The sequence below is a fragment of the Conger conger genome, chromosome 12 (genome assembly GCF_963514075.1).
Source record: "Conger conger chromosome 12, fConCon1.1, whole genome shotgun sequence".
Classification (NCBI taxonomy): domain Eukaryota; kingdom Metazoa; phylum Chordata; class Actinopteri; order Anguilliformes; family Congridae; genus Conger; species Conger conger.
The window spans coordinates 9,785,850-9,857,938 of NC_083771.1; the positions used below are offsets into that span (position 1 = coordinate 9,785,850).

Here is a 72,089-nt window from a genome sequence, read left to right on the forward strand (position 1 = left end):
CTATTACTGTAACTAACAAAACAAGCTGGCTGGCTAGCTAGCTAACTAGTTTTACAACAGGCAAGGTCGGATTTAACGTTTAATCATTTCATGTAAAGTTATCATCCCAGTGTTTCTCTGTACGGCCGCCGATGAGCGTCTGGTGTTTATTAGTTAACGGTAGCTGCCAACAACGTTTGTGAAGGACATGAGCAATACAATTAGAAGTTCCGTTTTTATAATTTTTATTTATTATTATTCAGGGGAGAAGACATGGCAGGGAGTAGTGTATCTCATCCAGGTTGAGTTTTATAGGTGGGTGGTTTTCATCCAGCTCAAAGTGTTAGTCAGTAAGGCTGAGGTGTTTGGAGATATATGTGGGTCAGGTGGTGAGAGGGAAGGAAAGCGATGGGTGTCATTGGCCTAGAAATGATATTGGAAGCCACAAGTAGAGTTGATATGATCAATCAGGGCCCCTGGGAAGTGCCTGTATAGAGGCTCTGATAGAGACTGCAGATAAGGAAGGCAGGAGAATGCATAGGAGAGGTCAAGACAGCTATCTTATAGTTCCTGTTCAACAAACAAACCATGAAGTGCTTAGTAAAAATAGAAATTTCACCCTTGCGATTGTCATTCCGTTTTAGCGGTCTGATTTATCCAAGGGGTCTGCTTCTGCAGTTAGCCAAGTTTTTATAACCACACAATACTGAAATAATAGTATGGAACATATGGGGGGCTGCTGGCATTGAGTCAGCCTCTTGTGACTTCTGCAGAACAGCCCCTCCTTTCTGTGACGAGTCTTGAAAATGGTATAACCAAGGTATGACCAAGAGATTTTTTTGCTTTGTCTTGCGCATTGCTCTTCTGGACCAGCATATTATTGCAATAAAATAACTAGTATTCACCAGCCCCCGGACTTTGACTCTTTTCCCGAGAACCGATCTACATTTACATTTTTACATTTTAGTCATTTGGCAGACGCTTTTAATCCAAAGCGATTTACAAGTGCATAGGTTCTTCCACAAGTCAAAGCATCACATCCTTAACTAGGAAAACACAGAGGAAGTGCTGTTTTGAACATATAGTCATCATAAGTGCAATTTATTATTATAATTTTTTATTTTTTTTGGGGGGACAAGAGGGATAGGTATATCAGAAAGGGGGGCGGGGGAAATCAGGAGGGAGGATCTAACACAAAGCATACAATATTTTATGGTTTATGGAAGTAAATAGATTTGATTTGAAATGTATGTTTATTTACATAATTATATTTACAATTTATGTTCATTCAATGTGCATTTCTTTGTCAATTGTTATGTATTTTAAAGTATATATTTGTATTTAATGTTGCCTATATTCAGCTCAAAAATCTTTTTTTAATTATTATTATTTTTTAAATGTCAGTCTGTAGCCAAAAATTATTTGCAATGACATTCATTTTGATTGTATTTAAGTTAGGTCTAGGCCTATTACTATGTATAACTCACATAAATAAATAGACATTAAAAAGAATAAAAATAAATCCCGTGAACGTGTTTTAAGCCTCCATTACAGGCTAAAATACTGTAGAGTCAAATGTGTATATGCAATATATCTGGCAAATACAGATACATCGCAGGATCCGATTCAGTATTTGTATTACGCCCATAACAAACAATCTTGCATCATAAGTCAAGTAATGCAATTTATATTGTAATTTTTTAAAGAAATTTCGTCAGTGACCAAGTTCATTGAATAATTTTGACCGCAGTCGAAAAGTCGTGTTCGAATCAGCGGCAGCCACGGTATGTTTATGGCCAATGAACGCGCTCCATTCAACCTATGGCGGACCAATGGTGGCCCTGCACGACGAGGAAGCGACACTGCACTGTATATAATTAGACCGGTTCCATGTGCGTACCATAATATTGACAGAAAGAAACTACAGAGAAGATATTGTGAAGAGCAGAGTCGATTGCATTTGACAGTGGCGCGTCAAATTATCTTCATACGAAAGGTTTGTGGAACAACGTTTAAAAAAAAAAAAAAAAAACTGTCAGCGAAGTAGGCTAACTTGGATAACAATAATAACATTTTTTATATAGATGTTCTCATATTTGCCATTATCATAACATTCGTACGGTTTGTTAGTTTGCAACTAGCTAGATAATATAGGCTAATAACTAGTTTTAATGTCTTTGTAATTCATAAGAGCTGTAACAATATGTGCTTGTCCAACAGTCATTCAAAGCAATCTCTTATTTGAATTATTCACGCATTTCTTAGCAATATATATGCCATATTCATGTGTAGAATTTTTGTGCATTGAAAAAACGAAAGCAAAATACCAGCTGGGTACACACAAATCCCATTTTATTTTCTGCAATTTGCCAGGTACTAACCTGTGTGCCTGTCTTTGTTTTGACTGTCGGAATACATCAGAAGTGAAGGAACAGAATTCCAGAATGATGAAACTGCTAAGCGTGCTTCTGCTGGTTGCCACCAGCGTGTTAGCTGAGGAGGACGATAAGGAGAGCGTGGGGACCGTTGTGGGAATTGACTTGGGAACAACTTACTCATGGTAAGCCTTTAGATCTCAGGCATGCGCGTAAGAAGCTGTAATTATCGCTGATATTGAATTTGATATGTTAATTAGATTAACTTGAGCTCAAGAGGCGACATTGGCTCAAGTGGTTAGAGCAGTCGTCTGGCAGTTGGAGGGTTGCAGGTTTGATCCCGCCATGGCTGGATCTCTTAGGTCTCTTGCTCCAGTGTCCATGAGCAACCCCCCCAATTGCTCCTGACGAGGTGGTTGGTGCCTTGCATGGCAGCCAATCATCGTTGGTGTGTGAGTGTGTGTATGAATGGGTGAATTGTACAGCACTTTGGATAAAGGCGCTATATGAATTGTTTATCAAATAATATTCCCATAATACCTTTCTTTCCTGTCACTCAATGCAGTGTGGGTGTGTTCAAGAATGGCCGCGTGGAGATCATCGCCAACGACCAGGGCAACCGCATTACTCCTTCTTATGTAGCTTTCACTGCGGAAGGGGAGCGTCTGATTGGTGATGCTGCCAAGAACCAGCTCACCTCCAACCCTGAGAACACAGTGTTCGATGCCAAGAGGCTGATTGGCCGCACCTGGTCTGACTCCAGCGTTCAGCAGGACATCAGGTACCTACCTTTCAAGGTGAGCAATCAATATCACACCTATCCCCTGAAGCATTACAAATGCATATCTCACACACTTAAAATCAGACCTGATTTGAGCTTTCTCGCAGACTTATACTTGAATCCTGGTCCTGTACCTCCAATTCCTCCCATCCAGGTGATTGAGAAGAAGAGCAAGCCACACATCCAGATGAATATCGGTGGTGGTCAGACTAAGACCTTTGCTCCAGAGGAAATTTCCGCTATGGTCCTCACTAAGATGAAGGAGACAGCAGAGGCATACCTGGGGAAGAAGGTACATATATCATAACTGCCAAAAAACAGCATTGTGTTTGTATTTTGCCCAGTTCAAAGGAGATCATCCTTTCACCCTTAAAGGAATTCAGAAGCAATGTAGTGCAGTTAGTGTTTCAGGTCAGATTTCACATTTCCAGCTTCCACCAAGTTACTCTAATTCAAACTGTAAGTCATATGATTCTTCCTTCTAACTGTGATGTGTTATGAATAAGTGCATCATGCATTTTTAATTCTTTAAGTCTGTCTGAACAAGAGCATCTACTATGTAAAGAACATGACTATTTGGGATGAACACGCCCAGGTGTTGGTCTTCAGCCTGTGTTGTTGTGTCTGCTTTATTGTAGGTCACTCATGCCGTGGTCACGGTTCCTGCCTACTTTAACGATGCCCAGCGCCAGGCCACCAAGGATGCGGGTGTGATTGCCGGGCTAAATGTGATGAGGATCTTGAATGAACCGTAAGTCTCTTTCCTTGTTTTTCTCACTTAGACAACCTGCAGGAATCAAGAGAAGCATTCTGTAGTCTCAAAAGGGCACTCAAGTACTCCTGAGGAACAACTATCTTCTCATGGAGCTTGGCTTTGATTAAATGGTTGATTGTGGGCTTTTTGAGAACTGCCATTCATGTGAAAAATGCATCATTAATGTTGAGCACACTTCCAACAAAATACTTTCCCTGGGATTTTTATACTTCCTATAAAAACAGCATTTTGTCTTCTATGAATTATTCTTGGGAAGTGCAGTTTCAATTCAAACGTTGTCGAGAGCCTCCCCACAATTTCATCACACTCTTGTTTCACAACAGAACCGCTGCTGCTATCGCCTATGGTATGGACAAGCGAGATGGCGAGAAGAACATCTTGGTGTTTGACCTGGGCGGCGGGACCTTCGATGTGTCCCTGATGACCATTGACAACGGCGTTTTTGAGGTGGTGGCCACCAGTGGGGACACTCATCTGGGTGGTGAGGACTTTGACCAGCGTGTCATGGAGCACTTCATCAAGCTGTACAAGAAGAAGACAGGCAAAGATGTACGCAAGGACAACCGTGCCATGCAGAAGCTGCGCCGAGAGGTGGAGAAGGCCAAACGCACCCTGTCTTCACAACATCAATCCCGCATTGAGATTGAGTCCTTTTTTGAGGGCGACGACTTCTCTGAGACACTCACCCGAGCCAAGTTTGAGGAGCTCAACATGGCAAGTGCTGTTTGAATCCTGTTTAGAACTGGTGACGAGGTTAAGCCTGCTCTCTGGAGAATTATCAGTAGTTCACCTGACATCTGATATGGAGTGTGCCTCTGTGGGTATAGCACAGAATATCTTTTAACCAGAGTTCCAAAACTTGCTTACAGGACCTGTTCCGTTCCACCATGAAGCCTGTACAGAAGGTTCTGGCAGACGCCAACATGAAGAAGTCGGACATCGACGAGATCGTGCTGGTGGGCGGCTCCACCCGCATCCCCAAGATCCAGCAGATGGTGAAGGAGTTCTTCAACGGGAAGGAGCCGTCCCGCGGCATCAACCCAGACGAGGCTGTGGCTTATGGGGCGGCCGTGCAGGCTGGGGTGCTGTCCCCAGACAAGGGCCCACGTGGGTGTTTCCAAACTGTTACCTCATTTCAGTCTAGACCAGGGTACCCCATGTTCCTTATAAATCATTGATAATCCTCAAATTCAGAAAAAAATTTACATGAGTTATTGAAAACAACAATTGAATATTAGTTACAAGACTTGCACTTTTTCCAAATCCAAATGTTAACTGAACAATTAATGCTATTGATTGGCCAGACTATCTTTACACTTGACTAAACGGAAGGTGGAAAACTAACGGTTCTGATCACCAGCAGTGATTTCATGTTAGTCTAATTATGCAGGTATATTGTGATGATCTCAAGAAGAGACTTGTGTGTTGAGTTGGATGGTGTGCTCTCTGAACAGCTGAAGTGCTCCTGCTGGATGTAAACCCACTGACTCTGGGCATCGAGACCGCCGGGGGTGTCATGACCAAGCTGATTCCCAGAAACAATGTGGTGCCAGCCAAGAAGTCCCAAATCTTCTCAACAGCATCCGACAACCAGCCCACCGTCACCATCAAGGTCTATGAAGGTGAGCTCCTCTTACTGTTAGTAATATTTTTGGTGCTTAACATCCTGATTGCAAAAAGGGATTTAAGAGCAAGGTATCTGTAATATCACTGCTACAGGATTTGCCAGTAGGACTTGCTTGTGTGTCCTTGGCTTTTAGTCTTTTTTGGCTTTTAGACTGTAATTAGCTGTGTAGAAATTACTATAAAACATTGATTCACAAATATGTTATTCTGATAGTCATAGCCTTCAAGAAAATAATGGATGTTGTCCCAAAAGTTTTTTCTTGCTTTTGAATAAGCACTATGGCACTATGTCAGACTTATTGCCTGTGAGTTGCTGTGTTTCTGTCCTGAAGCAAAATGTTGTTGAATACTCATGCTGACCAGTCTGTATCTCTTGTTCTTTCTAGGAGAGCGCCCCCTGACCAAAGACAACCACCTGCTGGGCACCTTTGACCTCACAGGGATCCCACTTGCCCCACGCGGGGTCCCCCAGATCGAGGTGACCTTTGAGATCGACACAAACGGGATCCTGAGTGTGGCTGCAGAGGACAAGGGCACGGGCAACAAGAATAAGATCACCATCACCCACGACCAGAACGGCTTGACCCCCGAGGACATCGAGCGCATGGTGAGCGACGCAGAGCGCTTCGCCGACGAGGACAGGAAGCTGAAGGAGCGCATCGATGCCCGCAACGGGCTGGAGACCTACGCCTATTCCTTGAAGAACCAGGCTGCCGACCAGGAGAAGCTGGGTGGCAAGCTGTCCCAAGAGGACAAGGAGACCCTGGAGAAGGCGGTGGATGAGAAGATTGAGTGGCTGGAGTCACATCAGGACGCTGAGCTGGAGGACTTCCAGGTCCAGAAGAACGAGCTGGAGGAGGTGGTCAAGCCGATCATCGGAAAACTCTATGGTGGTGCGGGCGGGACACAGCCACCAGGGGCCGAGCAGGACGACGATCAGGATGAGAGGGACGAATTGTAGGGCCTTCAGCGGGCTTTACGTCTTGCTCTTTTCTCTCTCGCTCTCTCCTCCATTTGATCTCATCAGAGAGTTGTACATATTTGACTTGTTGAACTATGTTGAGAGGAAAAATTGGGGTTGGGGGCAGAAACTCACCGTCTCTGAAGCTAGGAGGAGTTTAAGGGGGAGTATGTGCAAAGGCCTTTCTCTTCACTGTGAAGTGGAGGTTTATGTTGGCCTACATTAAAGCTTCCTGTGTCTGATCTTTCAGAGCTGGTGTGTGGATGGGGGTAGGAGGTTTAGGCTCTAGCCAGTGGGGTAAAGGGCTACTTTACCCCATTTAATAAGTTATTATTAATACTTTATTGCTAAATTATTTAAAATATTAAATTATTTTATTTTACATTTTGTCTTTATGGTAACTAAGAAAAATGCAGTTCTACTGTAAAAGCATAAATACTTTTTTGATACAAGATGTATTTAGTCCTCATTCATTTAAGTGTAACTTCTGTTTTCATATGAGTATGCTATCATCCTATGCTATCATTTTTTTAAAACATTTTATAAACTTTAAAAATCAACATGATAGTTTTGTGTTTGCCTTCCATTTTCCTTCAAATATTAAATCCTTTTATTGTTTCTATATCAAAACACTATGGTGGCTTACATTTGCTGGTCACAGAAACAACATCCACCAAACTTGGTTCTTGAGGCTTTCGCCTTCATTTGTCAATAGTGCCATTACATATAACAACTTTCCATCCTCTATTGTATTATTAAAGTGTGGATCAGCTGAACTGCCTAAGTTCTGAGAGTATGGTGAGCAAATGGATCTTTAGTTTTCCTCTCTCAGAGAATGGATATCCACATTTCAAACTTTTCTTAGCATGCATGGAATGATATATTAATAATGAACATGGTGTTCAAATAAGCAGCACACAGTCTCACTCGCAGTGTGGAATAGCAGACAGCCACGTTTTTGGTTGTGGTGGGCCCAGGCAGGTCCCAGCACAATGCAAGGCCAGGCAAGTGCCAGAGGAAAACACCAGGGGGCGTGAGAGAAGCACTTGGGAAAAGGCAGAAACGACTGGGTTCAAAGTTCTGTTTTGTTCTCTAATTGTCTCAAACATGACATCATTAACAGATGCTTTATTACAAAGTCTGTGAACTGATAATATTTTAATTCTATTCCCCTGGCTGGTCAGGATGCCATCAGTCGATATCGCAAAGATTGGTCGCATCATGGCAGGTTGCTTGGGAGTTATTGTTACTTACTCATTTGTCTGCATTATTATTAAATAAGAAGATAGTTAATTGTCTTCTTCCCCAGCCAGCTGCACCTGTGTTCTCTGGCACTCCCTGATTGTTCCTGGGCAAGGCCAGGAGGAGTGGAGGAGAAACAGCCTGCCATTTAGTGAGCAGTAGAAAAGAATGAGAATGCCTGTAGCCATACCAGCCACCATTCACCCTGCTCCTGCCGAATGGCTGAAGCTAAGCAGGTGTGGGCTTGGTTAGTACTGAAGCTGAGCAGGTGTGGGCTTGGTTAGTAATGAAGCCAATCAGGTGTGGGCTTGGTTAGTACTGAAGCTGAGCAGGTGTGGGCTTGGTTAGTACTGAAGCTGAGCAGGTGTGGGCTTGGTTAGTACTGAAGCTGAGCAGGTGTGGGATTGGTTAGTACTGAACCTGAGCAGGTGTGGGCTTGGTTAGTACTGGGAAACCCTGCTGCTGGAAGTGGTGTTGGTCTTCCCTCATTTTGTTTGTGTTTTTGAGCTTTTCATGTAATTCTGGAGCCACAGGAGGCAGACAGGGAGGGGGAATTGGGCTCTGGGGGCAGGGTTAGAGACTTCAAAAGACCTACATCACTGCTCTTTGTTGCCGTTTTAGATATTAAAACCAGGAAAAGAAAGCTGATGTGTGTGGGCCTTTAAATATTTAATCTATTTAATTTTTTCATGCACAGCTGTAATCTCTGTCTATTTCCTGTCCTTTTTTTCTGTTGAGGGTGGAGCTCCATAAAGTAAGTCTGGTTAAAGGGGAATTCCACCGTAAAATCAACTTTGACTTGTGAATGAATCACTGTCCTACTACAGTCCATGTGCGGGCTTACGACACAGGCTGCCACTCCTACTCAATACATCAATCCAGACAGAGTGGCTGGGCTATGCTACTTAATACAGACAGAGTGGCTGGGCTATGCTACTGAATACAGACAGAGTGGCTGGGCTATGCTACTGAATACAAACAGTGGCTGGGCTTTCCTACTCAATACAGACAGAATGGCTGGGCTATGCTACTGAATACAGACAGAATGGCTGGGCTTTGCTACTGAATACAGACAGAGTGGCTGGGCTATGCTACTGAATACAAACAGAGTGGCTGGGCTTTCCTACTGAATACAGACAGAATGGCTGGGCTTTGCTACTGAATACAGACAGAGTGGCTGGGCTATGCTACTGAATACAGACAGAGTGGCTGGGCTATGCTACTGAATACAGACAGAGTGGCTGGGCTATACTACTGAATGCAGACAGAGTGGCTGGGCTTTGCTACTGAATGCAGACAGAGTGGCTGGGCTATGCTACTGAAAGCAGACAGAGTGGTTGGGCGTTGCTACTTGGCCTGAAGAAAGTTTAACATTACTTGGCATTCCTGGCATTATTTTAGGTAAAATTTTTACACAACAAAGTTACCCTTTCCTGGCAGAGGTGCAGCACTGCTGGCCTACTTCCAGCACTGGTCCCGTCATCATCATCATCATCATCATTATTATTATTATTAGCCCACTAGTCAGTTAAAAAACTGAAGAAGAAAAAAAACACACTGAGCACTAATAGCTTACTACTAGTTCAGCATTTTTGTATCATTTCCTGTACTTCAGTATACAGGTGCCTGACAATATAGAGGACATTGAGGCTGAGGAGAGTGAAGCTATATCACAACTTTAAAAATAAAATAAAATAAAAATGAATAATGAAAATTGTTTCAGAAAATGTGGATATGGAAAAATCTAAAAGAAAAGGGCAGAACAAGTGGGTGAGGATTTTCAGGATCACTGAATAAGAAGTCCCCCCCCCTCAAATGAGAGTAGTGAAGCACCAGGAATGATATGTACTATTTTATTGGGTGCAAGGTACATTGACACTGTATGCATTTGACTTGTATCTGTCATTTTGGCAGAAGTGTTGCAACTTTATGGGCATTACTGGTGATACAGGGATTCATGACTATTGTTACTGTAAGGGGCTTGCCCTTTCCGGAAATAGTAGTTCCATTTATCAGCTATCAATGGACTGGACTGAACCTACAGGGATATAAGACCAAGCACTCCAAGCACGCATCAACACATCCAGGAGGAGGAGACAGAAACAAGAAGTGTGAGCAAGACATGTGAAATTCAGTTTCAGAGGCACACATCCCTTTACCTTCATACAAAAGGTATGTGACTTTCTCCACTTGCCATTTCAGTGTTTTTTTGTCTTTGAACAACCTATTTTAAGCCATCAGCTGAGTAGTTTAAACCTTTCCTGTTCCTGTTATTATCTTCCACAGAAAAAATGTCTTCATAAGAACTTCTGAATTAATTTCTAGAAAAAAAAATGTTGAAGTGTACAGAAGCATCTTACCTGCTCAAGTTCACTCAAATGCCTCCAAACTCATTGGACAGTGCTTAATCTCACAGCAAGGCAATGATCCCGAACATACAGCAGTGCTCTTTCTTCTTAATGACGTTCCAGATAGTTGTTTGGCTTATGTGTCTGACTTTTTTTTTCTTATTTGTCAACCTCATAATGGCTAACCCCTCATTGACACAACTCTGGTCCACCTGCTGACAAATGGCAACAGACAACCATCATCAAAAGTCAAATAGCCAGTATCTAATTCAGAAGGAAGTGATTGAATACACCAGTCTAATCAGATAATTATGTTAAAAAAAGGGATGAAATTCCTCCATGGATCATACAATATGGATGTAAATACCCTAAAATTAAAGGTGACACCACATTTGATATTCATTGTTTCATTTCATAGCCAATGTGCTGGAGTACAGAGCCAGAAGAACAGAAAATGTAGCACTGCCCAGTGAACTGCACAGAGGATTAGACAGAAACCATACAGAACGCGTAAAACCGGTTGCACGAATAAACCAACAAAGGACTGGGCAGATATGATACAGCAAGGGGAAAGCCAGTTCCAAGTTAGCACATTCACAGAGGAGAAAAAGAAACTGAAAGTGTGAACAAGACGAGCAAACATTTCAGAGGAACGTATCCATTAACCTTCATATAAAAGGTACGTAGCTAACTTTTGAAGTGCTCATGTTTATTCTGTATTGCAATGCTCCCGTTCCGTCTGTGGTGGAACCACACCCAAACCAAACAAGGATTTAATTTTAGAATTCTCAGATCTTTTATCTTTTTTGGTGTTAAAATATGACAAATTGATTATTGCTGGAGATTTCAATCTTCATGTGGATGACATCAGATTCGGCTTCCATCGAATTCTTGGAACTAACAGATTCTTTTAACCTAGTGCAACACGTCAGGTGCAACGCAGAATAAAGGGCACACGCTAGATTTAGTGTTTACGCTTGGTCTGGAACTAAATAGCCTTGAGAAGAAAGACATTTGTGTCTCAGATCATCTCAGCATCTTGTTTGATGTCCAACTTCCGGTGATATGTACAAATGATAAATGTGTTTTTCGTTCTCGATTCATCAACATACAAACAGCTGAAATGTTTTCTTCAGCGTTTGAAAACCGTATAGTTAATTGTACCCCGCTGTTAGACACAGAGGAATTAGTAAAACATTTTAATAGTGTATGCTTGGGCATACTAGATGATAGCTCTCCTTTTAAAATTAGGTCAAAGTCAACCGTAAAGAGACTCCCTTGGCTTTACGATAATAATTTACACAATTTAAAGAAAGAACGAAGGCAAGCTGAACGAAAATGGAAGACATCTAATTTACATGCTGACTATCTTTATATGAAAGATTTGTTTTACAAAATTCAACCAGGCAGTTAAAAATGCAAGGGAGAATGTTATGTCCCAGGCCTAGGGTAACCTGGGCATAGCATGTGGTGTGGCCCCAACTCTACTGTTCCCAGGTAAGACCATTAAACCGATTTATAATTAAAACAAGCAGCCATTTATTTTCAGGTTTTCCCAGTTGAGCAACCCCAACACAACAAACAAAAATGTACTTATTGAGCCCTAAAACCTCCCTATAAACATAAAATAAAAGTCAAACAGAACAGAGGTAAGGGGAGGAAGTGGCTGTCAGCTGCCACTTAAATAGGTGGAAGTAGTCTCCTGGACCACTCAGCAGCCAGCAGTCTCTTCAGGTACTCCAATCACAGGAACCCAGCTGCCACTCATCTCCACCTGTTAACTCTCTCTCTCTCACAGCCAACAGGCTACGGGAGGAGAGATCACCTTACAAATATTGACACATTATTTACAGTCGTAACAAGAAGTATTTTTCGAACTTGATATCTGTCAATAGCCGTAGGCCAAGATGTTTGTTTCAAACTATCGACTACATTAAATCCCTCTCCGAATGTTTTTTCTGAATCCTCATCTGAGCTCTGCCAGAGGTTTTTAACATTTTTTATTGAAAAGATCGATAATATCAGAATTAGAATCACTCCCTCTGCTCACATTATGAATGTTTCTTGCCATACCTCTGCTACATTTAGCTCATTTGAATCCATTGCAATGGTAGACCATAATGATATTATTTCTGATATGAAGCCTTCCTCCAGTCCCATGGATGACATCCCGACTAAACTCCTGAAGGATGTTCTAGGAACTATAGGTCCAGACATTGTTTTGATTATAAATAGCTCATTGGCCTCAGGGTGTGTACCCTCTCATTTTAAATGCGCTTCAATCCAGCCTCTTCTTAAAAAAACAAATTTAGATGCTTCACTTTTAAATAATTTTAGGCCTATTTCAAAGCTTCCTTTTATTTCAAAAATACTAGAAAAGGTGGTCTCTAAACAATTGATAGCATTTATGAACAAAAACAGCCTGTTCGAAAAATTCCAGTCAGGTTTTCGGGCATGTCACAGCACAGAGACTGCCCTTTTAAAGGTAGTTAATGATCTACTGCTGAATGCAGACTCTGGTGAAACATCCATTTTAGTTCTTCTTGATCTTAGTGCAGCGTTCGATATGGTTGACCACTCAATCCTCATCGATAGACTTAAAAACTGGGTTGGCATTTCTGGGATTGCACTGGAATGGTTCTCCTCATATCTGTCGAATAGAACCTTTTCTGTCTCCATAGGTAATTCAGTTTCCTCGTCTGCTATTTTAACTTGCGGTGTTCCTCAAGGATCTATCCTCGGACCCATTTTATTTTCTATTTATATGTTACCTCTGGGCACAGTTATTCAAGATCACCAATATCATTTCATTGTTATGCAGACGATACACAATTATATCTTTCAGTTAAACGCAATGAGGTTAACACACTGTCAACCTTACTAGACTGCCTAACTGATGTTCAACGCTGGATGGCTCAAAACTTCCTGCAACTTAATCCCGATAAGACTGAAGTTTAAATTTTTGGAAAACCAGAGATCGCTCAACAAATTCGTTTAAACCTTGGCCCTTTTGCACATAATGTGAAAAGTACTGCTCAAAATCTGGGAGTAATTTTGGACTCAGAACTTAATCTCAATCTCCACATTACAAACGTAATCCAGACTTGTTTTTACCATTTAAGAAATATCTCAAAAATCAGATGCATGTTATCATTACAGGATACAGAAAAAAATCATTCATGCTTTTGTTTCTTCACGTCTGGACTATTGTAACTCCATATATACATGTCTAAGTCATAAATCCATGTCCCGTCTCCAGGTGGTGCAGAATGCAGCAGCCAGACTTTTGACTAGGACAAATAGAATGGCCCATATTACCCCAGTTCTAGCGACGTTACACTGGCTCCCTATTGAATTTAGAGTCAATTTTAAAATTGTACTTATTACTTTTAAAGCACTGGCTGGCATTGCTCCGGAATATCTCAGCCCAGCCCAGACTTTGGAACAGCCTTCCTTTGGATATCAGAACAGCTTCCTCCGTGTCCACTTTTAAGTCCCAGCGCAAGACTCACTTTTATAAAATGGCTTTTAATATTTAATGTTTGATGTTTTGTGTATTTTTATCTCTTTTTATATTTTATTGCTGTCTTGTCTTATTCTTGTTTTCTTTTTGTGTGCTGCTTGTGAAGCACCTTGTGCTCTTATGCTTGAAAGGTGCTGATATAAATACAATTTACTTACTTACTTACTTACTTTAAAGGAAAGTAGCTAATCACAAGATTTCACAAAATAAACTGCGGTCCGCATTTCGAAAACAGTCGGTCGAGCTATCCACGCTTGAAATCTAGGTGTGCCTCTACATTGCGCATTACGGTAACTTTTGTTTTGACGACAATATATATATATATTATAAATATATAAATATATTTTATATAAAATCTATACAAATTTGAATTTGATTTTTTTTTCAAACGGTTTTCAAAATTCCACAATATTCATTAAAACCATCTTTGCATGTATCCATGCATATCGATTATGTGCGTTTTTATAGTGGATATTTAGAATGAAGGAATATCAAACTCTTCAACAAAATATTCACTATTCAATTCAATAAATGACACAATTTAACTTTTACTGTAGGAACGTGGGATTATGTGCAATTGTATTCAATACATGGCACAATTAAAAAATCTATAAAAAAATGAAATCAAATTGTTTTCACGAAATACCAGGTACACCTCGAGAAGCTCCATGCCAGGTATACATGCTATTGATTTCATGATTTTTTTACTGTATGACACTTTTCAAAGATTTATAAAAAATGTAAATCAAGAAATCAGGAAATACCACTTCCATCTTGAAGAACACCATGCCATATATAGACAACATTGATTGCGTGACTTTTTACTGTAGGAATTTGGAACTACGGGATTGCAAAGTCCTCCAAAATGGTAGACATATTCAATACATGACACTATTAGAAAATCAAAAAAAAAATGTAAATCAAACTGTTTTTAGGTGAACTTACTTAGACCTTGAAGAGCACCATGCCAGGTGTACATGCTATTGATTTCATGACTTTTTACTGTAGGAATATGGACCTATGGGATTGCAAAATCTTCCAAGACGGTATTGTATTCAATACATATGGGGCAATTGTGTTTAGGTGATATATCCACCGTGCTTTTGCCTGGAGAAGTTTGCGATCAGTTGGCGAGAAAACCAGGATAACAGGTGTCCCTGTCTTAAACTATACATAGGCAAAACATCTCGCCAACTGAAAACCAGGATAGCAGAACACAAGAGTACAATAAGATGCAAGGATGACACCTACCCTCTAGCGACACACTTTATTCAACATGGCCACTCAGAGATGGATCTCAAATTCTGGGCGATAGAAGAAGTTGAACCCTCCAAACGTGGGGGTAACTTTGATCCCAAACTTCTACAGGCAGAAGCACAGTGGATGAAAACAGTTTGAATTACATTTTTTATAGATGTTTGAAAAGTGCCAGGTTTAGAATACAATTACAATTTTGGAGGATTTTGCAATCCCATAATTCCAAATTCCAGTAAAAAGTCACACTATCAATGTTCTCTATACCTGGCATAGTGGTCTTCAAGATGTAAGAACAGTTTGACTGTTTGACAGTTTCCTGAGAACAGGTTGACTTAAATTATGCCATTTAATAAATTATTAAATGCCATGTATTGAATATGTCTACCATTTTGGAGGAATTTGCAATCCCATAGTCCCATAGTTCCAAATTCCTACAGTAAAAAGTCACACAATCAATGGTGTCTATACCTGGCATGGTGTTCTTCAAGATGGAAGTGGTCTTTCCTGAAAACAGTTTGATTTAAATTTTTTATAAATCTTTGAAAAGTGTCATGTGTTGAATATAATTAGCATCTTGGAGGATTTTGCAATCCCATAATTCCAAATTCATACAGTAAAAAATTATGAAATCAATAGCATGTATACCTGGCATGGAGCTTCTCAAGGTGTACCTAGTATTTCCTGAAAACAATTTATTTAATTTTTTTTTAAATTGATTTTTAAATAGTGCCATGTATTGGATACAATTGCCTACAATCCCACATTCCTACGGTAAAAGATAAATTGTGTGTATGTATTGAATTGAATAGTGAATATTTTGCTGAAGAGTTTGCTATTCCATAATTCTAAACACCAATTGTAAAAACGCACGTAATCGATATCCACGGATACATGCAAAGATGGTTTTCATTAATATTGTGAAATTTTGAAAACCGTTTGAGTCGACCTTTGATTTTTATAGATTTTTAAAAATCGCCATGCATTAAAAATAATGACTATTTTGGAGTATTCAATGTTATCACTTTTATCATTGAGTGTTTAAAATGACCTAATGGTATCATTTAGAGTATTGAACGAGGGTGTCGTGGAGAGTAAATTGTCCTCAAAAAAAGTCACCTAATGCGCAATGTAGAGGCATCCCTAGATTTCAAGTGCAGATAGCTTGACGGTTTTCGAATTGTGGATGGCGTGACCGCAGTAAAAAAACAATGCAGTATGTTTTACATTATTGTAGGGCTTCAAAGGTAAATGTTTATGTTTTCAGGAGACGTGAATTTCTGTATTGAGACTGGTAGTGATAACAAACCAGCTTAAATTGTATAAATGGTTTTAAATCTTACTATATGTCCTTTAATTTACAGTATGTTCAGAAAAAGTATGGTTAGACGCATTATCACCAAATCCATGGAGGGATATAGAAACAGAACTGGTCAAACATTTCCACTTCAATATATTTTATTTTCTGGTTTGTCTCAAAGTAAATGTGTTCTGAAATTTGGAAGAATTATTGTCATGTTTCATGCTTGTCATGTCATGTTTCATGTTTAGTTATTGTCTTAGTTATTTTACTGTCATGTCACGTATTATGTTAGTCTAGTCTCGCCACGTTTTTGTTTTATTTCTTGTTACGTTTCATTTTCATGTCATGTTACGTTTAGTGTACATACATGTATGTTTAGTCCTTGTTACGATGTATTTTTTAGTCTTGTCATGTCACGTTATATAGTTTATTCATGTCACAGTTGTTATGTCACGATTTATGTTTGTTTCATGTTATGTTGTTCCATTCTTTGATTTGCATCCTCTTTTTCTCTACATAAGATGGCGTTCAGCTTTGAAATCATATGGGGTAACACAGGGAGTCCAATGACAAACGCATCCTGTGATTGACTGGCTGCTAACTAAACCATTGAGGCTTTGTTTCATCTCATTCTACATTTTGCTGCTTGTGTCTGTGCCTGTATTATTGATGTCTTGTAAAGCACTTTGAGCTGCATTTTATGATATGAAAGGCGCTATATTACATTACATTACATTATTGGCATTTGGCAGACGCTCTTATCCAGAGCGACGTACAACAAATTGCATACCCATAACCAGGGATAAGTTCGCTGAAAGACCCTAGAGGGAAGTACAATTTCAACTGCTACCTGTACAACAAAGATAAGGACGGGGGCCCTTTTTTTTTTTTTTTTTTGAGGACAAAGAAACAAACAAACAGAGCAAAAGTGACCAAACATTATTTATATATGCTAGATATGATATGATAGATAATACACATAACTATTTAACTTAGCGAACATTAGAGAACTAGAGAATTGTATTTCAGAAAAAGCCTAATCAACCGATCCTCCCTTTTAAAATCTGCCACAGAACCTAAAGTGTGCTCCAAAATAATTGGCTGTAAACTAAACATACAGTTTCCAACATAAGCATATATAGCAGTGTGCTTTATTAATGAATTAATATCAACCAAAGTCTTACATTTATAAAAAAAAATATTTCCCTAAAAAACAGGTTCCACAATTATTGGTACCCCTGGTTTAATACTATTTTCTCAAATTTCCAGTCTTTTCCTATAATTTGTGATATGGTTTGAGAACACATTTGCAAGGATTTTTGACCATTCCTCCATGCAGAACCTTTCAGAATCATATCCAGGGAATATGACCACAGGTTTTTCATGGGATTTAAGGCTGGAAACTGAGATGGCCATTGCAGAACATGGTTGTTGTTTCTACTTAACGATTTCTGTGTAGATTTTGATGTATGCATTGTCCTGCTTGACAATCTACCTACGACCAAGTCTCAGCTTCCTAGGAGAGGCAACCAAGATTTCCTGGTACTTTGATTTTAAATAGTGCCCCTGGCCCAATGGGCAGCAAAAGATCTCTAAAACATCAATGACCAACCTCCGTATTTGACAGTAGGTATGATTGTTGATCATGTTGATGGCATGTATGGCCAATACGTTCAATTTTTGTCTCATCTGACCATAGCACTCTTCCATTCATGCTTCCAATGAGGTTTGGCAAACTCAAGATGCTTGGTTTTGTTTATCGTGCTCAGGTTGTCTTCATGCCACCCTTCCAAAGAGTTTGTCAGTATGGAAGTGCCATTTTATGTGGGGTTTTTTTACTTAATGACCCCAAGACACAACCAATCTCTGCAATACTTGGGTAACAGTATGGCCTCCCTCACCATCATCTTAACCATCCCCTTCCTGGAAACTGCAACCATTCCATATGTTTTACGCTTTTTTATTATTGCCCTTACAATCCTAAGCAGTAGGCTTATCCATTATATCAGTATTTTTTGGTACCTATTACCCAACTTGTGATGGTCAATCTTAATCTGTGTTGACAGTTTGAATTGACAGTTCTTTGGCCTTTCCCATGCTGATGGTTGACAAAGGGATTTTCCATGCTTGTTATCTCTCTTCTTTTTCATACAGCGTACTCAAATTGAATCAAAAGAAGATATGTATTAGCCGGCAAATTTTCTTTGTTTAATTTGTGCAGCCAATAAGCAGGTTTAACCGGAACTAACCATTACCTCTGTCTCTGTTGTGACTGTCAGAATACACCAGACTTCTATAATTATGAAAATACTGGGCTGGCTTCTGCAGATTATCTTCAGCAACTGGAGCGATGTGGAGAAGGAGAACATGGGAACCGTGGTGGGAATTGACCTGGGAACATCCTACTCAAGGTATGCTTTTGCCGGAATGAAAGATCTCAGGTACCTCACAGCAAGAAGATCTTGGGCTTGAATCATGGCCTGAGCATTTCTGTGTCTTGCATGTTCTCTCTTTGTCTGCGTTGTATTCATAAAGTTGAAATTATCTGCGGCTTGATGCCAGTATATACCAAAGAAACTGATCATTGATCTTCACCACGTTTGAATATGACTTTCTAACTAAATTAATTCAGCTCAAAACCTTCTGAGCATTGTATAACAGATAATATTCCCATTCCTCCCTGTTACTCAATGCAGTGTGGGTGTGTTCAAGAATGGTCGTGTGGAGATCATCACAAACGACCAGGGCAACCGCATTACTCCTTCTTATGTAGCTTTCACTGCAGAAGGGGAGCGTCTGATTGGTGATGCTGCCAAGATCCAGCTCACCTCCAACCCTGAGAACACAGTGTTCGATACCAAGAGGCTGATTGGCCGCACCTGGTCTGACCCCAGCGTTCAGCAGGACATCAGATACCTGCCTTTCAAAGTGAGCAATCAATATCACATCTGTCACCTGAAACATTACAAATGCGTATTTTAAAGACTTAAAGACATCCATTTATTTGTTTCATGTTTCATTGAATACTTGGTTGCTTCCAGTTTAAAGTGAGTAAAACCCAGATTCCCCCAAATCGGGAACATAAACTGAAGTAGAAAGAGCTGTTCCAGATTTTACTCAGTGCTGTCTGGCTAACTCAGTAATCCTGCTTTGTGGAACAGGCCCCAGATCTGATAGAGATTCTGGATTTCAATCAAAGTAACCAATCATATTTGATCTGGATACATTATACATGGATACATTAGCTATGTCATTCTGCACCACACTATCCTGTTCCCCAATCCATTACTCAAGCGACATCTGACCCATAACCTTTAACCTCCATTTCACTTCATAAATAAACATGTTTGGTCACTTGCTAGCATTGCACTGTAGAAATCAAACAATAGCCATCCATCCATCCATCCATCGTCACCCGCTTATCCGGAGTCGGGTCGCGGGGGCAGTAGGCAAAGCCGGGTATTCCAGGCGTCCCTCTCCCCAGCAACGCATTCTAGCTCCTCCTGGGGGATCCCGAGGCGTTCCCTGGCCAGGAGAGATATATAATCTCTCCAGCGGGCTCTGGGTCTCCCTCGGGGTCTCCGCCCAGTTGGACGAGCCCGGAAAACCTCCAAAGGGAGGCGCCCGGGAGGCATCCTGATCAGATGCCCGAACCACCTCAATTGGCTCCTTTCGACGCGAAGGAGCAGCGGCTCTACTCCGAGCTCCCTCCGGATGTCCGAGCTCCTCACCCTATCTCTAAGGCTGAGCCCGGCCACCCTACGGAGGAAGCTCATTTCGGCCGCTTGTATACGCGATCTCGTTCTTTCGGTCACTACCCAAAGCTCGTGACCATAGGTGAGGGTTGGGACGTAGATCGACCAGTAAATCGAGAGCTTCGCCTTCCGGCTCAGCTCCTTCTTCACCACAACGGTCCGGTGCAACGCCCGCATTACTGCTGACGCTGCACCGATCCGCCTGTCGATCTCACGCTCCCTTCTACCCTCACTCGTGAACAAGACCCCGAGATACTTGAACTCCTTCACTTGGGGCAAAGACTCGTTCCCAACCCGGAGGGAGCAATCCACCGTTTTCCGGCAGAGAACCATGGCCTCGGACTTGGAGGTGCTGACTCTCATCCCGGCCGCTTCACACTCGGCTGCAAACCGCTCCAGTGCGTGCTGAAGGTCACGGTCCGATGAAGCCAGCAGAACCACATCATCCGCAAAAAGCAGAGATGCGATTCTGAGGTCACCAAACCGGACACTCTCCTGACCTCGGCTGCGCCTTGAGATCCTGTCCATGAATACCACAAACAGGACCGGTGACAAGGGGCAACCTTGGCGGAGTCCAACACCCACCGGAAACGTGCTTGACTTTGTGCCGAGAATGCGGACACAGCTCTCACTTTGGTTATACAGGGACCGGATGGCTCGTAACAACGGCCCCGGTACCCCATACTCCCGCAGTACACCCCACAGGGTTCCCCGGGGGACACGGTCGAAAGCCTTCTCCAAGTCCACAAAGCACATGTGGACTGGATGGGCAAACTCCCATGACCCCGCCAGCAACCCTGCCAAGGTAAAGAGCTGGTCCACTGTTCCACGGCCAGGACGGAAGCCACATTGCTCCTCCTGAATCCGAGGTTCGACCGTCGGTCGGAGCCTCCTTTCCAGTACCCTAGAGTAAGCTTTCCCAGGGAGGCTGAGGAGTGTGATACCCCGGTAATTGGAGCACACCCTCCGATCCCCCTTCTTGAAAATGGGGACCACCACCCCGGTCTGCCACTCCACAGGTACTGTCCCCGATCTCCACGCGACACTGAAGAGGCGTGTCAGCCAAGACAGCCCAACAATGTCCAGAGCCTTCAGCATCTCAGGGCGAATCTCATCTACACCCGGCGACTTGCCACTGAGGAGCTTTTTGACTACCTCAGCAACTTCCGCCAGGGATATAGGTGCAGATTCCCCCGAGTCTTCAGGCTCTGCCTCTTCCACAGAGGACGTGTTGTTCGGGTTCAGGAGCTCCTCGAAGTGCTCTTTCCACCGTCCGACAATATCCCCAGTCCGGGTCAGCAGTTCTCCTCCCCTGCTGAAAACAGCCTGAGACAAGCCCTGCTTTCCCTTTCTGAGTCGTCGGATGGTTTGCCAGAACTTCCTCGAGGCCAACCGAAAGTCCTTCTCCATAGCCTCCCCGAACTCCTCCCATACCCGGGTTTTTGCTTCAGTGACTGCCGAAGCTGCAGCCCTTCTGGCCACCCGGTACCTGTCTGCTGCTTCAGGGGACCCCCGGGCCAGCCAAGCCCGAAAGGCCTCCTTCTTCAGCTTGACGGCCTCCCTCACCGCTGGTGTCCACCAGCGGGTTCTTGGGTTGCCGCCCCGACAGGCACCGATGACCTTCTGACCACAGCTCCTGCTTGCCGCCTCTGCAATGGAGGCTTTGAACATGGCCCACTCGGACTCCATGTCCCCAGCTTCCCCCGGGATGCGTGAGAAGTTCTTCCGGAGGTGGGAGTTGAAGACCTCGCGAACAGGGGCCTCCGCCAGACGTTCCCAGTTCACCCTCACTACACGTTTGGGTTTACCGGGTCTGTCAGGCAGCCTCCCCGGCCACTTGATCCAACTCACCACCAGGTGGTGATCAGTTGACAGCTCTGCTCCTCTCTTCACCCGAGTGTCCAAGACATACGGCCGCAAGTCTGATGATACGACCACAAAGTCGATCATCGATCTTTGGCCTAAGGTGCTCTGGTACCAAGTACACTTATGAGCTACCCTATGCTCGAACATGGTGTTTGTTATCGACAATCCATGGCCAGCACAGAAGTCCAATAACAAAACACCGCTTGGGTTCAGATCAGGCAGGCCGTTCCTCCCAATCACCCCCCTCCAGGTTTCTCCGTCATTGCCCACGTGAGCGTTGAAGTCGCCCAGCAGAACTATGGAGTCTCCGGGTGGCACCCTTTCCAGGATGCCACCCAGTGACTCCAAGAAGGCCGGATACTCTGAACTGCCATTTGGTGCATACGCACAAATGACAGTCAGAGCCTTCCCCCCAGCGACACGTAGTCGCAGAGAAGCGACCCTCTCGTTCCCCGGGTGGAACTCCAACACAGTGGCGCTCAGCCGGTGGCTTGTGAGTATCCCCACACCCGCCCGGCGCCTCTCACCTTGAGCAACTCCAGAAAAGAACAGAGTCCAGCCCCTCTCCAGGAGTTTGGTTCCGGAACCAGTACTGTGCGTGGAGGTGAGCCCAACTATATCTAGTTGGTACCGCTCCGCCTCCCGCACTAGCTCAGGTTCCTTCCCCACCAGAGAGGTGACGTTCCACGTCCCCAGAACCAGTCTGCGACGCCGAGGATCAGCACGCCCAGATCCCCGCCTTTGCCTACTGCCCGTTGGGCAAAGCACCCGACTCCGATGCCGACCCCTGCAGGTGGTGAGCCCACAGGGCGGCGACCCCACGTGACCAGTTCGGGCTGTGCCCGGCCGGGCCCCATGGGATAAGGCCCGGCCACCAGACGCTCGCCGACGAGCTCCCCTCCCGGGTCTGGCTCCAGCAGGGGGCCCCGGTTTCCCTTTTCCGGGCGAGGTAACTGGGTCTTTGTGTGGCCGTGTCATGGGAGTCTTTGAATCGCTCTTAGTCCGGCCCCTCCCCCGGGACTAATTTGCCTTGGGAGACCCTACTGGGGGCTAACAGTGCCCCCGACAACCTAGCTCCCAGGATCACCGGGACACACAAACCCCTCCACCACGTTAAGGTGGCGATTCCTCGGAGGGGTCAAACAATAGCTCAGAGCAAAATCAAGAGAAAATATGCTTTTGGCCCAAACATGTGTCTTGGGATAAAGACAAACAGTATGTTTTCTTGATTTGGCTCTGTACTTCTGTACTTCAGATTTGTAATGAAACAATTCACATGTGATTAAAATACACATGGTCAAATTTCCTCCATTTCAGGCCCCCATAATATTTGGGACATATTGATGAAATGTAAATGAAAGTCATCGTGTTTATGACTTTGTTGCATAGCCTTTGCATGCAATGACTGCTTGAAGTCTGTGACCTATTGACATCACCAGGTATAGTAAGTCTTGATTCTAGGGTTTTAATTTCCTTTGGACTCTATAATTAGAGTTTGTCAATGAGAACCAGAGTTGTGCCAATGATAGTCAATGAAACCATTATGTGGCTGTGAAACAAGAAAAAAAATCTGCCAGAGATAAAGGACAAACACTAGGCTTATTCAAATAAACTGTTTGAAACATCATTAAGAAGAAAAAAAGCACTGGAGAGCTCAGTAATTGCAATGGGACTGGTAGGCCAAAGAAGACCTCTACATACGATGAGCAAAGAATTCTTAGCATAAGAAAAAAACAAAAACAAAAGCCATGGATATGTCAGTGACTACTCTCCACAGAAAACTTCACAAGCAGACCTACAGAGGCTATAGAGATGCAAGCCACTAGTGAGCTGCAAATCCAGGATGGCCAGGTTACAGTAGTAAGTAGTACCTGAAAAAGCATGCAGAGTTCTGGGAAAAGATCTTGTGGACAGATGAGCCCAAGACAGACTTGTCCCAGAGGGATGGCTCAGAGGAACTGCCATCACTTTCCCTCATCTGTGAAACGTAGTAGGGGTTTGAATAATCAAAAACAGCCGAGAAGGCAACTGTCCAAATACTTTTGGTCCCCTGAAATAGGGGGACTATGAATACAAAGAAATGTAATTCCTACCTCTGATATGGATGTTCATACCCATCATTCCATTTCAAATCTTATTGGAGTGCAGAGCCAAAAGAAAAGAAAATGTACCACTGTCCAAATACTAACAGGCTGCACTGTATATATATATATATATATATATATATATATATATATATATATAGATATATATATAATCCATCCCCTCCCCCCCCCCCCGCCAAATTCCTCCCATCCAGATTGTTGAGAAGAAGAGAAAGCCTCACGTCCAGATGGACATCGGTAGGCGTCAGATTAAGACCTTTGCTCCAGAGGAGATTTCCGCTATGGTCCTCACTAAAATGAAGGAGACAGCAGAGGCATACTTGGGGAAGAAGGTACTTCTTTGCTGGCTATATCATTACTGCCAAAAAACATCATCTTGTATTTAGTCCAGCACAAAGTACATTAACTCTTAAAGGAATGCATCAGTGTTTCAGGGTAGCATTTCTCAGTTAAAATGTCAGATTTTCAGCTTGATACTGTACCTAATTACTGTAATTCTAACACATCCTGTCACAGTATCAAATATGGTTCTGCTTCTGCCTAATGTTATGTGTAATATGTAATTGCATCATGCATTACTAGCAGTAATATTCTGAAGAGCATACATCTCTCTGGATACGACAGCCTAAGAGAATGTCATGTAATGTAATCTAAGTAAAGAATGCAACTAACCATTTGGGATGAACAGAGGCAGTCCCATCCCTGGCGTTGGTTTTCAGCCCTTTGTCTGCTTTATTGTAGGTCACTCATGCCGTGGTCACGGTTCCTGCCTACTTTAACGATGCCCAGCGCCAGGCCACCAAGGATGCAGGTGCGATTGCCGGGCTGGAGGTGATCAGGCTCCTCAATGAGCCGTGAGTCTCTTTCCTGGTTCTTCTCACAACTGCAGGAACTCCACAGAGAATCACTCCACAGTGCACTCCACTTAAAATCCACTTTCATTGAAAGTCTTGAGGATATTCTGCTACCATTCATTGAAAAAGTATGAAAAAGGATGTTATGGGAAAATGTCAACAAAGATACTGAAAGACAGTTCACCCAAGAATTAAATTAAATGATGTTCTCACTTACCACAGTGCTATCTATCCATGACACCATTTTCTAGACTTGACGACTTGATGATGCAGTTTGCCATGATATCGTCAAGCTTCAGAACACAGGAACCAGAAGCGAACTTGAAGTATTTCTAATAAAGGTCTTTATTGGCAAATGGGCAGAAATCACAAACTGTTAATCTAATAGTCCAAGATCAAACACGAACAGAAGGATAATCCAAAAGGCGGTGGTAGAGGCCCACAAAATGGATCGAAAGACAGGAAGATCAGACAGAAAGTTAAATAGAATTTTTATAGTCTCCATCAATCCAACATATTTAATATAACTACTTAATTCAATGATCTCGCTTCTCAACAGATCTGCTGCTGCCATCGCCTTTGGTCTGAACAAGCAAAATAGAAATAGGAACATCTTGGTGTATGATTTGGGCGGCGGCACCTTCGATGTGTCCCTGATGACCATTGACAACGGCGTTTCTGAGGTGGTGGCCACCAATGGGGACTCCCACCTGGGCGGCGAGGACTTCAACCAGCGTGTCATCGACCATTTTATCAATTTGTATGAGGACAAGACAGGAAAAGATGTACGCAAGGACAACCATGCCATTCAGAAACTACACAGAGAGGTGGAGAAGGCCAAACGCACCCTGTCCTCAGAAAATCAGGCCCACATGGAGATTGAGTCGTTCTTTGAGGGCAAGGACTTCTCTGAGACACTCACCCGAGTCAAGTTCGAGCAGCTCAATAGGGCAAGTGCTGTTTGAAACCTGTTTTAAAGGGCCGACAAGGTTAACCCTGCTTTCTGGAGAATTAGCAGTAGTTCACCTGACATTTTAAATTGAATGCTATAACATGGTTGTAATGCAAAATATCTAACAAGCATAGTTCCAAAATCTTAGCGTTGTCTAGTTAGTATACCTGTTGTTAATTTCCATGGTTTACTTTTGTTACTGTGGATGTACTGGGTATAGTATTTGTGCAACACCTGTATCCTGGGTCTAATTAATTGAACAAGTCAGTCATTTCCGTCTAATACAATTGAAGTCCATGTTAGCCTTTAAATTTAAATTTAAGAACTTATGTTCCAGTTTAGGGACCTGTGGCTGTAATGTCTCTGAAACACTGCTGCTTGTATTCCAGCATTCTCTCTCCTCCTCTCTTGCTCGCTTGTGTCTCTCTCTAATACACACATCATTCCATGTAAAATCTGCAGGACCTGTTCTTTTCTACCTTGAAGTCCATTCAGAACGTTCTGGCAGACGCCAACATGAAGAAGTCGGACATCGATGAGATCGTGCTGGTGGGCGGCTCCACCCGCATCCCCAAGATCCAGCAGATGGTGAAGGAGTTCTTCAACGGGAAGGAGCCGTCCCGCGGCATCAACCCAGACGAGGCTGCGGTCTACGGGGCGGCTGTGTTTGCTGCGGCACTGTCTGGAGACAAGGACCTAGGTGGGTCTTCAAACTTGCTGCCTCATTTTAGCCTGGACCAAGGTACCACATCCTCCAGATAATCCTCAAATACAGAAAATTGATTTCAGATTTTAAAAACAACAATTAAACAGAAGTACTTTGTGACAATGTTTGCATTTTTTGCTGATGTATTTTGGTATGGCCTTCCATGCAGATAAATTCCTATTCCAATCAGAGGTTATCCTACTGCTATCACAGAAAAAGAGTTAAATGTAACCCAGCGCTTTAAGGTTTTCGGATTAACCAGTCTGAACAATCAAATATGAAGGAAGTAACTGCCGATACTCCAGAGAAAGTTGCATGATCACAAATGAATGGGCCCCCTGCAAACATGTTATTTTGTATTTGAACGTAATAATAGAGCTGCTGAAGTTATGGATCTATGGACACCGTCTGAAGGAGAACTTGTGTGTTGAGTTGGGTGGTGTTATCTCTGTATAGGTGAAGTGGTCCTGCTGGATGTATGTCCCTTTGCCCTGGGAGTTGAGACTGTTGGGGGTATCATGACCAAGCTGATACCCAGGAACACCCCATTACCAATCAGCAAGACCAAATTCTTCTCGACGGAGTCTGACTACCAGACCACGGTCACCATTAAGGTCTATGAAGGTAACCTTGTCTTACTGTAGTTAATGTTCCTGGTGTTAAACATCCTAATTGATGAAGCATTTAAGAATGAGGCATCAGTGATCAATGCTTCAGGACTTGCCTGCAGTGTGCCCTTTAAATCAATGAATATAATTAGATTTACAGCTGCCGCAAACCAATGATTCAGATGTTGTTGTCCCCAAAGACCTGACATTTTTTCCTGACTTCAACAGCTATAATAAACATAGACTTAAGGAATGCCTGCCGGTTGCTGTTAAAAAACAAGTTTCAGTCCTGAAGGACAGTTCAGACAGTCTTCCTCCCTGTTCATTCCAGGAGAGGACTCTGAGACCAAAGGCAACAACCTGTTGGGCACCTTTGATCTGATAGGCATCCCACTCGCCAAAAGAGGGGACCCCGAGATCGAGGTGACTTTTGAATTCACAGTCAATGGGATCCTGTTTGTGACAGCAAAGGACACAAGAACGGGCAACAAGAATGCCATCATCAATGACCAGAACCAGCTGGCCCCTGAAGACATCAAGCGCATGGTGAACGTGGCAGAGCGCATTGCTGATAAGGACAGGAAGTTGAAGGAGCTCATCGATGCCTGGAATCAGCTGGAGAGCTACATCTACATACTCAAGAACCAGGCCGGTGACATAGAGAGGGCATTGGATGAGAAGATCAAGTGGCTGGAGTCATACCAGGACGTCGAGCCAGAGGATATCAGGGCCCAGAAGAAGCAGCTGGAGGAGGTGGTCAAGCCGCTCATCAGAAAACTCTACGGTGTAGCAGGCGGGACACCGCCAGTGCAGGATGACCATCAAGATGAGAAGGTTGAGTTGTAGGACCTTCAAAGGGCTTTGCGTCTTCCCCTTGCCGTCTCTCTCCACGGTTTTCTCATCACACAGCTTGGGAAATTATACAGACCACCCTTTTCACTTTAGTTCAAGTCCTGGTTTAGGATGGGTCACTCAGAGACTGAATGTCCTGAAGCTACTCCAGCATGGTCTAGATTGTGTGCTTTGGTTGTGCTTAACAGTGAATATTTGCCCCAGTCTGAGGTTATGTGCGCTCTGGACCAGGTTTTCCTAAAGGAACTCTCCATTTGGCTCCATTCCTCATTTCCTCAATACTGACCAGTCTCCCAATAACTGAGAAGCACCCTATAGCAGGATGCTGCCACCACCATACTTCACAGAAGGAATGGTATTAGCTAGATAATAAGCAGCTCTTGATTTCCAAGATTCATCACTGGGCATTCAGACCATAGAGTTAAATTATTGTCTCATCAGTCCAATAGTTCAGAGTTCTAACTTAATCAATTTTATAGAGCCCACAAGAGCTTTTTTAAAATTATTATTATTAATATATATATATTTTTTTTTTTACACCCACCCGCAGATCTAAGCCTCGACTCAATTATCTCATAGACATCTTTGGAGAGGTCTATGAGAACATCTTTCTAAAGCATGCCTAATCAAATCACATCAAATTAATTTCTAATTTCTAACACTAATCAAGTGTTATTTGGCATCCCCAGCCGATCCTAATTTGGAATGTCCAGTTCGCAAACAATGTACAAGCATACCCATCTTTGCCTCTGCCGGCTCAGGAGAGTGAACACAAGTCACGGTTCTACTCCGAAATACGGCATGTCAGCCAGCTAATTCTTTTTACACCGGAGCAGCAAGCCTTTCATGCACAGAGCTGGGCCGGAGACCCAATCACATGTATGCAGAGAGCTAGCCACGGGTGCTCAACAGGGGTCGCTTGAGCAATGAATACTGCTATCCCTGCTGACTGAATCCTTCCCATATATCCCTAGGGTGACGTGAAGCCAATTGGGCCTTCAGGGTTGGCGAGGGCCAGATTCAAATCGAGACAGTGTTGCTCACTTGTGTGCCACAAGCACTGCTTTTACGAAGTGACCTCTCCAGCAGCCCTACTCCATTCGATTTCTAGAGACCTCTCAGGGATGATCAACGCATGATGAATCTGAGCACAAATTGGAGTGTCATAGCAAAGGATCTGAATGCAAAAGGTCTTATGTAAATTAGGTATTTCTGTATTCCAATTGTAATACCTGTATGAAAAAAAATAATAATAATGTTTTCACTTGGTTTTTACTCTGGTGTACTGATGAGCAAAAGTAATCACTTTTGTTAGCTATGTTAAGAGAACAATTCCTTACGATATCTTAACTGAGAAATTATTTCCATGGTGCTGAGCAAGGATGACAAAAATGAGAATATTCATTATTATTATTATTATGTTGTTATTTTTATGAGACTAGTTCTACGCTATAGGACTATATCTTTGTCATTTTGCATTGTAAGTAATTAGCAAATGTGTGGTGTGTGTGGGGTCGCCAATTAATGAAAAAATATAAATTATGGATAGTTCTACTGTAAAGGAATACAAAAACAGTATGCATTTGCCCTTGTTTGCATAGGTAGCATTGAAACTGAAGTTCAGAATGCACATGAAAGTTTCCTGTCCCGTCTCCTATATTTCCTTCAAACACTGGATCCTGATACTGTCTCCACATTAAAACATTACGATTGGCTTACATTTTTAGGCCGATACAACATCCACTACATTTGTGGTGACTGAAGCCACGCCCTTCCATCATTATCACATGGTCCAAATATGGTTCCATTTTCTACGACATTATTAAATTTTAAATGTGGTTTGGCTGAAGCAGACAGAGTGAACCAGTTATGGTCTCAGAAGCAGTCAATTTGGCATAACACTTTAAAGCCGAACTCTAATCCTCTATTTGGGTTCTAAAGTTCATGAGTTTACTCAGTTTGGGTTCACTTCTATTTCAAGAATATTACAATTACAAGTATCGTCATTTAAATGGCTATAGTTTCACCAATGGGCTAGCAAATGGAATTTGTTTTTTTCAGAAGATTTTGAACTAGACAATAAAGAACAATTAACTTGTCTTTGCCTCTTCTTGAACATGCAAGTTAATTCCTAGCAGCATTATAAATGCATTTCGGTACACTGTACATTGCAAAAAACAGTATTTTAGTCTTATATTAATCTTATGAAACATTAAATCTTATTTATTTTACTTGCTAAATAAGATGAAAATATTGCCAATGAGGTAAGACAGTTTGACTCTTTTTGAGATTTGCCAATAGCATAAGAACATTTCACTTGTCAAGCACATCTCATTTCAAGATTTGCCAAAAGGAACATTTCACTTAAGCCGACGAACTTAAAACAAGCTAATATTTTCTACTTGAGAGAGAAAAAAAGATACTACATATTAGTTTACATAACTTCTAAGCCATATTACAAGACTAAAATGCTTGTTAAAGACAGTTTTTGCAGTGTATAAGTGCAATGTCTGAATTATTCAGTAACACAAAGATATCTATGTTTTAGGCTTTAATTTTAGAAATAATAATTTTAAGACATTTTAAGAAACACCAGTACTCGTCATTTCCAGACAATCGGCGGACATACGTGGTTGCCATTCAGGGCAACACATGTGGTCGCCATTCAGGGCAACACAGTTGCAACACAGTCACTGTGAATCACGCCATGGGTGTCCATTCCCCCAAAGATAAAACAGAGGTTGATAGTCTCAGGTTCGGAGGCCTGGTCTCCCACTCCACACTCCTGCGTTCTGACCCTCCACGGCACCACACACATGGAATGGTCCAATCTGTTTGGGGGCAGGTCTCCCTCGAACTTCAGCACGGTCCAGCGCTGTCGGTCTGCTCCACAGGAAAAGACACCAGGAAGAGATTTAGGTCCATTTAGGTCCATCAGCTTGGGCAAGATAATGCTAGTTTACAACATTATCCCTCACTTCTTCCCAGGGATAAACTCTACACTTTATTGGGTATTTATCGGACTTATTTTTTTAGACTTATTCGTCCTCTGCTGCTGTAGCCTATCCACTTAGAGGTTTGGCACATTGTGTGTTCATGCTCTTCTGCATGACCAGTCCGGCCATTCTCCATTCTGACGTCTCTCATTAACAAGGTGCTTTTGTCTGCAGAACTGCTGCTCACTGGATGTTCTTTGTTTTTCCACTTTTTAAACTCTAAGAGACTGTTGTGCACTAAAATGTCTGCAACCAACAATCATTCCATGATCAAAGTCACTAAGATTTCTTCCCCATTCTGACATTTGGTCTGAAAAAACAGCTGAACTTAACTTTTCATTAGTTAATTTCATTAGTTAAATAACTAACTAACATATTTGTTACATAATATACATTGGCAAACCATAGGATGAACTTCTAATTAATTAACCATTAACAAATACATTAACTGGCCTTTTCGTTCCAATATGAATTGGCAATAACTAATGGGAGTAGTTAGCATTAATGAATGACGTAAAAATACATTAACAGAGCTGTGCAGATTAACTACTGATTAACTCAGTAATATTTTGTGAACAAATACACTAGTTAAACCAAAAAAAGATTGGTGTTACATAGCTGTTAAGATGGTGACTTATCTCAATGACTTATCAAGCTGACAAACAGCTGTGCTTGGACACACTGGGCTCACCGGTGTGGAATCTGTACATGGTGTTGGTCGCCCCGTCGGGGGTCATCCCCCCGAAGACGTAGATGCTCTTCCCGAGGGTCACGGCCGAGTGGGCGGCCACGCCTGGCGGGACGTCGCCCTTCGCTCGAACCCGTTCCCACTTCAGCGTCGCTAGAACACGACCGCGAAAACACGCTCAGTCACACGTCCCACTGGGGGCCATGGTCGACACAAACAGCTAAATATAACCATCATTCAGGCCTCTCTTCACTGGCTACCAATTAAGGCCATTATATATGTGTGTTTACTATATGTGCATTTGTATATTTATTCTCATGTATTGCTGTTTTATTGTAAATTGCTATGGGACCCATGTTGGTGATAATGCACCGTCAATAAATTTGACTTGACTTGACATGTTAGGAATATACGAGCAAAATATTAGTACTGCGCAAAATCACAGAAAGAGACATGAAAACAAACGTGGCCTATTGCGTTCCAGTTGCTCTTATTCCCTTACACTATACCGAGGTCCAGGTTTCATGCCTTAAGTCCAGTTTGTTCCCCAAACTGAGTCTTTGCAGTTAGGGCGATGGCACAAGGCTAAGCGCTATCGCACAGTCATAACCTGCTTCGCTTACTGGTGTCCAGGCAGTGCATGTCACTGTGGAACTTTTCTCCTGCGAGCCCTCCGTGGACGTAGAGTCTGGAGCCCACTGCTGCCACCACGTGGCCGTGCCTGGGAGAGGGAGGTCTGCCCTGCGTCTCGGGCTGTGACCAGGTCAGGGACACTGCAAAAAGGGGAAGGGGGTTCAGTCCACAAGGCCTTCGCACAAGCTCCAGTTACATCTCCCTCAAGTGGGACTTTTCCGCAGAAAGACTCGACTTGAGCTGGGTTATTGCGTTTACATTTTTGTCATTATGCAGACGCTTTAAATCCAAAGCGACTTACAAGTGCATAGGTTCTTCAACAAGTTAAAAACATCACATCCATAAACAAAACACGCATGAACAGCTGTGCTAACCAAAAAACAATAGTAATCATTTGTTTATTTTTTGATATAGGAGTATCACAAGAGGGGTATCAGAAGGAGGTGGGGTAAATCAGGAGGGAGGACCAAGATACTAAGGTATTCTCTGCAGAGCTCAGCTGATAATAGTGAGCTCCATGAAGTCCGAGACATAAAAACTTATTTTTTCCCCCTTGATTTGGCTCTGTCCCCCACAGTTTCACATGTGCACAGCTTCGCAGCATTCATTAAATAGTATTTTTATACACTTTGGTTCAGAAAAGACACAACTTTTTATACATAGCCCCCGCTTCCCATTTCAGGTGGGTCCAGGACTGTGATTAAGAAGCACTGAGGATGCAATAGAACTAGTGTGTGTTGATTTTAATGGGCCTGACCTGAGTCGAAGACGTGGAGCTGGAGGTCAGAGACAGGCATGGCCCCCGTGTCTCCCCCGGAGAAGACAAACAGCCTGTCCCCCACACAGGCAGTGTTGGTGTGGTATGTTCTGGCTGAGGGCGGGGAGCCTGAGGCCTGCACGCTCCTCCATGACCCAGTGCCTGCACACACACACACACACATTCACACACACACACATTCACACACACACACACACACACACACACACACACACACGCACACACACACACGCACACACACACACACACACACACACATTCACACACACACACACACACACACACACACACACACACACACACGTACACACATTCACACACACACACACACACACACACACACACACACACACACGTACACACATTCACACGCACACACACACACACACACACACACACACACATTCACGCACACATGCAGTAGAAATAAGAAATAAGTTTCTCAAAAACAAAATCTATTTCTGCATTTTCAGGAGATAACCTCACATATTAACCAAAATTACACATAACGTACCGCCCTTTTTACTTAATTAGCTACAGTATCGAGAGATCTGTGTACATAACGTGCTGATATATGAAGAGGTTAAAAATGTTCCTGGAAACCTAGAGCATAAAGAAACAGGTGCTCATAATTTACAAGGAGACCTAAAGAGCAAACAAACATAACAGACAACGGCTGCTCACGCACACACAGACACACGCTCCCGTGTGAGTGCGTGAACAGCGGCGATGCCCTCACTCTCCATGTTTAAGGCCTGTACGCAGCAGCGGTTTCCCTCACCCTCCATGTTTAAGGCCTGTACGCAGTTGGCCCTCACCCTCCATGTTTAAGGCCTGTACGCAGCAGCGGTTTCCCTCACCCTCCATGTTTAAGGCCTGTACGCAGCTGCGGTTTCCCTCACCCTCCATGTTTAAGGCCTGTACGCAGCAGCGGTTTCCCTCACCCTCCATGTTTAAGGCCTGTACGCAGCTGCGGTTTCCCTCACCCTCCATGTTTAAGGCCTGTACGCAGCTGCGGTTTCCCTCACCCTCCATGTTTAAGGCCTGTACGCAGCAGCGGTTTCCCTCACCCTCCATGTTTAAGGCCTGTACGCAGCAGCGGTTTCCCTCACCCTCCATGTTTAAGGCCTGTACGCAGCTGCAGTTTCCCTCACCCTCCATGTTTAAGGCCTGTACGCAGCAGCGGTTTCCCTCACCCTCCATGTTTAAGGCCTGTACACAGCTGCGGTTTCCCTCACCCTCCATGTTTAAGGCCTGTACGCAGCAGCGGTTTCCCTCACCCTCCATGTTTAAGGCCTGTACGCAGCTGCGGTTTCCGCTCTGCTGGGCCCCTGCGAACACCCACAGGCTGCAGGGGGCGCTCTCCGGGCTGAAGCTGCAGTGCTCGTACCGCGCCTGCAGGCCCCCCCACTCTGGGACGTCCCACTCGTGCCGGTCTGCGCGGGGGGAAAAACAGAAACACATTCTGTAGCAGAGGCTGGTGGGGTTCTGGTTTCCACGCTAACTTCCCGGGCGCCTTATCCCTTTCAGACCCAAGCGCCACCCAGCCCTGAAGTGGGTCCACCCAAATCTCAAGGGGTTTTTGCTTTGGCTGAGAAATTTTAGAAAGTTCAGTAGTTAATAATAGGGGCTCAAAACAATAGTATAGCAGTCATTCTGAATGGTTGAGAAGGTATGAAGTCGAGAGTGCCATGACTGAATGGGTTAATTACTACATAATTAGCTTCATTAGTTCTAACAATTACACTATCTGCATTTTAGATACATTAAGAACATGATTGACAGCCGAAGACTGTTCGTGTCCCTAGATGAAAATTTTTTTTGTGATCCAATACAGTGGTTCCCAAACTCGCTGTATGCTGGTTTTTCTTCCAACCACAACTGCAGTCTCAGAACTTTTAACAGGCTGTTACTTTTTTGTTTGTATTGTATGTGCCTATTGTACTACATTACAAACAATTACAACTGATAGACTGAGGTTAATCAATAGCTACTAATTAAGTGGCTGAACATGTTTAATTTAATACTTTTTTCCTTACATTTATCAAAACAATTCAGGTTTGGCTCGTTTCTAAACGTATAAAGTATTATTTGCCAGGTGGTTAGTTTTAGTGGCCAGGTATCCACACTTTCACCAATTGGGAGCTTTTTATTCACCAGTCATTACTTTGATCAGTTAAAAATTCCTTTTTATGTCATTACTTGCAATTAGCACAATATGAATATGGGAATTTGATTCTTTACACCATGCATAGCCATTTCTGACATAATGTGGCATGAAGTTCAAATGTGGTTGGACTGAAAACCAGCATTGGATTAAAGTTTTTTTATTTTTATTTATGACAACAAAAGGTGTCAGGCAAACACTTTAAGATCTTTACCAAGATCCAAGACGTGAGACTCCGAGAAGCTGCCATTGGGGTTGGCACCTCCGACGATGAGGATCTTTCCTTTGCCGGAGTCCTTGCCCGGAATGTAAGCGCAGGTGTGACCCACACTAACCCCAGGACCCCCTCCTCGGGGCACCACAGCGTACCTGCGTAAGTAACATTATGAAATGCATCAGCCAATTCAGCTAATAATACATTACATTACATTACATTAATGGCATTTGGCAGACGCTCTTATCCAGAGCGACGTACAGTTGATTAGACTGAGCATTACATTACATAATATTAATAATATAATATAAAATTAATATTAACGCTAACCTAACGTACATCGCTTAACATGAAGTTAATTAGGCTATATCAGCTAATTTTAGAACATCAAGGAACATAAAATAAAACGACCTTTGTCTGTCTTCATTAACACTAATATTAAATGCTTTATTAACTTTACCAAACTGAATCTCGAGGCTTGTCTTCTGGTTCAAGGATAGGAAGAAATTCCATTGTTAGCTGTTATTGAAGAACAAACGCATCAAATACTGCTGTTGTGATATCTGGATAATGTTAACTAATTGTTTTGCTTGGTAAATCTTGTGAAGGGGTGTGTGAACGTTACTTGAGGGTTTGAAACATTTTGAACGTTGCCATGACAATAAAAGAACGGCAAGACTGATTCAACGCTAGCTAGCAGTAGCAAGCGAACTTGTTTTTAATACCAATAAAGTTGACGAACTTAAAAGCTATATTTATTTGCTAGGTAATGGATATTTATAATAGAGTAATGAAATATAGGCTAACTTACTAGCAAAATTTACATTAGCTCTGTATTACTTTGCTCTAGCATATGTTTTCAAAACAACGTAAAGACCACACGCTAGCTATTTACGTTGACACGATACAATAGTATGATCAATTCCACCTAGTTAATTTGGAGTTCTTGTTTTTCAAGACATTCGTAATAAAAGCGATAACGTTAGCTACAGGTAACTAGCTAGCCATACTGCATTTTGTAACACAAATGTTCAGTCAGGAAACTAGCTGTTGGCCAGAGTGCTAACTTACCTTTCAACTTTGAGCTCTTTCAACGCACCAATCAAACGACGACATCGAGGAACGCGATTGGTTTACGCGATTGAGCACGCCCATAACATAGAGCGTATCTCGATGGAGCGTACATACCACAGAACTGTGCGTACCCCTGCGATCTCTTGACCTCCTTATCAAAAACACACGGGAGATTATCTGCAAGGTTTATGTAGTCCGATATTTTATCTTGGAGTGGAATAATGAAAGGAATAATTAAGCCACGTATATTTATACAGACTAGTTTAACGTGGCAGATGTTTTGCAGGCACAGATTAAGTGTAGGCCTAGCCTAAATTAAATTTTGAATGTAGATTTTCAATACAAATATCAATTTAGTCCACGACAACGCAATCTGTGTCTGGGAAATCGACCCGTAAACAGCTATTCGTTGTGGAAACGAGAATTACACGTGCACCATGAATTGTCACCACATGGGGCCGCCATTGGACAGAGAAAAATATCTGTTTCCACAGAAAATTCAGGATCCCTCCTGTGTGTAGCAAACATAAGAGTGGAATAATGGTTGGCATTTTTATATAGCGCCTTTATCCAAAGCGCTGTAAAATTGATGCTTCTCATTGGGGTAGGAGGAAGTGCGTAACATATTTGATGGGTGTTGAGCGTGTTCAGTGTAAATAATGAGGATCACACAAGAACGAAGGTGCAAAAGTGTATATTATACAAAGTGCAAGCACTATTTACAAAAGTATTTATAGTACAACAAACAAAGGCCAAGGGACACAGCTGTTGCCAAATAAATGAACAAGCAAAACTAAACCAAGCTAGAATCAAAGATAAGCTGACTGACTTATTAAGCAACAAACAAAAGCCTATCTGACTATTCTAACAAAACATAAATTACACAGTTGGCAACCACCCCTTTCCTAATGTGTCTAATACACAAATTCCACCTATGTGTAGCAAGGGTGTATAGAGGCCTCTGTGTTACCTGCCCCAGGGCCTGGACTATACACAGACAACCACACATACACGCAAGTAGGGGAATAGCTAGTTTTAACACAGACATACACAAGTAACACAGACATACATCAGAGACCTGGGACTGCCAGCAGACACACAGCTTTTATCTTTGGGAGGAGGGATGTGATTGTTGGAGGTGGGACCAGGATGATGATGGACAGGTGGGACAGTGAATGGAATTGTGATTGGCCACCTGCAGAGTAAAAACAGGGGGGGGGGGGGACAGAGGGAACACAAGACCCAATAATATGGAATAAACACTCATTCACCCATTCACCCATTCATGCACACACTCACACCCACACACCAACAGCGATTGGCTGCCATGAAAGGCACCAACCAGCTTGTCAGGAGCATTTGGGGGTTTGTTGTCTTGCTTAGGGACACTTCAACACACCCAGGGTGGGATGGAACCGGTAACCCTCCGACTGCCAGACGACTGCTCTTACCACCTGAGCCAATCTCGCCCAATGTTTTAAAATGATTTACATTGTGCTGCACATTGTTACTTTGCAGTGTCCGGCTAATATTTAAAGCTAAATGAAATATAATCATAATATATCAATCAAAATGAAAAAGATTCTATATAAAGCACGGCTGTTAGTCGTTGCAGAGCTGAATTTACTCTTGTGGTTTGATCTGGGTCGTAGGCGCAGGTGCTGATTGGCTGGTTGGATCTGGGCAGTAGGCACAGCTGGTGATGGCTGGCCTGGCCGGAGAAACAGGGCTGCGGGCTGCGTCCCGAACGAACAGGTGAACGTTAAACACGCTCTATAATAGTATTTGTATTCTCTGTGTGAGGTGTGAAACAGACGCTTGGCTCTTCAAGCCATCCGCAGACTGATGGAGGCTTGGGCAACACAAGCCTGGAACATGTTTCCCAGCTCCCAGTGTGAACATAAGTGAATTTAAAATGAATTTAAAATTCTGTTTCATTCTTTATTATAGAATGGGCCTTTTGAGTTGAGTTTTCATCTCCATTGGTTCCAAAAGACTCTTGCCCTGAGAGAGGGATCTGTATGAATGACTTTGGTTTATTCTATTTTTGTACTGACAGCAATGAACTAATTACATTTATGATTTGTGTTGAGCTATTCTCATGGTTATGATCAAGAGGTTATGATGGCCCCTCGTTGCCTTGTTGCCACTGATCTTCACTCCTGATCCTGGCCGGCTGCAGGGTCTGATAGTTCTTGTTTTTGCGCAACCAATTCAGATCTTGCCATCAGTCAGATATACTGTATCAATGAGCATTGCTGTTAAAAGAACGATCATAAGAGAAAATGAAATTCTACCTTTGAAAAATATGAATATTTGAATAAAGAGATGCGCTCCTCTGTGTACTGGAGAGGCGACCGAAAACCTTTTTCTCCGCGACAGACAGTGACAGGGAAAAATAACTGCATTTTGGCATGAGCGGATAATGAGATCATGTCGTTGTCTCAGCGTTCTCTGTGCAGTCTCGGCTGTGGCCGGGCTGCTGTCAGAGCCGTCAGGAACACCTCGGCTCTCCCGCTCGATTGTTCCGGCAGAGGTCAGGTGCAGTGCAGCCACTCATCCAGCCATGCGAATATTGCCCCACTTTTTTGCTCTATGACGAGTTTCTAACGCGGGGCTGCTCCGGGCGTGTGTCGCTAACGAGGCTTATCGCTCTGCGCTACTGTTCTAAAGCAGGGGTTTTCAACCTTGTATTTCTCTGTTTTTATTTAACATTATGTGAAAAGGTGAAGTTCATGGTTCAGATGAAGTTCAGATAAAGATCATGGACAGGGGTGTGTGTGTGTGTGGGTGGGGGGTAGGTGCAGGCTTGGGCGGTTAGCGTTGAGATTGTGATTGTGGACCAAAGGGTGTGCTGTGGGTGGGGGAGGGGGCAGATTCTGGCTTGGGCCAGCTGGCCATGGATCGTCACGGTTGGCTGGTGCTGGTTGAAAAAACCTGGGTTATGAGCACACCTGGGACAAATATGTAATTGTTTTAGATTGAAATGCTTTTCTATGCTTCACTGAGCTTGTCTGGTGTATTGGATCTTATGAAGTACTCTCAAAAAGTGTGAACCCTGCCTTCTGGTCTTCTTGGTTGGCTCAATTGCACCAGGCAAGATCACTTGCGCGCAGAACAGTATTTCAATCCAAATCAATTGCATATTTGACCCGGGTCTGTTCTGGAATGTTCTTTGAGTGCGTGGCCAAGGTGTCAGAACAGGTGCTGTGGTACAGGTGGTAACCGTTTGCTCTGAGCAGCCTCAGATGACTTTAATGTGGAAGACTGTCTCACCGATTTCAGTTTGGAGGCGCATGGCGTTCCTCGTGTATTGCTCTCTGTTCACACACAGACTTCTCCGAAGCGTTTCACAATGCATGAGATGGTCTGAATAAAACATCACACGGAATCAAGCACACTGTTAAACCGCTGGAAGGAAGCGCTGCACATGGAGTAGTACAGATGGGTTCGGTATGCCTGGACTGTCTAATGATTACGGCGTCTTAGGAAATGAACATTCTGCAGCCTTCTTCAGTACCCCCGGACTGAAACTACTGCTAACGAAAGACTTTGAAAGATGTTTTCATTTGTCAAAGATGATTCTCAAAATCAGAAAAAATCATTCTTTCATCTCCTAAACCATGGCTACCGCTTACTGCAGCCCCCCCCCCCCCCCCCCCCTACAGGACACACACAGGGGGGGCTTAGCCAATGCATCCAGGCACTTGCAGCTTCATCATCACCGGCACACATTGTTTATCATTGCTTCCATTAAGAAGCCAGATGGTAAGGGCTGTGAATTAGTTCACTGTTCGGACAAATCCAAAACAGGCTCAACACTTTCCTCAATCTCCCACCCCCTCCTCCCACAATGTCCCATAACATCTGCTCTGGCTGCTGAGGTCTGGAGAGTGGCTGCACTGTAGGATTGGGTGTGTGTGTGTGTGTTTTTGGTCAGGAAGAGAAGGGTAGGTGTGTGTGTGTGTGTTTTTGGTCAGGAAGAGAAGGGTAGGTGTGTGCAGGGGGTGTTCCTGTGTAGACTGTCCATTTTTTTCGGCTGGGCGTGCGAGCCATCGCATCCCGTCTGTCACTCACGCGAAATGGCCGGCCCAGAGAGATCCCGCCTCCTGTTTAGTTTCTGATGCAGTGACTGTTACACAAAGCATTTCCAAAGTGTCTTGCTCATTGGACTTCACCCTGTCCTTATCGTGGGAACCTCCTCTGGACTTTCCCAAGGCTGGCGCTGGACATTTGCCAATGTTTATGTTCCTGTAATTGGAAAAGTGTGATTGGAGTGTGTGTGTGTGTGTGTTAGGCAGTGCCCATTTTTGTTCAGGCCATGTGAGATTGTGTCGGCTAGACCAGAAGTATGAGCGTGTCTATTATAAAAGAGAGGTTTGGCAGAATGAAAATAACATTCTTTCATGCATTCTATCCAGTCCAGTCTTTTGAAGCCTTTTCATGAAGCTCCCCATCTCTGACGATTGAAGTGCTTATCTTGCCTCTCTGGGCATAAAAAATGGGGGGGACTGATATCCCAGGGTAGGGTTGGGTGGGGTTAATCATCGGTCACTGGGCAACAGTCGCAGATCAGGCCGTCAAAACAAAGAAGCACAAATGCCTCACAAATTTAGCTATTATCATTTCATTTCAAATATACAGATCTGGCTAAACTAGTTACTATGCAGTTAAACTACAGCAGGAAAACTCATAGGGATCGTTCACTCTCTGGGGCTTAATATAAGTGTTAGTGTTGTTTTCATTTTTATCGTTACAGACATTTTTTATGTGCAGTGTGTCACGTTTCAGGTCTGTCTCGCCATGTTTTATGTTTATTTATGTTGTCTTAGTCACGTAGTGTCTTATCATGTATTATGTTAGTCTAGGTTCGTCATGTTGTTTAGTTAGTCATGTTGTTGTTTATTTTCTTGTCATGTTTAGTTATGTTTCGCTACGATTTATTTTCTTGTCATGTCTAGTTATTTTTCGTCACGTTTATATTACCTTGTTATGTTGAGTGGTTATCGTCTTAGTTTCGCGTTGTGTTATGTTTTGATTTATGTTTATTGTTACGTTCACTGGTCGTTGTTTATGCATACACTTTTACATGTCTTTCCGCAAACCTTGCGTTCCGCATTTTCTTTCTCTCTCTCTCTCTTTCTGTCATTCACTCCCTTAGTGTTTCCATTTGTCTATTTACTAAAACTACTAACGCTAGATCAGGATTGGGTAGAGACTAACAAACTAATCATGTGTTCATGTTACCTTACGTTTCTCGTGCATGTCATTTACTAATTTACTAATGCTAGGGCAGGATAGGTTTATTACTAACGATTACTAATCTCCTTGTTAAACTTGTCATCCATAGCACCTGTTTTCCATTTCCTTGCTACGCTCTAACTAATTGTCTGCACCTGTCTACACCCGCATTTATAGCCCAGTCGCGCTACTGTTCACTGCGAAATTGTCTGCCTCTGTTTTCCACGCAACTCTTGAGCATTTACTGTTTTGATTACACGTTACGATCCAAGCCTGTTTACCGACCATAGTTTATTGATTTCTGTTTTGTGACCATCGTTTGTTTTTTTGACTACGTCCTCGCCTACCGTTTTTGTACTTTTGCCCCGCTGATTGTTTCATGGTTTCGACTCCCGCTTCGCCCACGACTACGCCTCTGCCTGCCGTCCGCCTGTTCATCTGCCCCGCTGACAGCTCTCCTGCTACCGGACCTCCCTGCACGTCTACCGACTACGAGATTGCCTCTTCCCTCGGCACCGTGCTTTTTGTTTGTTTTATATTTGTTTGGCTGGATCTTCGTGTATGGACTTTGCTTGTGTTTACTACGCTCCTGGGACTCGTCCCGAATAAAGCCCTAACGGGACTTTATTTAACTATTGTTTCTGAGTCGTGCATTTTGGGTCCAACCCCCACGCACCCGTCTCACAGTGAAGGATATTTTAGATTCTTCCAGAAGTTTTTGACGACCATTCTGTTTGACAATGGCTGGCATAGAAACATTAGAGGGTGCCATCTCTATCTAGTGTCATTGTATCTCTGGTGCAGGCCTTCCTCACTAGACTCTGGGTAAGGAAGAGCGTGTGTGTGGGGGGTGTGTGTGTGTGGGGGGTGTGTGTGTGGGGGGTGTGTGTGTGGGGGGTGTGTGTGTGGGGGGTGTGTGTGTGGGGGGTGTGTGTGTGGGGTGTGTGTGTGTGGGGTGTGTGTGTGTGGGGTGTGTGTGTGTGGGGTGTGTGTGTGTGTGGGGTGTGTGTGTGTGGGGGGTGTGTGTGTGTGGGGGGTGTGTGTGTGTGGGGGGTGTGTGTGTGGGGGGTGTGTGTGTGGGGGGTGTGTGTGTGGGGGGTGTGTGTGTGGGGGGTGTGTGTGTGGGGGGTGTGTGTGTGGGGGGTGTGTGTGTGGGGGGTGTGTGTGTGGGGGGTGTGTGTGTGTGTGTGGGGGGTGTGTGTGTGTGGGGGGGGTGTGTGTGTGTGGGGGTGTGTGTGTGTGTGTGGGGGGGGTGTGTGTGTGTGTGGGGGGGGTGTGTGTGTGTGTGGGGGGGGTGTGTGTGTGTGTGGGGGGGGTGTGTGTGTGTGTGGGGGGGGTGTGTGTGTGTGTGGGGGGGGTGTGTGTGTGTGTGGGGGGGGTGTGTGTGTGTGTGTGGGGGGTGTGTGTGTGGGGGGGGGTGTGTGTGGGGGGGGGTGTGTGTTTGTGTGTGTTCGGGGCCCTTGTGAGGTTCCTGGGTGCTCCACTGATGTCCGCGGTGTTTGGGGAGTGCCGGGGTATTGTCTCCGGACATAGCGGGAGGTAGCTCCCTCTCTGCCTGCTCCCCAGTTCAACCAAACTTCCGTCCAATCAGAAGCCTTGTGTCTGTTCTCTATTCAAAGTGAAAAGGCTGTTAAGAACTAGTTCATTGATCGGCTTTTCCAAGCCTCACCCCCACCCTTCTGGCCAAGCACGCTCTCTCTCGCTGACTGATTCCCTTGCTCGCTCATGCGGAAGGGATTCATCCAGACATGGATCATTCGTGTTTCAGCCTCACTTTCCCTCTCTCTCTCTCTCTCGCATCATAATTAAAGAGTCTTTCATTCATAATGGAAGTTTACATTTACCTTCTGGGCTGTCAATATGAAGACAATCAGACATGTCAGCATTCTAGATGTGAATTTGTGCGATGTCCAGCACACAGTATGTGTTTTCTGCCTGGTATAAATCTGCTGACGTATTTACTCATGCTTGAGCGGGCCCTTATTAAAACCCAAAATGGCAGAAGGGAATGGCTGATTTTACTGGAGGTTTCCCAGTAATAGTGTCATTTGGAATTGTTATTGTTTGTTGTGGACACAAACTTGCTTTGCATCAAACCCTTCCATTTGGTCGACACTCAAAAACAATGTTCAACAACAAGCCCATAGTAACATGTGAGCTTAGGTCCCGGGAGGTGATTTCTGCTTCCCTGGGTCGAGATGAGTCAGGGAAGAGAGGATCATGGGTAGCTGTGGCGCTAAAGGGCAGTTGGGGTGTCCTCTGTCCGTGGTCTGCATGAGTTTGGGAGGCCGTGGTGCTCTGGAAGGCCACAGTGCTTCAGAAAACTGCAGAGAACAGGTAATGGGATATTGCAGTGAAAGATTCTCCCATGAATACATAAATGTGTATGCTCTTCTAGGAATGCTTAGCACAGGGCTAGTGCAGCCTTGGTCCTGGGGAGTGTGGAAGACTATGTACACTTGTCGAGGACCCGGCCCTAGGCCCCCCTGATGAGAGATTGACGGGGGATGGGTTAGAAAGGAATGCATTGTTAACCCCTCGCACACGCCATCGAGGTGGTAGTAAGAACGCCCGTAAGAAGAAAAATATGTGGTTCAGAGAATGAGCACCCATGCTTGTCAGTAGAGGAGTCTGAAGTCGGGGGACTTAGATTTAGGGTTTTAAGGAGCAAGGTTAAAGTTCTGACTGAGAATACCCCAACCCTACAGGGGAGGGGCACAATGCCTGGCTAAAGAAAAACAAAAATAAGGAAAACGGAAGGGATGTCAATACCGAAAGAAAATTAATGATTAATGGCGGATGATTTACACTCAGCTATTGGCTGGATGTCCTTTGTAAATCCCTTAAGGCGCCGCGGAGAGGGGCACCTGAAGAGGGTGTTGGGATGGTGGCAGGCTTTAACGTCTGGCTTACATGAAATCAAAGTTTGGAGGAAGTCAAGGAGAGATTATGAAACTGACACAGACACCAGTGATGAATAGGTTCATTAAAAACAACATAAGGGCTAGTGTTTTTCCACTCATATATTAAGTTGGGGGAAATTCCCAAACCAGAGGGGCCCATGAAATAAAATATTGGGGACAGTTCTTTGGAGGTATGAGAAAATGACAATTGGAAAAACAGAAATAATTAATATGGTCATTAAAAAACAGGTTATATAAAAGATAAATGTCTTCCCGCTTGACATAATGGGGGCATTTCTTATCAAAAAAGGTACACTTTTGTATACAAAAAAGATATATAAGGGATAAGTTTTTAGACCTTAGAGCAGGATCCCAGAATTTGGCTTCAGAAGATATCTACGAGCTGTTGCAGAGAGAGCAACGCAAGACAGTCAAGCTGGAGTGGCGCGCTCCCTCTGCGCGCCACTCCAGGATATGGATATGGAGAGAGGAGTGACGTACGCGGTGCGGACTCAGGTGAAGAAAGAGCCACACAGAACAATTATAACCAAGCTGGAGTGGTAATTATAATCTATATTACTTGTAGAAGTAGGAAAAGTAACATATTATAAGTTTACTTTTATATATCTTTTATTTCTTATTAGGATACTATATAAAGTAGAAAAATGTAGAGAAATTATCATATTTAGATAAATATAATATTATAGGAATAGTTTCTTTTTAAACGTCAAGAAGGGGGAGCTATAGGATAAGGCTAAGGCCAAAGAGGATGGATATAGGAAGGGTGTACCTTGATTTTTAAACATCGTGGTGGAAAGGTAATTTAGAAAGAGCTAAGAGGGGTATATGTAACTTGCATGTGATTAGCAAACTGCAAAAGATGATATGTACACTGTAATCTGTACAACTCTATTCTTTTGATTGATTATAATAAAATATATCTTACTATAATCATATGTGACAAAGAGTCTTTAGAGTAAATACATTGAATACAGGACATCGATTACCAGATTTGCATCACACCCTTCACTTCGAGACTGGGCTGGAAGTTCAGTAGAACTTACCAGGGCTCCAGGACGTTCGGAGTACTTGATTTCGTCCCCGAGACACCTCATGGTGAGGTACTGCTCGTGGGAACGTGAGGTCTGAGCTCGGCAAGGGGTCCGTGGCTCACGACAATTTTGGCGCCCAACGTGGGGCACGAGCAGCAGAGAATTGCTCACGGCCTATTGAGGCATTGTCCGAGTGGATTCCTACTCGAGGGTCTCGAGTTGATTACTGGCACTGAAGAGAAAGGTGCTGGACACCTAAGTAGTGAAACCGTAAATACTCGAACTCAAAAGGAATCGAAGTAATTTAGAATAAGTTACAATATTAGAAAACTGTATAGGACAGTAAATTCTAATAAAGTAATAGTATACATATCAATCTATAAATAGGTGGGAAAATGGCTGTCAGTGATATGCCAGACCCACATATAGAAATATATTATCTAATAAAGAATAGCCCATAGTAGGGACTACTAGGGACTAAACAAGTCGCGCCTCCGACAGAGGGAGAGGTATTGGTTCGGAAAATACATAAAGAGAATGGATATTTCTCTTTTAATGTAATTAAGAACTTGAATAGGTTACATATACCCAAGCTGAAAGAGGTAGTGAAGGGAGTAGTTAAGAACTGCTCACAATGCCAGATGATTAATACACCACACGGCCTGTGGAGTGCTGGATTAACTATAAGGTCGGGTGTACCCTGGGGAAGTATTTGCATGGACGTGGCCGGTCCTGTAGTACGATCCACAGGGGGGCACCGATACTTGCTGATAATAGTTGATTCGTGCACTGGGTACACCCTGGTCCATCCTCTGCGGCAAGGTACGGGGAGACAGATTCTAGCCAAGCTAGAAAGCACAGTAATGGCAATAGGAAAACCTAAAGAAATTAGATCAGACAATGGAGCACATTTCAAGGATACCATTATCAATAAATGGTGTATCAAAAACAATATAGAAAGAATATTTTCCCCACCCTATCATCCTCAAGGAAATGAGATAGTAGAGAAAGTGTTAGATAAAAATATGGTAAAATTGAAAAAGGGAGGAATAACCTCAGTGGCACAATGCTGGAAGAAATTAAAGGACCAGGCTGTTGCATCATGTGTTCATGTAATGAATTAAGGCCAGGATATCAGGGACCTGGTGGGGCAAGAGTACCCCCAAAAATAGAGGGGTTACCAGGGGACGCCCTATGGGGAATGACAACCCAGACAGGGCATTCTCCAGTAGTAATGATGCACAGATTAGTGGTCTGTGGACAGTGCAGGATTAGCATTGCGACAAATACCACTTTTCTCATGGCCAGAGAAATAGAGGGGCCTGAGAAGGGGGGGCAGCCTAGGAAAAAATGTAGCTGCCTTGAAACAGCAGAAGGGGAACTTGTGACATGTAATGAGTGCAGGGAACTCACTTTCGAGGGATCAGCTGTAGCAGCGGGCCTCACTCATGCATTAATCCCCTATGATAAAAACGAGACCTCCAAAGGTCAGGAAAAGTCAACATATGCCCAGCCCATTATGGGTAGACAAAGAGACGACCAACTAAGAAATGTTATTGAACAGACATACAACTACGGGCCCACCTGGCTGCTGATGGTTAACCGAAGGGGAGAGACAGATACCAGACCTATGAGGTTTAGGCGAAAAGCCATAAATAGAGAAGGAAGAGTAGTATGGAGATTAACAGATTATAAAGAGGAAGTTAAAAATTGTCTGTACCCACCAGAAGATGCTGAAATACTAGACATACCTTTTGGGGATCAGAAAACCAGAGCATGGTACAGCAGTGATACAGATTTATTAATGAGAAAGTTCAAAGCTAGAGCACAAAAAGTAGGGCAAGTGGCATACTTCAGGTTACATGCTTTCCCTGTAGAAGGGATATTAAAAGGGGTGAGAAGACAATTAATTGTGTGCGCAGAAGGCCTAATTGATGATAAAGGGCAAGTGAGAGAAACAATTGTGGTTGAGGAATCTCGGAGGGGAGCCACAGGGCGGATAAACCCTCGCCGCAACCATTCTGATGATAAAGACGAGGCCACAGGGCCTCTTTACACACTAACCATAACAGTCACCACCAGAGTTGGGGTTGGCGAAGGTGTATACTCTGTTTCAGCTAGGCAGTCAGTGGAACCCCTGTCTACAGACGCTGACGGAAAAGCAGCTGAACCTGTAGTTCCAGACCCCGAGCCAGAGTACAAGGACGTCCACGATTTTGCTACTACAATACCACTGAGAAATAACCCGAACAATGGAGGACCTAGAGATGCTTCTCAGCAACGACGCACAAGGAGGCCGAGAATGTCGTGCTTCAGCGGGTGTTTCCGATCAGGAAATGCTGACAGAGTACATGAAAATCCGAAATCAAAAGAAAAATCAACAAATCCTGCGCAGTGAGTCTTTGAAGAAGGGACAAAATCGGGAAAAGAAAGGGTTAGCAATACTAGGGTTAATAATTTTTGTAGTAGGAATAGGATTAGGAAATTATATAATGAAATATAGAGTCCCTTACCAATACACATGCGTTACTAAGGAAATAAATGTGATCTGGTGTGAATACAACATGACATCACCAGGAAGTGAAAATAGTACTGAAAATTGCGGTCAGGAAATGAAAAATGAAACATGCTGTCACTATTTGACTCAAGGAGGTCGGAAATCCAGTATGATAGAATGCGATGTCAGCTGTATCAACACAGACGGGAAACAGAAATGTTCAAGAGGCAGGCAAACTCGATATTATCCAAGCTCATTGGGGCATAAAGTAAAGCGGGAGGTCCCGACAAAAAATACTCAAAAGACAAGGAGATGTGAGCTTAGATACCCCTTGCTTATAAGGAAAGGGTTACCGAGTTACACTGGACTTCGATGGTCACAATTAGAACAACGAGGAATAATATGGGGACCCACAACACCACTACTCACTAGTCTATATATAGGGGACCCGCAACAATATCCCAAAATAGATAAATCAATAAAGATACAAAAGGAACTAGGGTGGACAAATACATATGTATATCAGAATAGAACTTTACTGTGTACATTAGCCTATTGGAGTCAAGATAAATTTCGAAAGGGCATTTGGGCAGCTGATACAATCCAAGCAATGCCATCGTTATTGATTAAGACAGTAATACCTTCTCGAGAAATAGTAGAGAAGATACTTCAGAAAGAAAGGGAGATGATAGAAGAAATGAGACAGTATGCAATATCAGTATATATAGAAGACGAAAAAGATATAAGGGAAAAATCAATCTCCAAAAACGACATTAAAAAGGGTGTAATGACAATGGCATGCACCTGGGAACCTTCAGATATAGGCCCGTAGAAGAACAACTTAGGAATTGGATAAGTTGGTACTGGAACAAAGTTATGAAAGGAAAAGATCCTAAAACAGATTACAAGGAAGAATGGATTCATTATACGTTAATGAGTGGTTGGTGGGAGGCCTATGCTGGAGATATAGGGAATAATGCACAAAACCAGGACTATTTTAAAAATTATGTCCCTGACCACTTCGTGCCACCGCTCAGAACTAATTACACAGGGAAGCAAGAACATGGAGCTAAGCCTCAACTAATATATTTTAATGACAAATTTGGGAAAAGGTTGTATATAGTAAATCAGACTTCTGGGGCCCTACTTAAAAATATGGGGGTCATAACCCCAGATAACACCTGTAAGAGAGGAAAAGAGTTAATATGGCAACAACCAGCTTGTGACCTTCGAGACGACTTGCGTCTGGTATGGAAAGCTTGGAAGGAGATGATTAATGCAGGACATGTATACGAAGGATATAAGTGGATGAGAAACTTAACTCTTTATAGCAATACAAGTAAACGTATTTTTATAGGGAGAGGAGGGGTCTCTAATGTGATCAGAGCAATCTGGACAGGAGTTAAACAAGGAGTGAATAATGGAGTAAATATGTTTAAAGAAACCACCTCTAATATCATGTCCTGGGGATGGGACACTATTAAATCCCTGTTTGGGCCCTGGGTATGGGTTATAGGAGTTGGAATATTAATCATAGGAATAATATATGTCATTTTTGTATGCTTAAGGTGCAGGCGTCATAGACAACAGTATTCATATCACAAGCTCGAGTCTCAAAAACAAGAGCATGAGCATCAGCGTACTTTTGCTGAAATCTTGACCCGACGACCCCGGCAAGAAATCACTAACTGTTAAGGGAGGCCTAAGATAGACGTAAGGAAAAGATAGAGGGGTGAAGGATACTGACCTCAAAAACCAAAATGGCTACCCAAAACACAAACAGATAAGGTATAAAGCCTGGAACAGTCAGAGACACAGGTCACAGCAGAAAAACAACTGAGGCAAGCATATTGGAATAATGGCAACTTGGAACAGTTCCTATGAAACCATGAGCCTAATCGGGAATGTATCAGGGGAAGGAAATCTGGGAGTGCGGGATAACGGTGAAGCAATACCGTTAGCTCTATCCATGGTGAGTTCCCTCCTCCGAGCTCTTGATTTGAATCTTGGTAACATAGTAACAGTAATTAAACTCATTAGGAGTAAAAATTGTTAATTGAATTCTAAAATCAAAATATGGTTTTATTTGGAATGCGGATTTCAGGACAAGATTTCAGACAAAGATAACAAATGAAATTTGAATGCTGAATATGAGATTTGATTTTTGTCAATAACAGGCACCTTATGAATACAAATATGGAATTACAAATTTACTAAATGGCTAGTATTAACACAATATGCATTGGCTATGGGATATCTAAATTCTAATTTTTTTAATAGGCAGGTATTAAGAAATAATATAAATGCTATACCTGATCATGCTTGTGTTCGATGGGTCACAAATAATAACAGTCCTCAGTTGTATGTCCATGGAAATGCAAATACTTGTGAATCCAAAATGTAGGGGCAGGAGCCCAAAGAATGATTTATATATCTTGTGTACTTAAAAATCAAAATTGACACCTGAGGCCTAGGGCCTCCAAACAAAGAAGGGGATTCACAGGAATCCGCACACTGAAGTTACAAATTCAAAAATGAACTCCAAAGAGAGATGTCCCGTGTAAGAATAGTTGCATGGCCTCCTGCACCAAACCAGCAAACCGTATACATAAATCTACGCATCCAACAGAGATGTAACTTGATCCGTTGGACGTTTAAGATTGATTGGGGAAAATCCTGCTGGTTAATAAATAACCATTCTCACAAGGAAAAGAGAAATCTTGTAGTGTATATCCATAAAAAAAGTAATAATAATAATAAACCCCTAAATTATTCACCGGGCCTAATCGAAACCGTGTAAATATATAAAAGAATTAAGTTCCTAGGGAATATAGATAATCAAAAACGCATGGAAAAACTTATATATTCTGGTAGAGGTAGGATGGAAAAATAATATAAAATAAAGAAAAATTGTATTTGATCTCTTACAGAATAAAACCGGGAAATGGATTGTGGAAAAAGAACAAGTGGAAGCCAGTGAATCACAATTCCCAGTGACAGCCCTAAAAGAGGGGTTCGCAAATGAAACAGATACACCCAGAAATCCCATAGAATTAGGAGGGTATCGTAATCATATAGTGAATACTTTGTTTGCTTTTGGAGATAAGAAAAGGTTATTTAACACCTGCAACCTCAAATACCCCCCACTAGATTCCTGTCTGAACTGTGAGAAAACCGTGAGGTTTAGGAGGGGGGCCAGGGGCCTATACGGTAGTCTCTGCACCCCATGCTTTATCTTGAACAAGAATGAATGCATCAATATTATCAACCTAGACAATCACAGAGGAAAATTTGAAATTTTAGAGAATACAATGACTGTATATACAGACATTCCAAATTACCCATTGTCAGAGGGATTATTCGCACCCATAACATGTATCAGCATTATTAAATTCCTTATAATGAGGAAAAACAAGATATTGTGACAATACGCAGGAATATATTTCCGTATATCTACGAAGACCTTGAAGGGAAACAACAAACTAAATATATAATCAAGAGGAAAAAAGTACCCTCTCGACAGCTGTAAAAACACTCGAACGGGGAGAACTATGTGGGGAAGGGGTTTGTATTATCTATATATTATTTTATTTTTAAAGACAGTTTGGGGTATACCCCTGAAGGAGAAGTACCAACCAAGGACAGGAGGTGGTGATGTGTACAGAAAGGCTTTCCTGGAACAACAAGCCTTCCTCGATGGAAGGAACAGTTTCCAGATTACACGCTGTATCCCTGAACCTGAAGGAGGAAAGATCCCAAGGAGTCGGTGCATCATCTGCTTTGAGGATGTGAGAGACGTTGCCCATTTCACGCTGCGAGGAGGCATGCGGGGATGCCTGGAATGCGTCTGCTTCAACATGAAGACAACGCTCAGGAATGGACAGGACTTTGGATACGAGGCTCCTGTAAAGGAGTGGCTTTTGGGACTATTGGTTGCATCATTGTTTTATTCTTTTATTTTTTGTTTTTATATTAGCACACACATTTATATATACAGATATGTATTCTCATGCATATAGTCAGAGGACTATTAAATAATAAATTGTTCTTGTGACAGATAACCAGAAAAAATGTAAGGGAGGGGTGAGTGCTCTCCTCAGCTTACGTCATATAGGCATATGTGCAGGAGATAGGGCAGAATACTTTCCCATTGGTAGGTGTGCTCATGGGCTTGGTTGATGATAAAAAACAATGAGGAGAATGACAGATGGGAGCCCAGTTAGTACTTGGTACTCCCTACCGTTTGATACCTGGATATTAAAGCTGTGTGAGTTAATTGAGAGGCACTTACAGGCTAAGATTGGCTTAGTGCGAGGGGTTGAAGGGGGTGTCGAGGACCCGGCCCTAGGCCCCCCTGATGAGAGATTGACGGGGGATGGGTTAGAAAGGAATGCATTGTTAACCCCTCGCACACGCCATCGAGGTGGTAGTAAGAACGCCCGTAAGAAGAAAAATATGTGGTTCAGAGAATGAGCACCCATGCTTGTCAGTAGAGGAGTCTGAAGTCGGGGGACTTAGATTTAGGGTTTTAAGGAGCAAGGTTAAAGTTCTGACTGAGAATACCCCAACCCTACAGGGGAGGGGCACAATGCCTGGCTAAAGAAAAACAAAAATAAGGAAAACGGAAGGGATGTCAATACCGAAAGAAAATTAATGATTAATGGCGGATGATTTACACTCAGCTATTGGCTGGATGTCCTTTGTAAATCCCTTAAGGCGCCGCGGAGAGGGGCACCTGAAGAGGGTGTTGGGATGGTGGCAGGCTTTAACGTCTGGCTTACATGAAATCAAAGTTTGGAGGAAGTCAAGGAGAGATTATGAAACTGACACAGACACCAGTGATGAATAGGTTCATTAAAAACAACATAAGGGCTAGTGTTTTTCCACTCATATATTAAGTTGGGGGAAATTCCCAAACCAGAGGGGCCCATGAAATAAAATATTGGGGACAGTTCTTTGGAGGTATGAGAAAATGACAATTGGAAAAACAGAAATAATTAATATGGTCATTAAAAAACAGGTTATATAAAAGATAAATGTCTTCCCGCTTGACATAATGGGGGCATTTCTTATCAAAAAAGGTACACTTTTGTATACAAAAAAGATATATAAGGGATAAGTTTTTAGACCTTAGAGCAGGATCCCAGAATTTGGCTTCAGAAGATATCTACGAGCTGTTGCAGAGAGAGCAACGCAAGACAGTCAAGCTGGAGTGGCGCGCTCCCTCTGCGCGCCACTCCAGGATATGGATATGGAGAGAGGAGTGACGTACGCGGTGCGGACTCAGGTGAAGAAAGAGCCACACAGAACAATTATAACCAAGCTGGAGTGGTAATTATAATCTATATTACTTGTAGAAGTAGGAAAAGTAACATATTATAAGTTTACTTTTATATATCTTTTATTTCTTATTAGGATACTATATAAAGTAGAAAAATGTAGAGAAATTATCATATTTAGATAAATATAATATTATAGGAATAGTTTCTTTTTAAACGTCAAGAAGGGGGAGCTATAGGATAAGGCTAAGGCCAAAGAGGATGGATATAGGAAGGGTGTACCTTGATTTTTAAACATCGTGGTGGAAAGGTAATTTAGAAAGAGCTAAGAGGGGTATATGTAACTTGCATGTGATTAGCAAACTGCAAAAGATGATATGTACACTGTAATCTGTACAACTCTATTCTTTTGATTGATTATAATAAAATATATCTTACTATAATCATATGTGACAAAGAGTCTTTAGAGTAAATACATTGAATACAGGACATCGATTACCAGATTTGCATCACACCCTTCACTTCGAGACTGGGCTGGAAGTTCAGTAGAACTTACCAGGGCTCCAGGACGTTCGGAGTACTTGATTTCGTCCCCGAGACACCTCATGGTGAGGTACTGCTCGTGGGAACGTGAGGTCTGAGCTCGGCAAGGGGTCCGTGGCTCACGACACACTTACGATGACTTAATGTTGAGCTTAAGAGTGGATTCATCAGGGACAAGAAGAATATGTGCATGGCGGCAACAATATAGAATCTGGCAAGTGTATAGTTTTGATATAAAACGCAGAGTACATATAGTAGCTTGCTGCTTTGTTACAGAGAGACCGCCGTACTGATGTATTGGGAATTCTCTCCATGCTCCATGCAATAAAGAATGCCTTGTCACAGTGGTCTTTTCTTTGACAGTGTGGATGATATATTTCCTCTATAAGAGCCAACAGTATTTTTCCTAAAATCAGGAGTTGGTTTAGACCTAAGAAACCAGCGGGGGAAATAAGTATGGGGTGGCCTTCTGCAGCAGACTTGTTAAAGACAACTGAAACAAAAGTTATAGCAGCACTTTTCCATCCACTTCCTGGAAAACTATTTGAATTTAGATCATGTAGCAGTGGGCGTATACGTCAATCAAATGTCTCCTCCAATTGATATCCTTTTCACGTAGCGGCGCCCATCCACATTTGACATCCACCTCCTCATTTGACGTCAGCGAAATAGACTCCCCGGCCTTCAAAATCTCCCCCCGAAAGATCCGTTTTACCCGTGTGTATGTCACATCACTTCCGTTTCAGCTTGTCTGTGCGCGAGGGATCGAAGCACGAATGTGACAGACCTTCCGCTTTCATTCATATAACAGATAAAAAGAAAACTTGAAATGAAACAAATTCTAAGTCAAGCTGCCACACTTTGCCCTCACGGATCAGGTGATTCTCCTCCTCTAGTGGGAGTTGCCAAGGGCAAATTGGGCTGTTTATCTCGCTGTTCCACGAACGCCCCAGACCACAGAACGCACTTTGCTGTCCCCGGTGATTTCAAATAACGCAGCGAGTTTGTCTTCCCCGGCAACAGCTGGGCCTATGGCACTCCTTCTGTGCCTTGCCATCACGGAGCCGCTTTTAGATAGTAGCCTCACGGTGATTGAGTCACCTCAGAAAATATGAGATGCTGATTCATTTTGTTTGTCGTTTTCCTGATCAAAGGAAATAACAGGTTTCTGTTATATTTCTCTGAGGGTTGGTGCTATGGTTGATATACCTCTTCAAACTTTAAAAATTAAACTAAAAGTATTTTCATTTGTATTATTCATTTTCTTTTGAATATACTTTTTTCCTTTGAGTTATACTTTTGACACTGTTTTGACTTCATAGTTTTTACGGCAAAGTCAGAATTCTGGGATGACTCAAGCTCAAAACTACCTCTTCCTGAAAAAATGCTAATGAACCATGTTTCATTTTGAATCCTTGTGGGTAGTGGCCCATTGATCTCAAGAAAAAATACAGTGCTTAATGTTTCATCTGTCTGCACATTTCTCTGGTTGGTATCATTTAATCCTGGGGTAACAGGCTAACGAGGAGCAGAGAAGAAAATTCAGCAGTAAATCAAACGTACACTCACATTCATTGCAAATTAGATACATTACATTTTGAAATCCAAACCATCTTTAGTTGCAATGCAAGTCTGAGTGTGTTGGAGGTTTATGAGCCTTATCTCACTGGCCTCTAGGTACAGCAGCCAAGACTAGTGTCTGTTCCTTCTCTGTGTGAGCTGTGACTTGTGTCTGTTCCTTCTCTGTGTTAGCTGTGACTTGTGTCTGTTCCTTTTCTCGGTTAGCCGAGACTTGTGTCTGTTCCTTTTGTGTGTTAGCTGAGACTTGTGTCTGTTCCTTTTGTGTGTTAGCCATGACTACTGCCTGTTCCTTTTCTGTTTTAGCTGTGACTAGTTTCTGTTCCTTTTCTGCATTAGCCACGACTACTGTCTGTTCCTTTTCTGTTTTAGCTGTGACTTGTGTCTGTTCCTTTTGTTTGTTAGCCACGACTACTGCCTGTTCCTTTTCTGTTTTAGCTGTGACTAGTTTCTGTTCCTTTTCCGCATTAAAGCTAAAGCCAACACATTTGGCCGACCCGCTCCTGATTAATGGGGGAGATTAATGTTTTAGGAGAACTTAAAGTTGCGTTTGATGTCTTTTTCCTGTGGCAAGGCTGTTCTGCTGAAGGCAGCACTTTCAGAGCTGTTGGGAAAGTTCTGGAAGCCCGCGGGGAGCCGATGCGCCGTGCGACACAAAGCAGCGCCCCGCCGGCGGCTGACAAGCGGACGCGCGTTCATGATCAAGGAGGAGAAGCGAGTGCGCTACAGAGAGAGAGGAAAAAAGGATGGAAAGAGTGGGAGGTGCCAGAGCCAAACGAGGAGAGCGGAGATCAGACGAAAGGGGTGTCTATCCTGCTCCTAATTGCTGTCAGAAGTGGGATTGTTGAGAATGAGTGTTGTCAGGAGGCGCTGCAGAACACGGGCCTTCTAGAGCATAGATGTCGAACTGACTTTCGCGTATTGAGGCCTCCTTGTGTGTGGGATAGTTCAACGTCAGCACGTTCACGGAGAACGGGGTGGGTATACACAGTGTTGTGGTTTGAGGGTGTTTGTTGCTGCAATTCTTCTCTTGACCATTAGTAGTCCAAAATGACCTATTCTACCTTTAATTGGACATATAGTGCAGTCCATAAGTATTTGGACAGCAGTATACTCCTGCACATTGTGCAAATATTTACAGACTGCACTGTGTAGGAAACAACGTTTGTGATGGTCTAGATATCACAGTGTAAGCATGTAATACATTTCTTGTTAAATATCTTGCACTATTGACCTGAAATCAAATAGTATGCAAATAAATACAATTATGTTTATATGGATGGATATTTAGGTTAAAGACCGACTGCTAAGACAATTCTGCTAAAAAATATTGATACAGTTCCTAAAAAAAAGCAAGAGGAAGGGTGAGCAAGGGAAGAATAATTATAAAGTAAATGTCAGACTGACACTGCTTCATGCAAACACACACACATTTATGAATGGTCTTTGGCACACAATAGCTAATAATAACCCACACGGCAGAGTTCCATAGCTTTTCACAAATTACCTGTGGAGTTTTGAATATGAATATTTCAATGGCAGACATGTTTCCTGGAGGATTTTTAAGCAGCGCTTTTGCTCAGTTTTATGTGTGTGGTATGTTAACCACATCTCTGTGCTTGAGTGTCTACTATGATCCTGCGAGTGTGTCTATATGTTATCCATATCTATATTTCATCTGCTTTCTGAGGTTCATGTCACATTCAAAGAGTCAAGATGAGTCACTAACCCCTCCCGGCCCAGTCAGAAGGAGGCTGTTGTGCTGTTACTCACTGATGGAGCTTTTCATCAACCTTTCTCATGTTACAATACATTACATAAAAGGCATTTACCAGCTCTTATCCAGGGTAATGTAAGTACGGACAGAAGCTGTGAATTGTGATCATTCTGAAAAGGAAACAGTTATGGCCTATAGATATTCATTCATTCATTCATTATCCTAACCCGCTTATCCTGAACAGGGTCGCAGGGGGGCTGGAGCCTATCCCAGCATACATTGGGCGAAAGGCAGGAATACACCCTGGACAGGTCGCCAGTCCATCGCAGGGCACACACACCCTGTCTTTGGACTGTGGGAGGAAACCGGAGTACCCGGAGGAAACCCACACAAACACGGGGAGAACATACAAACTCTGCACAGAGAGGCCACGGCCGACGGGGATTTGAACCCAGGACCTCCTTGCTGTGAGGTGGCAGTGCTACCCACTGCACCATCCGTGCCGCCCCTATAGATATGTATATCTGAATTAAAACTCCTTTTACTTTACCGAAAAACAAAAAATAGAAAAATGAATTGTGAATGGTTTAGATTTTTTGGCCGGGTTCCAGTGTTTTAATTAATCTTGTGTTATTCCGTTAATTATAATGAAAGATAGATAAGAGAATGCTGTAGAAAGCTATTTTAATTGTACCAAGTCTGAAGTTTATGGCTTATCATGGCTAGGTTGTTCTTGGGGCTAACCTTTCCTTACTACTCATGCTGTTATTTGTTAATCGAGCTGCTAACAGAACAAAGTTTCAAATTATTTTCAAATTTGGATATGTGTTATTGCACGTTTCAAAATATAATCATCATAAATGACCAGAAGTTGAAAAAATATGTCCCTCACAGTAGTTTCGAAAAATGTCTAAGTTAAGTAAAATGTCCTTGATACTGCAGATTCGGACAGCAGATATGATGCCTCTGAAGTTCTGTCAAGCTTAGTTAAATCAGCATTCAGTTAACAACTCTGCTGAAAGAAACCTGTGTAATTAAGAACTCTGCTGGAATGCCAAGCAACATGGCCAATTAGTGGTCTGTCTGAGAGAGGGCTAATGCAGAACCTGGCTCTGCCTCACTTTGTTGTCAGACTTTGGTCCTGCTAGGGAGACTAAAATCATAATATTTTACAGTAACGACGCACACAACCCATCAAAGACTCGATGTTGTGTGCCTGATTGACGTCATAAACGGTACCAACACACATCTTGAGAATCAGATGGATGAGCTGTGCTTTGAGGTTATTCTAAAAGCATTTAAGGCCAGTGAAAATATGCATTAGGTTGAATTACATAATTATAGCATTTGTTTTCAAGCAATTGCCTGAGAGGGCACCAGAATTGCACGAAAACAGTCATTTCTCCTAAATGAAACAAATCGGCTGACCTATGCACGCACATTAAATTAGCAAACGAAATGGGAAAATTCCAATGGCAAATTGAGTTTATCTGTGGGTCAGCCCAGGCCCTTTGAGATGTAAATTGCAGTAAATGGCTGAATAATAATCAGGACTGGCAGAGGTTACTGATAATGAAGACCTATTCTGATATTCAGAGAGCCCTGCTGCTCGGCTAGGGGGAATGAGTCTAATTAGCGATAGCACACTGTCTGTCCCCGGAGAAGGGGGGTGGGTGCTCTCTGGGAGGAAGCAGACAAAGTCAGATGTGTTGGAACAGTCAGATTTTGTTTGGCTTGAATGAAGAATAAAAGCTTGAATTGAAAGTGGCCAGGTATGTCCCCTTAGTCAGAGAGTGGTCAGGTGTGTCCTCTTATTCAGAGAGTGGCCAGGTGTGTCCCCTTAGTTAGAGAGTGGTTAGGTGTGTCCCCTTAGTCAGAGAGTGGTCAGGTGTGTCCCCTTAGTCAGAGAGTGGCCAGGTGTGTCCTCTTATTCAGAGAGTGGCCAGGTGTGTCCCCTTAGTTAGAGAGTGGTTAGGTGTGTCCCCTTAGTCAGAGAGTGGTCAGGTGTGTCCCCTTAGTTAGAGAGTGTCCAGGTGTGTAGTCTAATTCAGAGAGTGGCCAGGCGTGTTCCTGTACTTGAACACCCGAATGCATTGAAAGCATCGTACCATTGGGGTTCTTTTACATTCTGGTGCTGTAAATGAGCACAGCCTTTTTTTCAACAGCAGGAGGAGCTGGTTGGTCTCAGGACCAAAGCATGACGTGGATCTTTGAGTTTAACTGTGTCACTTTATCAGCTTGAAACAATGTGCTAGCCGGACATTTCTACATTATGTAATGAAGTCTAGTCACCTGTGCTCCCTGCTGTAAAGTCCAGTTATGACATCTTGAACAGCTTGAAAATTGAGCTGGTCATGCTGGTCATAAGCTGGTCTCACTGGGTATGAGCAGGTCAACCAGCTAGGAGCTGTTTCAAAACATAGCTTGAGCTGTTCTTTCAGCAGGGCTAGTTTTAAATTCTTAATTGAATCAGTCGGTGTAGTCACCTGAACCCCTCTCAAAACAGTCATGCAGTCTTTCACTTTAATGGCAAGATATCAGTCACGAGCCGTCTGCCTTGCGCATGCTTCAGGGAAATTGACTACTGAACTGACTGCTGTACATTACATTGATTCACATGGCCCAATACCCAAAAAAGCCTGCATATGTGTGTGTATGTGTGCATGTGTGTTTGCCTGCCTGTGTGTGTGTGTAGGTGTATAAAGCTGGGTTTTCTGCAGTGCCTGTGAGCGGCTTAGATCTGTGGGTCTCATCTTTCCCAAATCTGCCATGCTCTAATAAGCAGCAACAGTCTGTGCAGGCAACGCTTGGGACGTCCGTTTGGGGAAGGATCCCCTCTGCCCCTATCTGCGCAGGCAGTGCTTTGGACACCCATTTGGGGAAGGACCCCCTGAGCCCCGTCTGTGCAGGCAGTGCTTTGGATACCCGTTTGAGGTAGGACCACAGCCATCATTGCCTGGGCTCTCCTACAGAACCTACAGCAGCTGAACAGTCCCAGCCAATATCATCACGCAGAAAACTGAGAGGCTGGATAAATATGATTATGCAGAAAAAGTAAAATGGCAACACTGCTGGTATGTAAAATGGCCACAGTGCCTCTGGAGGAGAGGAGTGAATTAGGAATGTGTGAGCAAGCTTTCCGAGACAACACCCTTACCCTGATTACAGCCCTGACCTGAGGACCACATACTCCAAAAATGGGAATGAAGTCCAAAAACCAATAATTTTTTATTCCTTGAAAAGCAGTTCACAAGAAGTTTATTTACCAAACTTTTAATCTCAGGGGGAATAAAGTTATCATAGTGTGTGGACTCGATTTTCATGCATTGCCTCCATCTTTTACCTATATTATTTATTTGGATATGCATGTACACAGGGTAAATATTCTAAACATATTCTTTTATGATTCACACATGAATATTCTAGCCAATTCCTGTTACAGTGTGAATCTTTGGCAGGGCCAAGTGTGCAATGGGGTAGCAGCCACCCACAGTTGCAGAGGCTCCTGGGAAATTATCTTTGGTTATGTGACTCCTCACGAGGCTCATTGCAATGGCTTATTCTTCTCATCTTTTTTCTTTTTCTACTCCCAGCTGTACTCCTAGCGCCACCCATCGGGAGGGGCTAGAAAAAGAAACAAGTAAAATAAATGAAAACAGGGAAGTGAATTAGGCACATGCAATGTCCTTGCTCTTTCAAACGTCAGTTCGAAGCCACGTGAGTTGTAATCATGGCTGATGGGGAGAGGTGGATCCACAGGTCAGTTCATATTTTATGTGTCAGACTTCTGCAAAGGATGTGGTGATTAAATATTGAGAGTTCCCAACTTCTACTTCTAGCTCCTAGAAGGAATATTTAAGGGGTTGGAATGTCCTTAAAGATTTCCTGGTCAAGAGGAAGGAAAGGATAAAAAGAGTAGAAAAATAAGTCATGGTGATTGGCTGATTACATTGTTCGTTTATTCCTCATGTCCAATGATGCTGTGCTGTTTGTGGGGGGATGAGGAATGGATCAAGGAATATCTTTCCAATTTCCCCATTGGATGCCAGCCCATTTGCAACCACCAATCCCCTGCTCCAGCTTTGGAAATGAGGCCCATGCCACCATCAGATTATTTTTATTTTTTTAAACACGTTTAATCATCAGATTTAACTGGTTTTTATATAGTTCATGCCGCATGAATGGATTTTTTTAACATTTTATATTATTCTGACTGGACCAAAAACTCATCTTAAATTCTTAAAACCTTTAATACTTTGAGATCTAAAAATAATCGTGTATTTAATACTGAATGAGAAAAACAATGTGGGTAAATGTGGAATCATCTCAGGTATCAGGAATCATCGTTGTCCTTATGACGCAATGTATCAACGTACGTTAAAATTATTAATGAAATCTACATGAACTTTCAGTTGAAAACGTGTAATCTTCTTTTTACAATCTTTTATCATGCATTTTATACATTATAAAATGCAGTTCATGTTTATGAGGCATATTAAATAGTGATTCATATTTTTTCATTAATGCAGCACAATAATATAGCACAATAAATAAAAATAGGATTATTTTCATTAACATTTCTGTATTTTGTCATTGTAAAGGTATTTATTTTAACAGAGAGTGATTACACTGCCACAGATTGCAGTTGCATTGTCTGTCCTGGGGGGTAGGGGGAGGGGATTATCCTGTATCTTCCAGGATAACCACCAATCTGTGTAACCCTGTAACCTCTGTGTGATTGGATTTCCTGGAGAATCGGAGCACAACCACACGGCATTCTGGGATGTAGGTGGTCCTTAGGTCTATTATCAGGTCTGGTCAATATTGGACCCAATATTGCTGATCCTGTGGGTCTGGACGTCCCCCCCCCCCCCCAACACACACACACACACAAACACACACACACAGTAAATGTCCTACTTGTGTTCTATTTACTTTCATCCTTGGAACTGCTAAACAGTTCTGCATAAATAATAAAATGATAAAATACTTTAAATGAAAGAATCCACTGCAATGACTCTTCAAGGGTTCTGAATTTCTGCATGTTTACACTAGGACTCGGAACTGTACTGTCCGCTCAGGTCTACTTTTGCGCTTGTTCTTGTGATTGATTTGCACTTTGTTGTACGTCGCTCTGGATAAGAGCGTCTGCTAAATGCCACGTAATGTAATGTAATGTAATGACGGAATCATGTTTATCTGTGGAAAAACTACAATGTAACCAGTTTCTCATGCAGATTTTGATATTTATTATTTTGAACCAACATTCTTGATTATGTTATATCTTTATCTTTGTTTACAGTAATGAATCTCTGTAGAAAAAAGTACAAAGAGCAAATACAGATTTATGCAAACTGATCCAGAGTAAGAATCAAGAGAACTCTCGATAAGATAAAATTGAGTTTAATCAAACTATCAAACTCTCAGAAGACAGGAAGACATACATATTGTCATAAAAACAATCATAAAAGTAATCAAAGCTATCATCAAAGATTTTATTTCATATTTCAAAGTGTGAGTGTGGAGGCACAGGATCACAACTCCCTCTTAAACAGTATTGTAAAGAACTGGGTCATACGTCATAAGGAAAGTAGAGATGACTAAGGGTTACTGAGAGACACCTTGAAAACTTCTTAACCTATTCACAGGTCTACTATGGTACACAACATTAAATGCATTCTACATGTACTGCAAATGTTTATAGTGTGCATCTCTATTACTAAACAGTGTAATTAAACCATTCATTATATAGGTTTCAGCTTACTCATTAGTCAACTACTAATTTATTTAGCTAATAATTTAATCAAATAAAACAATAAAATAATCATCAGTCAATACTTTTTCTAATTTATTCAACTTAACAATTTAACAAGTATGATAGTTATAATGATTATCATGAAAAAAGAATGATTGATTCAAACATATTTCAAAGACTACTAAACACTTCTGAAAACATTGTGTAAGCCAGAGCCTAATATGCCATGTTCTTTGGGAAATTCAGTTTTGTTGTGTATTATATCAGCCAAATCTTGGGTCACCATTTTAGCATTATGGTAAATAGTTAACATTTATATAGTGCCTTTATCCAAAGTGCTGTACAATTGATGCTTCTCATTGTCCCATTCATACACACACTCACACGCACACCAACGGCGATTGGCTGCCATGCAAGGCACCAACTGGCTCATCAGGATGTCCCTCCAACCAATAATCTTTGGCCATTCTTTTATGCATCACTATTTTTCTCATTGCAAACATTTTACTAGCTATGCCTTTTGATTTGAGTCTGATTAGCCATTGTTTCTCAAGGTTTAGACAATGTCTCTAATTCATTTTGGGCCAAATTAAAGCCATAAGGTGATATTAAGGACAAGATTGTCCTTTTGTGTCTCATTGGAGTTAGGATTTGAAGGTGAACTTCAAATTTGCAGAATTATGTGTCCCGGTCAGGAGAGGGTGATCCTCTCATCCACAGACAAAGTACCTGCTGTTAGCAGTCTTTAGGGCATTGTTATACCAGTCACAATCTCTTCCCCAATAACAGTGGTATTCAGAGGATCCAACGTCATAAATCATATTATTGTCATTACTTATTCTACTGAGACAGTGAGATCCCTCCCGATGTGTGTCCACAATTCTTTTGAAAACAGTTCAGTTGGATGAAACCAGAATATCTTCAAAGTCTTTTTGATTATGATTATCACACATTTCCTGGTGGATGAATGTGTACAGTTAGTGTCACTCAATTGGACATTCATGTAGTGTATGTGACCTCTGTTTCCATATGTCCGCTTTATGTCTGAGAGGTTGCATCGTATTTGCATCATATTTGACAAATTATGGTAGGTACAGCATATTGTTTGTTAATTAAAGAAAATAATACCATGTTCCTCTCTAGAATGTTTTTGATGTTTTTGATGTGATAAGTAGGCAAGCAATATTTGCTACTCTACTGTTTCTAATAACAATTTAATTGGCTGCTTTTCCTAGGTCTGTGCTTATTACTGTGCAGCTGTATTGATTTCTTCAGTAAGGGAAAGGGTATACATGCAATAGTGCCTCAACTGTGGAAACTGGAGCATGGTGGCAAACCCAACAATCAATAAAATTTTGGGTCTTAACATAATTGGCTGTACTGGCATGGATAACATTAGAGAACAAAGACACAGAACCTTTAGAACGGCAGGAGGGAATCAAGACAAAAACAGTAACAACACCAGCATTTGAACTATCCACTTAAATCACACAATTATACTTTGGTTATACTTGTTTCTTGATTGCAGTTTTCTACTTCTATGTCTTCTATGCTGCAGCCCGCCTGATCACCAGTCAGCCCAGGTCGGCTCATGTCACCCCACTCCTCATTGGCCTCCTCTGGCTTCCTATTGCCGTACGCATCCGATTCAAGGCCCTAGTGTTGGCATTTCAGGCTGCTAAGGGGACTGCCCCACCTTACATCCAATCCTTAATCACTCCCTACTCCCCAGCAAGACCACTCTGGTCTGCCAGCTCTGGTCGCCTTACGGTTCCCTCACTACGAGCACGTGGAGGTCGAGCTGCACGTTCACGCCTGTTTTCCGTTCTGGTTCCTCAGTGGTGGAATGACTTGCCTACCACTGTCAGGACAGCAGAATCCCTCCCCCTATTTCGACGCAGACTCAAAACACACCTTTTCAAACTGTACCTTAGTCCTACCTCCTGATTCCCCCCCCCCCCCCCCCTTTTCTGATATCCCTATCCCTCTTGCCTAACCCAAGAAAAAAAAAAAAAAGGAATTGCACTTATGATGACTGTGTGTTTAGAACAGCACTTAATGTGTATTTTACTAGTTATGGATGTGTTGCTTTAACTTGTGGAAGAACCTATGCACTTGTAAGTCGCTTTGGATTAAAATTTGACTTTGTTAGCACAGCAGCATCTTATCGCTTGTACTTCAGCTTAATCATTAATCAACTAGTCATTTATTTTGTTAATAATTCATTGAATATAATGATGAACTAATCATCAAGTCAATATTATTTCAAATTTCCTCTTTGTTCACACATTGTTAGCACAGAAACGCCTTATCACTTTGCATGAATACTGTCATCTTTTTGTAGCCCATGCAGGACTATGCTTGACCTGAGATAGAGATGCCACCGTGTTGACCAGGGGCAAACTCTATCAGTTGGTAGACAATTCAAATTACATTCTTTGTTTTTCAATTCCCCAATATTTCTGTTACTAATGGCTATAAAGTGTTTTTCCTCTATGCTTTCACAGAGTATCTTTAATTAATTATGTATAGCATCTGTTAGTGGTCCTGTAGGGCTTACAGGGGTCAAAGGTGCATCAAAATGCAATCTCATTGGTCTGCCAAAGTTGAGAATTCAAAAGGAGCCAATCCTATCATCATTAGAACTAAACTGAAACAAAAAAATGCTCGATATTTTTTATATTTATTATTTTGAACTGACTTGTTTCAAAAAGTCCAAAAAGTCAAACCAAAAGGCAATACAAATAAACCATGCAGCTGCTACTTTCAGAATCAGAAATATTTAGTTGATTACAATACAATTTGAAATAAAATCTCAGCTTTTTAAATATTTGTTCATAAGCTTGTCCCAAACTTGCACTAATCACCAATAAAGTGTCAATAGTTATAGCACATTTGAAATTTAACAAGGCTACCAGCCGCAGTGATGGCAGGTTCCATAACTAAATATCCGCATTGCTGTTGCCTTTTCTAATATGTAGCCTGATGGATGTGGGTGTTCGGAGAGTGCATGTGTTCCCTGCAGCCCAGAAATATTAATTAAATATGAATATTAATGTTGTTGTTTCATTTTTCAGAGCAGGAAAATACATATTCTGCAGCTGACATTGGAAATGAATTGAACAGTAATTAAAGTGATGGACAATATTAAAAAACCATTGCTATTGTTTATAATGTGGGTGTGTCAGGTGGTTGCTTAAGATATCCTGTGCTGGTAATAAAAAGGTTTACTTTATGGGGGGAAAAAGACCCACTCCTTCTAGTAAGCTGGCTACAGCCCTGTTGTTTGGATATGGATGGGCTGTCAGTAAAAATGTTTGCTGGGGTCTCAGATTCTTGTACAATGGCGTCTCTCAGAGCACAGAGTTCAGCCACCTGGGCTGCCCCACCTTCCATAGACCCTTCTTTCATCATTGTGAATCCTCAATCCTCTTCTCAGCCCCCCCGCGTGGCTGCCTGCCCAGTCTTACAGCAGTCGTTCTCATAGTAACAGCTTCAATTGACAGACGGTGTCAAAGCACCGTGCCGTGGTTCTGTTCCGCGAGGTGTCTTTTCTGCAGTATGAAGCTGTCGGACTGTAAGCCAGTCATAAGGAACATTTGGTCTCATGCGCTGGTCAGCTTGCTGACTTCCCCCCTCCTGGAGCACACATGGTTAGCCCCCACCATTGGCACACATGCCTGTGGGGGAGAGCTAGAGAAGGATTTTCCAGAACAGGAATATTGGAGATGGTATAAAGATGTTTCATGATAATCCCAGGTCAGAATATAGTGATGTTTGGTGTTATTCTGATTGGTTCAGTGCGACTGGTGTAATGGTCTAGTTTTTGTAACAGTCTACCTTTGATATCACAACCATTCAGGAGCCGAGGGGAAACTGGGCAAAAGCTGTCTCTGTAGAAGCCATGTGTTGTAGCCCCCTGCCGGGTGGGCCTGGCTGTAAATTATAGATGGGTGACTCACTTTTTAGAACTAAGGCCTGGATTTCGGAGATAAGGAGAAGAAACCAAACAGTCTGGGATGTCTCCTTTCCTTTCATTCACCCAAATCAGGTTTATCCAAAAGGCATATTACCATGAGAGGCACAAAGACATATTTACAGCATAATGCAGTTATCATGAAAACTCCCAACTACAGCATTCATAGATATGATGGGGCGGCCTGTAGCATAGTGGTTAAGGTCAGGAAGGGCTGCCATCTGTGAAGAGCCTGTGAGCTGGGGGTTGACTCGGCCATTTGTGAGGTGGGGGTTCTGGTGGGTGTCAAAAGGGACAAAGGACAATACTGTTTGTAGTACCTTTTGAGGAGTTCCAGACCAGTGACGCCAAGATGATAAAGGAGAGATATATGGTGGGTGGATGAGCGGTTCCCGGGCAATTAGGCCATGTGGGCCATTAAAACTCCCGGGAAAAGAATGTGCCTAACATCTTATGACCCCACACCTGGTCACTTCCAGGGGGAAAGACTCCGGGCAGTACCACAGTGCCCTCCTTTGGGCACTGCTGTCATTACCCCAGGAACTACTCTCTTGGATGAAAACCTCAAAACTGTTGTTTAGATGGTCAGTAGACCCGGTACAATATTGTAAACATTTCCCTTGTGATCCTTGTTGTATTGCAATATGCCCATTGTAGTAATAACAGGAATTACATGTAAAATGGATACACAGGAGGGAGGTTTCATGATAACTGCACCATAACAAAACATTAGGATAATCTGTTTGGTATGGATGTGATCCAGTAAAGTCAAGGAATCAGATGAGATACATTTCATACCAAATGGATTTTAATAAACCATAGTTTCAATAACTCAAGGGAAAACCTACACGTCCTCTCCTGGTAATCATCTCATTTTCCCTACTCAACAACCCCCAACGGTGGGGGTCTAAATTCCAGATTTGACCACCCCTCCAGGTTGATTTATGGCACTGCCGCCTGGTTTCAAACGTATGATTTGGCATAAAAGCAAGGGAGACAGACCAATCGGGGAAGATCGTATTCGACTTCCCACACAACATGTCTTGTGTATGTATGTATGTCTGTATGTGTAGCAGGGGAAGATCGTATTCGACTTCCCACAAAACATGTCTTATGTAGGTATGCGTGTATGTAAGTATTGGGAAGATCGCACTCGATTTCCCACACTTACTTTGTATATGTGTGTAGCGAAAGCAGGCTGGGTAAGATTTCACTCTATTCTATTTATCTTTAATTTGTCTATTGACTGTAATTGACTGTTTTATTCTACGCTAACTGCCTACCCGTCTGGAAATAAATTATTTTGTTTGTAACTTGCGTGATCTCCATGACTCTAATTCATCTTGTACCTTTTCAGCCTAAATTACAACTGAATATTGAGGGGGACAATGGGGACCAAGGACTGACCGATCGGCAGTCCCGTGGTACAGGTGATAGTTCTAAGCTGTGAGGCCAGCAAGTTTCTGCCAATGTAAAGGGTCAGCTATGCAAGGCTCTTGTGGTTTGACGTGAAGGGAACCCATGGGCGTGAATGCGCCGGTTCCTGTCGAACTATCTCTAAGGAGCCCAGTTAATGCTACGTCGACCTGGGCTCACAACTATCATGACTGTGTTGCATGTATTGTGTTGACTGGACCCTCAGCCTCTGAGTTCTACACCGAACTGAGAGCTTGGTACCCATGTGATAGTTCTAAGCTGTGAGGCCAGCAAGTTTCGGCCAACGTAAAGGGTCGGCTATGCAAGGCTCTTGTGGTTTGACGTGAAGGGAACCCATGGGCGTTAATGCGCCGGTTCCTGTCGAATTAGCTCTAAGGAGCCCAGTTAATGCTGCGCCGACCTGGGCTCGCAACTATCATGACAGTGTTGCATGTACTGTGTTGACTGGACCCTCAGCCTCTGAGTTCTACACCGAACTGAGATATTCAGCAATAATGTTAAATCGCGAGAACATATATTGAGTAATAGTGGCGCAGGTACGAGTCGAGTGTAATCACTCCCGAGGTTCACGTAAATTCCAAACCCAAATTTCTAAATTATATATCTTAAATGGAGTCAGATCAACGAGTGGAACGAGAGTAACCACTAAGCTTTCAAAACGGCCCCGTTTACGAACGGAGAATATTAGGAATATTACTGATCTGTTTCAGGCCAGTTGTAAGCGGGATATGGGGCAGGTCAATCCATATCCGACCCGTGGCAACAGACCCAGTATATTCCTAAACATAATTGTGCTCTGTTCGTGTGCGGAGTTTGATAATTAAAATCTTTCATTCAACAGCCAGGAAAGAACACGTCGTCCCTTCACCTCCAGCTATTCCCTCATTGGTCTAGCTGTGCAGGTTCTACAGGACTGACCCCGATCACTCGGTTGTCAGATGTCACAGTGGTGCCAGAAATGTGGATTCCCTCAGTGCTCGTCTCTGGCTGGAGATGGACTTAGCGGGTGTGTTAGATAACCGTTTGACAAACTTGCGCATGGGGTGCAGCGACACCGTTGCAGCCCACAGTCTGTTCAGTCTCGTATATCCCATCAGGCACAGTCAAGGTCAGTCAATTTGGCTGCCCCTTCATGCTGACTGGTTTTCATGAAGAACAGTGTTCCACTATTCCCATGTGTTTATCAGTGTGTACTGGTGCCACCACAGTGTTGTCTGCGTTTATACCCACATAGTCCAGAGGTGCAAGGGTTGGGTGGAGTCTGGGTGTTTCAGAGCTGGGGAGGAGGCCAGGGCTGTTTTCAGAGCAGTTGAGGGATTCCTCCATTTCTAGGGTTCCCGTCACTGTGGCCGCTCCAGGTAGGCCTCCCTTCCATGCTTCATTGAGAAGCTCGGCCAAATCAGAACATTCTGGAATATACTACATTCCATTATAATTGAACTGTCCCATAACTAATCACAATGCAAAACTGTCATAGGTTTTGGTAACTTTAAAATGGCTTCCACTTGTGCAGCCAATGGAGCACGACCGTGGATTATAATTCAGTTCAGTTCAGTTCAGTTCAGTTTATTCTTTGTCCCAAACGGCCAATTTGTTTGCAGCAGGACCACACACATACCACACAACAATAGACATAACACAATACAGACAGACAGACTGATTCTGCACAAAAAGCATAATAAATAGTTCAGTTGTGATAAATATTGGCAGTGCATTAAAAATCAAGGCAGCCATTTAAAATCAAGATACAGTTTCAATAAATATAAGGTAGATATAAAAAGAGGTAGTGGACGGGGGTAGGGGGGTCACTAAATGGACAAGGCTATCTTCCTTTGTTGTGTGCATTCAGTGCTTGGATAGAAAGAGGGATAAAGGAATTTTTGTAACTCTGTTTTAAAGCAATGGGAATCGTAAGCCAGATGTTAAATCGTAAACCAGATGGCAACAACATGTATTCTGTATACAGAGGATGACTTGTATCTTAATAGATATTCATGGCTTTGTTAAACACCTGCTTGTTGAAATACTCAGTAAGACTATTGAACTTCACCCTCACTATCTTATTGGCCACATTCACAATTTTAGAAAGTGCATTCTTGTCTTTGATAGTGACGTTTCTATACCAGCAGATAATGGAGAACGTCAAGACAGACTCAATAAAAGCTCTATAGAACAGTGTCATCAATGTTTTATCCACCTGAAACTTAGCAAGTTTCCTGAGAGCAGAGAGTCTTTGTTGTCTTCTCTTGTACACAGAAGTGGTGTTCAAGTCGAACTTAAGCCGGTCATCAATCAAGGTGCCTAGATACTTATAACATGATACCATAGCAACATCCTGCCCCTTGATTACACTATGCACTGGAGCAGGGGGGAGGCGTCTGAAGTCTATAGACATGTCCTTAGTTTTACTAATGTTAAGATGCAAAACGGCATCTTCACACATTACATTACATTACATTATTGGCATTTGGCAGACGCTCTTATTCAGAGCAACATACAGTTGATTAGACTAAGCAGGAGACAATCCTCCCCTGGAGCAATGCAGGGTTAAGGGCCTTGCTCAAGGGCCCAATGGCTGTGCAGATCTTATTGTGGCTACACCAGGATTAGAACCACTGACCTTGCGTGTCCCAGTCGTTTACCTTAACCACTACGCTACAGGCCGCCCTACACCCGGAAACAAAGTCATCAATGACAGGGCCATGCTCATTCTCATGAGTATTCTAGAGACTGACAATTACAGAGTCATCTGCAAATTTTATAATGTACCTGTTGTCATGTTGGCTAAGGCAGTCATTGGTGTACAGGATGTACAACAGGGGGGAGAGGACACACCCCTGAGGTGAGCCGGTGGACGATGTTAGGGCACTGGACAGCACATTATTCACCCTCACCCTCTGAACTCAAGGAAGTCAAGTAGCCAACCAGTCAGGCTCGGATCAAGGCTAAAATTGCTCAGTAATTTCTCAGTTAGCAGGTGGGGTTGGATGGTATTAAATGCTGAGGAGAAATCAACAAAGAGCAACCTAGCATGATTCCCACTCTTCTCCAGATGTTTATAGAGAAGATTAAGTAGAGTGTATTTCAGCATGCTGTTTTCAGATGATGGATCTTGTTTGTAGATGCAATTCAAATATCTTCATGATAATGATGACTTACATTCCCAGATGACTGATGAGTCATCTCGGGAAAAATGTTGGGGAATCGATCGCTAATCAATAAGAACCATCTTGTTTCCTTACAGGCCACATTGGAGAGGCATATTTTAATACTGCACTGTACATTGTTTTGCGGTCTAAATCTCAGCAGTCTCAGCCTCTCTCTGCCTCACTGCTTTGTGATGAAGACCTGAAACTCTCACAGGGGTTATTGGACAACTTCCAACATCAAGTTTTTGTCTTGGACCACAATTTGGGAAATGTTTGGTCAATATTTTAACATCGGCTGACTATACTAAGTGTTACTGGGCACATTTATTTTCTCTCGATTTGTATGAAAAGGGTACCGGCTCGACATTATTACTTTTCAAATCATTCCTTAACAATGATACTTCAGCTTCTAATTTCAACAAAATGTCCTCATCCACAATTCTGCCCATATTTCGGTTTTCCCGTTTGCACTCCCTGTGACTAAGTGAAACTCCTTGTTCCTGTTTACACCCAGTAGTTTAATAATTTTGGCAGTGAGTGGTAGTGA

The 72,089-nt window shown here is 42.7% G+C and overlaps 3 protein-coding genes across 4 annotated transcripts; 2 read left to right on the plus strand and 1 right to left on the minus strand.

The window, feature by feature from the left end:
• The first annotated feature begins 1,841 nt into the window (after positions 1–1,841).
• LOC133141956 (endoplasmic reticulum chaperone BiP-like) lies at positions 1,842–6,940 on the plus strand. Its single transcript, XM_061262802.1, has 9 exons — positions 1,842–1,975; positions 2,401–2,539; positions 2,920–3,151; positions 3,290–3,427; positions 3,774–3,886; positions 4,234–4,624; positions 4,780–5,017; positions 5,365–5,532; positions 5,923–6,940. The coding sequence occupies exons 2-9, from the start codon at positions 2,424–2,426 to the stop codon at positions 6,495–6,497; spliced, it is 1,971 nt and encodes a 656-aa protein (XP_061118786.1). The 5' UTR covers positions 1,842–1,975; positions 2,401–2,423; the 3' UTR covers positions 6,498–6,940.
• Positions 6,941–10,636: 3,696 nt separating this feature from the next.
• LOC133141881 (endoplasmic reticulum chaperone BiP-like) lies at positions 10,637–29,963 on the plus strand. Its single transcript, XM_061262682.1, has 9 exons — positions 10,637–10,766; positions 18,447–18,578; positions 18,864–19,095; positions 24,088–24,225; positions 24,635–24,747; positions 25,307–25,697; positions 26,162–26,399; positions 26,862–27,029; positions 27,345–29,963. Exons 2-9 carry the CDS (start codon positions 18,469–18,471, stop codon positions 27,857–27,859), a joined length of 1,905 nt encoding a protein of 634 aa, XP_061118666.1. The 5' UTR covers positions 10,637–10,766; positions 18,447–18,468; the 3' UTR covers positions 27,860–29,963.
• Positions 29,964–30,403: 440 nt separating this feature from the next.
• Positions 30,404–36,400, minus strand: rabepk (Rab9 effector protein with kelch motifs). Of its 2 annotated transcripts, XM_061262683.1 has the most exons (8): positions 36,153–36,400; positions 35,802–35,860; positions 35,342–35,496; positions 34,199–34,396; positions 32,940–33,101; positions 32,173–32,322; positions 31,553–31,702; positions 30,404–30,748 (listed from the first exon to the last, which is right to left on the minus strand). In XM_061262683.1, the coding sequence occupies exons 2-8, from the start codon at positions 35,852–35,854 to the stop codon at positions 30,531–30,533; spliced, it is 1,086 nt and encodes a 361-aa protein (XP_061118667.1). In that variant the 5' UTR covers positions 35,855–35,860; positions 36,153–36,400; the 3' UTR covers positions 30,404–30,530. The 2 variants fall into 2 exon arrangements, with proteins under 2 accessions (XP_061118667.1, XP_061118668.1); XM_061262684.1 differs by having other exon boundaries at positions 34,241–34,396; positions 35,802–36,400.
• Positions 36,401–72,089: the final 35,689 nt, after the last annotated feature.

Coding starts and splice junctions, on each gene's coding strand:
- LOC133141956 (XM_061262802.1), top strand. CDS start 2,424: ATGATGAAACTGCTAAGCGTGCTTCTGCTGGTTGCCACCAGCGTGTTA. Junction 4,625..4,779: donor AGTTTGAGGAGCTCAACATG/GCAAGTGCTGTT, acceptor ACTTGCTTACAG/GACCTGTTCCGTTCCACCAT. Junction 5,018..5,364: donor GTCCCCAGACAAGGGCCCAC/GTGGGTGTTTCC, acceptor CTCTCTGAACAG/CTGAAGTGCTCCTGCTGGAT.
- LOC133141881 (XM_061262682.1), top strand. CDS start 18,469: ATGAAAATACTGGGCTGGCTTCTGCAGATTATCTTCAGCAACTGGAGC. Junction 18,579..18,863: donor CTGGGAACATCCTACTCAAG/GTATGCTTTTGC, acceptor TACTCAATGCAG/TGTGGGTGTGTTCAAGAATG. Junction 25,698..26,161: donor AGTTCGAGCAGCTCAATAGG/GCAAGTGCTGTT, acceptor TAAAATCTGCAG/GACCTGTTCTTTTCTACCTT.
- rabepk (XM_061262683.1), bottom strand. CDS start 35,854: ATGGAATTTCTTCCTATCCTTGAACCAGAAGACAAGCCTCGAGATTCA. Junction 33,102..34,198: donor ACAGGCCTTAAACATGGAGG/GTGAGGGAAACC, acceptor GTGTGTGTGCAG/GCACTGGGTCATGGAGGAGC. Junction 32,323..32,939: donor GCTCCACGTCTTCGACTCAG/GTCAGGCCCATT, acceptor CCCTTTTTGCAG/TGTCCCTGACCTGGTCACAG.